Source organism: Patella vulgata, chromosome 8, assembly GCF_932274485.2.
Source record: "Patella vulgata chromosome 8, xgPatVulg1.2, whole genome shotgun sequence".
NCBI classification, from domain to species: Eukaryota; Metazoa; Mollusca; class Gastropoda; family Patellidae; genus Patella; species Patella vulgata.
In genome coordinates this window covers 31486253-31537154 of record NC_065886.2, presented here as the reverse complement: position 1 = coordinate 31537154, position 50902 = coordinate 31486253, and the positions used below count along the sequence as shown (strand labels likewise).

General features: G+C 37.0%; 2 protein-coding genes and 1 long non-coding RNA gene across 4 annotated transcripts; 1 reads left to right on the top strand and 2 right to left on the bottom strand.

The window, feature by feature from the left end:
- Positions 1 to 311: 311 nt before the first annotated feature.
- On the bottom strand, positions 312 to 3167 carry LOC130013997 (uncharacterized). Its single transcript, XR_008788973.1, has 3 exons — positions 3081 to 3167; positions 1413 to 1553; positions 312 to 434 (listed from the first exon to the last, which is right to left on the bottom strand). It is a non-coding gene; the product is annotated as an uncharacterized LOC130013997 (long non-coding RNA).
- Positions 3168 to 15994: 12827 nt separating this feature from the next.
- Positions 15995 to 26066, bottom strand: LOC126830143 (coiled-coil domain-containing protein 138). Its single transcript, XM_050560415.2, has 13 exons — positions 25991 to 26066; positions 24571 to 24627; positions 23522 to 23761; positions 23004 to 23077; positions 22200 to 22331; positions 21878 to 21997; positions 20351 to 20428; positions 19650 to 19925; positions 19350 to 19472; positions 18749 to 18956; positions 18346 to 18470; positions 17704 to 17894; positions 15995 to 17146 (listed from the first exon to the last, which is right to left on the bottom strand). Exons 2-13 carry the CDS (start codon positions 24605 to 24607, stop codon positions 17008 to 17010), a joined length of 1743 nt encoding a protein of 580 aa, XP_050416372.1. The 5' UTR covers positions 24608 to 24627; positions 25991 to 26066; the 3' UTR covers positions 15995 to 17007.
- Positions 26067 to 31207: 5141 nt separating this feature from the next.
- LOC126829755 (uncharacterized) lies at positions 31208 to 40740 on the top strand. 2 transcript variants are annotated; one of them, XM_050559871.2, is made up of 7 exons: positions 31208 to 31385; positions 31867 to 31929; positions 32480 to 32626; positions 34732 to 34881; positions 36104 to 36310; positions 38443 to 38637; positions 40129 to 40740. In XM_050559871.2, the coding sequence occupies exons 1-7, from the start codon at positions 31361 to 31363 to the stop codon at positions 40347 to 40349; spliced, it is 1008 nt and encodes a 335-aa protein (XP_050415828.2). In that variant the 5' UTR covers positions 31208 to 31360; the 3' UTR covers positions 40350 to 40740. The 2 variants fall into 2 exon arrangements, with proteins under 2 accessions (XP_050415828.2, XP_055958970.1); XM_056102995.1 differs by lacking the exon at positions 31208 to 31385 and having other exon boundaries at positions 31845 to 31929.
- The last annotated feature ends 10162 nt before the right edge of the window (positions 40741 to 50902 follow it).

Here is a 50902-nt window from a genome sequence, read left to right as displayed (position 1 = left end):
GGCTGTATTAGTTGAACCAGGTTGTCTAACTGCTGTTTGGTTGGTCGGTTCTCTTCCGATAAATCGGTTTGCTGCGATTCATCTTGTGTTGTTTTGTATTCATTAATGATAACAGTTGAAGGCTTCGGTTCACTTCTGGGAGCTTCGCGTGCTTTGAACGCTGGCTCTTTTTCTTGAACAACCGGTAGAGCTACGGTCTGGATTTCTTTATCAGCGCTCTTTACTACAAAGTTGGTTTGGTTACCCTTTGTCTCGCTTAAAGGTGTTTTAAAGTCTGTTTGCGTCGAATCGTCGATAGTTTCTATGTGTTTGCCCGTCAACCCCTCGTAATCGACGATGGTTAGCGATTCCGCTTGGTCTAATTGGTCAAAAGAACTAGAAGAAGGGAAGGAGGTCACTCCCTCTAAATCTTTCTTGTTTACCAATACATCAACCTGAAAAAGATTATTGATTAATTTTTGAAACAGATATGGCAGGAAGTGACTGTTCTCGCCTACCATCAAACACCCCCTGCACCACCCCTGCCACACATGAGCAATTAATCAAACACTCAAAAAAAAACACCACACTACACACCAAGCATAGCATACTTAAATACGCATTATGTAAGATTTAGATAAAGAGCTGTCCGTTCTTGTTATAAGTTCAAAAATAGATAATGCAAAATGAATAATAATATGTCGAAAATTTCATTCAAATTTCTGAGCGACGTTGTCACTGTTTTGAGTTTCGACAATATGTGGCATTGATTTTTTATTATCGTAACAACGATATGACCTAGAGAGTTGATTATGGGCCTGTCGTGTTAATATAAATATTTAAATAATCTATACTAATAATTGTGACTGTCGTTTGTTTGCCTGTCTTTTCAGGGTTGGCGTCTGCACTAGGGCTGTCGCAAGGATGACATTTGATGTATAGGGGTGGCTTCGACCGGAGGGTAACACAGGCCTGGTGGCGGTGGACTACCACTTCTTATATAATACATGTAGTCCAAAGGTGCCGACAACAAAAAAAGGTCATCTTTCCTGCACGCTACGGTGTAGTTGTGGTTATTTTTTACTTAATTGTTTACATTGGAGTTGGAATACATATATCTGATTAATTTGAGTAGTACGCTTACTCCTCGTATTCTTTCGGTCGGTAAATCTCCATTGACAAGTATAACCTGGGCCGGATTTTATGAGACCCTTTTTAACTATACCCGTCATATTTATTTATAGTACACAACTTTTTTAGAACAAAACTGGGGCGCCTGGCTGCAGCTCAGTCGCACCCCACCCCGCCTTTAAATCCAGCTCTAAGGTGTAACTAGTATACGCCTATTGTCTTATGACTAACGCGCATAGGGGAACTATTTTGAAATTGCTCCGAATTTTGTCGGTGGCCGAAACGTCGTACATGAATATTACCTGAGACGGATTTGTACTTGAGCAGCAGCAGCAGATAATGGACGCTAGAACAGCAACCATTAGTAGAAACAGACTTAGTACACCTGAAGCTATAGGTAACAACCAGATCAAAGTATGGGTGTCATTATCAATATCTCGTCTCTACAAATAAAAACAAAATTACACGTAAATTGTCTCTAGTCGGAGGTGGTTTGGGTGGTCGAAAGGTTTAACGCGCTAGCTCATAAGGCCTGTCATTGAGTGGTGTGGTTCCGATTCCCCGCTTGTATGTGACAAGGAGTAGGGTCGCCCTTCAAACCTCGTGGGTTGTCCCCGGATCTTCCGGTTTCCTCCCACCGTTAAAGACCCCTACGCGCGAATTATTGAAATAAAATTGAACCATATCTTAGTCCTGAAAAGCCCTAGTTTGTGTCGAGTGGGCGTGGACCTGTATCGCAGAGAGATACACCGTCAAAAGTGAAAATGGACGTTTTTGATTTTTGTCTTAATAATGAGTAATTGCTCCACCAATCCTCAGACATTCAGCAATTCGTCGTGGCATGCTCCTAATCAACCGTCCAATCACGATTTGGGGCAATCTGACCCACTCCTCTTGCAGTACCACGACCAATTCTTGCAGTGTTGTACGTTGACGTTGACGTCGACGAACACGATTCCCAATCAAATTAAACGTAACATACTAAAGCAAATATACGCTAAACAGTAAATCTTATGCAAGAACCGATAGGAAAGCAAACATGGATAGATAAACCAGCACGCGGCAGTTTTCATCAACCCTTCCTTGAAGTGTCAAATTTGACAATGAACCCCTCCCACGTGTATGGCGCTATTGCGTGTCGCAAATGCAGCCCAGTGGTTCTGTTGGGGCGATAAGTTCTTCATCTGTGAAATACTCTCAAAGCATGTCAAGTGTCCATGACTATTTATCATATCACAACCTGCATATGTATTTGCATTTCAATATCCCCTACTTTTTTTGAAGAGTATATTTCAGTATCATGATTGTATCAGAAGCCACTGAGGCTCGGTGATTAAAGCAACGACTCACAAACCAGTGGTTCCTGGGTTCCAAGTGATATAGAATAGAAAGCGTCTAGTCGTTCGTATGGGGCGACCAAAACCCAGATCCAGCCGCGTACTCGTTGATAGGCTCCTAAAAGAACCTGTGAGAATTGGAATTCGATTAAAAGTATGTGGAAAAGAGACCAGGGAAATGTCCCCCATATCGCTGCATAGCCCCTTTAAGGATCTCGTTTGCGTTCAATAATGTTTCTAAATATTATTAAAATATCGGTCTCAGGTGTTTTGATTAGCGGTAATATTACTAGCACTACCCCGGTTAGTGCAGGAAGCCGCCATGGTCCCGTGTTTAAGGCGCTGGCTCACTCAACAGGTTCCCTTTGTCTGTGTTGCAGGATGGGGAACCTGGCGAGGAACAGCGTCTAGTCGTTCGGATGCACGTAAAAGAGCCCTAGGCAGATGGAGTTCGATATAATAATTGGCCGTAGTGCCGCTGTCCGCGCATAATTCCCCTCATAGCACGCCACATGGCATATATATGCCTGTCTTTATTATCCCAGTTAGTGCAGCAAAGTAGGACCATAAACCTTATTTTATTTCACTTCATCTCTACATATATCTTATGTTCTTTAATGTTGTAATACCTACCAGATATGCAACAGCTAGAGATACAACACACGCCACAGGAGCAAATATAAAACCAGTTATAATGTTCATCACCAGATACACAATTTTCTGTAAAAGAAACCACTTCAATATCAATAATTAAGCCTGGATACAGAGCCTGCCAAGTGGTCGATCATTGCACTGGAGATAAAAAGACACGTTATCTATGCAAGTCGTGATATTCCGGAAATGACCTTATTAGCTGTAAGTGTTATTGGCAGAAGGATATGCTACGACCATTTTTACAGACAGAATGGCGGGACTGCAATATTTGACCATATTAATAGGCAGAAAGGTGAGACTGCAATATATGACCATATTTAAGAGACAGAAAGGTTAAACTGCAATATATGACCATATTTAACAGGCAGAATGGTTAAACTGCAGTATATGACCATATTTAACAGGCAGAATGGTGAGACTGCAATATACGACCATTTTAACAGACAGAATAGCGAGACTGTAATATACTATTCAAAAAAAGTAGGGGATATTTGATTTTTAAGTGTTATTAAAGTCACCTAATGAAACTGACGAAGAAACAAATGACAAAATGAAATGAAGTTCACATTCATCGATTTATTCCAAATGATCGTTAGACTAAGTAAGGCACAGACTGACCATTATAAGGGTAAAATGATACCCGGGGTCAACAGCAAAGTTACCACAGCATCACAACCAAGTCAGTAACGGGTAAATCCTCCTCTGTTTGCCAAACAAGCATTGATCCGACGTAGGATACTCCTAATGAGACGTCTAAGGTCATTTTGGTCCAGATTGTCCCATTCCTGTTGCAACGCAGCAGCAAGTTCTTGGACATTGGCAGGACGTTGTTGACGTTGACGTAACCTCTGTCCAAGCATGTCCTAGACATGCTCGATGGGGGAGAGGTCGGGACTCAGTTCTGGCCAAGGTAGTGTGGTGATGTTCTGTTGTTGGAGGTAACCTGTAACGATCCTGGCCCTGTGACATCTTGCGTTGTCATCCTGGAAGATGAAACGGCGGCCATGACGTCGTGCGAACGGCACAACATGGACTGCCAAAATGTTGTCCTGGTAGTACTGGCCTGTAACACGCCCTGCAACAACATGTAAAGCCGTTCTTCCAGCAACAGTGGTGCCTCCCCACACCATAACAGAACCACCCCCAAATCGATCATGTCTGATGACGTTAACGTCTTGGAAGCGCTCGTTTCGACGACGCCACACCCTCCTACGTCTGTCCAAAAAATCAACAGTGAACCTTGACTCATCTGAAAACATCACATTGCTCCAGCGTCGATTATCCCAGTGTTGACGATCCCTACACCAACGACGTCTTGCCTGAATGTGATGATCTCTCAAACAAGGGATCACGCGAGGACGTCGGGCGCGAAGGTGACCCCTATGCAGTCGATTCCGAATCGTCTGGCCACTCACTCTCACACCAGTGTCTGTTTGAAGACGAGCGCTGATCTGATTTGCTGTGATGACACGATTTCTCAAGGCCAAGGTACGGATAAATCGATCCTGGGCTTGAGTTGTCGCCCTTGGTCGACCTGAGCGTGGTCTGTCCTGTACAGATTGTGTATCACGGTATCTGGACCATAGCCTGCTTATGACAGACTGAGAAACATTCATCGTCCGCGCCACAACCGCCTGTGTTGTGCCGATCTGTAGCATGCCAAGGGCACGTAACCTTTCATTTTGGGTAAGCCGACGCATATCAAAATTTGTTTTCTGGTCACTAAAACAATTAAACTGATGTTTCCACCCTGGAATTCAATGCCACAATGACTGTAACATTCAAAGTCAGAGTCGTGCAAATCTTGGGTTGGACCCCCATGATGATCCCAAGCATCACCTGCTATTGGTGCGTTTGGGCGTCACATGTAACTGGAAATGTTTCTTCTGTTAGGTTCTATAGTGACTTTTTTCGTAGTCATTTGCATATTTTAGTATTATGCCCCCAAAATCAAATATCCCCTACTTTTTTTGAATAGTATATATGACCATATTTAGCAGACATCAATAATAATACACAGAATCATATATCAAAGTTCTGAACTTACTATAAAATATAGAGACGAAACCTTTTTACGTCCATTTCCAATACAAGCACCCACGCTTCCTGTAACGAGGAACTAACAAAAAAAAACATATATCGTTAAATGAAGGTTGGTGGATAATAATCAGGGGTTGGGGGAAATCACGAGGAAGGTTCTCTAACTTTCTCGACAAATAGTTCGATCGATCCGGGATCTATTGGCTAGCGAGACACCACGGCTAGAACACCAACAAATCGGATAATGTTATAAAAATGTTACGTGCAGGTTCGCACCTAATTAACATGCTGGAGAAAGCAGGGGAACTTTCTCAAATAACACTTCGATCGAACCCGCGCCACCTAAGATAAGTGTATGTGGTTTAACGCGTGAAATCACAGGGTCTGTCATTGACTCAAGTGGGGTGATTTGCGATTCCCCGCATGGACGTGACAAGGAGTAGAGTCGCTTGTCCACCCCCCAGTTTCCTCCCACTTCCAAAGATCCTTAAGTGCAAGCGAATTATTGAAATAAAATTGAACCAAACGTTAGTCACGAAACCTGTAGTTAGTGAGCCACCCTTGATAAAAGTGATAACGTTTCTACGATCTTTAATTCTTGTCATACAACTATGAAATAAAACTACTCTAAAGGTTCAAAATTAGATTAACCATCCCGACATTACAAAAATAAAACTGAATAGAATTTAATAATAAATTTGCTATACGTGCATAGGTCAAACGATTTAATTCAAATTTGTTCAAAATCAGACCTGAATTACTGAATCACTCGTCTAAATGTCTTTGTTGAAGATTAATTGATGAAATAAATCCAATAAATAGATCTTTTTTTTTCACCTTTTAAAAATATTTTAAATACGATAATCCAATATAATATGATAATAAATCAACAGATGAATCACCCTCGATAAGCCGATTGTCAGATCAACCGATTAAATCACCCTCAGTAAGCCGATTGTCAAATTGAAATTACTAGTCGTATTTTATGGACACGATATACATGTATATAAGAATGACTTAATTTTCTGTCTTTTGATATAGAATATAAAGTAATGAACCTTGTTTAAACTTTTAGAATGAAAATATTGAGACCATTATACGCAATGAATGATTTGAAATAGGGGTTAACGCCCTACTGTTTTGCTTCTACTACTGGGCTAATGAAGTTCGTTCGTTCGTTCGCAGGGTTTTACGTCCGCTTCCACCTTGGTGATATTGTAGACAAGTATTTCCTAAGAAACTTGTCAGAGAAGCCACGTTATAGTAGGCTTAGTCCAGTCTGGGTAAGAGACATGAGATTGATTAGTAGGTCTATTCGATCAAATGAAGACGGAAGTGTGTGAAATAACTTTATTTACGCCCAATTTTACCGAAGACGGAAGAGATCATTATATTATAGGTGTACGATATCAATGACGTATCCAGATAAGGACCCTACCACACCGCTCCTTCCCACAGTATAAACAAAATGCCGTTGTTATTTTGTTTCTATGAAAGGTGTAACTTTGAGCTTTTTGTTGGTTTATATAGCTAATGAAATTCAGTAGTATATCCGGGTCCGTACATATCATACTAAACTTACGCTATCTGTCTACAATTAGCTGCACTTGAGAACAGACACTAAGCTAACTGACCGACATTTTAATCGACGATTTTAGTCAAAAATACTAAGATATTTCAAGAATTTTGAGACGTATATATTCAGCTTTCATTTAATAGGTTTAATTAATCTATTTCTGTATAAGAAATGTGAACCAGGGTAGCACCGCATTACAAAACAGTATACTAATTGTTGGATACGACCAACATTTAGGGCAGACTAGAGATCCATTCTCAAAGTAGAGTAGATAGTTCTGTGCAAAGCCCAGCTTAGACATGGGCCTGATGGCCCACGCCCGTGGGGCCCGGCGGTACATGGCAAAAAGAGAAAAAAATTCAACTTCCAGATGAAAGTTTCACGGTAATCGCCGTTAGACTATATGTAATTTCCGCGCATTGTATGTCATTCGGAACTGAATATGAATAGATTTCGTATGTGATCAGATATTATGTAATTATTCTTGTATTACAGATCGTTTAATTGTGTATTACGCATGTGTGCCATTCAAAAGGATATGAAATAATCTTTTTGTCGCGTTAGGGGCCCCGCGATTCTAGTCAGGCCCACGGCCCCGCTCCGGTTAAGCTGGACTTTGGTTCTCTGTGTGCCGAATGGGTCCAGATATGCGTCTAAAATAACTACTGACAGTCCGATTTTTCTCAGGAGCTTTTGATTCTGACGTTTTGTTCCATAATTAATTCTCCAAGACATTGCGGTGGTGTGGAGGAGCGAATGGTGGCGCAGGGTTGGGAATGGAGGCAAACAATATTTAATGTACATGTACATTCAAGTAACTTTCAAATAGTGTATACGCCAAATGGCAGGACGTGTGATGGGGGGAGTTACTTACCCACAGTCCACACCAGATCGGTGCACCAGCTATGGTGAGAGTACGGTGCCTTAGAAACAGATTCGTTTTATCAATTGGTACCGACGACAACGAAGGTAACGGTGATGGTAATGGAGAAGAATAATGATAAATAATAACTGGTTTGGTGTCTTCGTCGGTTCGATAGAAAAATAACACTAAATCCAGTATCCCTAAAATAGCCAATATACACGCCAAAAATATCTGCATTCCGCCAAGTAAGCCTAGACCAAAATATGGAAATTTATCCCATGGTCTTGATAGGATTTTTTTGAGTTTTCCTTTCATCTTCTTGGAGAAATCTTGAGAAAAGATCTGGAACTGAAATAAAGAAAGAATACATCGAATTGATAAAACAGAAAATGTTTAATATAATACTAATAATATGGTAAGCATATAAAGATCACCCCATACTTTAATACAAAACACAGACATTGTAAGCACTATTTTGCTCCGACTAGGCCAATGAAGACGGACATATACGCCATACAGTGTCCTACGGGGGAAATTTTGCTCGGGCAGGGGCGCCGAGGTCTACGATTATTTATATCGAATTCCAACTGTCAAGGGGTCTTTTACGTGCACGCCAATGTCCATTGCCATGCCTTCTGTCCTGCACCACTGACAAGGGGGAACCACACCGGAAAATACCGATGAACTTTCATGGCCAACGCCTGGATCGAACACGGAACCTCCAAGTTAGCTAGCCAACGTCTTACTCACTGAACCACCGTGACTTCATCGAATATTAATATAATAGAGCAATTCCTAATGTATCAATAATTCACGCGCGCCCGGAAGTATTCAACAATGGATAAAGACGTACAAGCCTTGGATCGAAACCCCGACAATTGAAACAATCTTAGACATTATGACCTAAAGCGCAAGCATTAGACCAATCGACCACCCGATAACACAACACCCTGAAACAAAAATTGCATGAATGAATGAACTAATAGACCCAAAATCCCTTGCTTTTGAGCCCAAGAACAAAATTCAAGACTTGTAGTTTCCGTTTGACAAACCACACAGAAGACTTACTTATACAAAAATCTAACATATATCATTACACAGTACACCTCTATTGAACTTAAGCCCGTGCTTCATAAAAAGGGTCCCAGATAGCAAAACTTTCCGAATTATCGAAATAATTTCCATAAAGATATTTATAAAGGTTTAGTCTAAAAATAACACACTAATATGGATATACTACTTCTGAATTTTATTAACATGCTACGTTTCAATACTCATACAGGTATCGTTATCAAGCAAATACTGATTAATTAACAAAAACGTAGTGCAATATATAGATAACTACTTTGGAAGCTATTTAGCAGATACAACAATAACATCAAATTAATTAACAAGATGAAAGATATAATATGTAGACAACAGGTAGAAACCATTTAGCAGATAACACAACAAAAACAATTAATTAACCAGATCAAAGATCACAATTTGAAACCATTTATACGATAAACCAATGACCACAATTAAATATCCAGTACAAATATATAGGTGACAAGTGGAAACCATTTTAGCTGGGGGGGGGGGGGGCATTGACCACACAGTAATTAGGGATTGAGTAAATCTACCCATAGATTTGGGAGAAAATGTCCTGAGTCTCTGTTTAATTTAGGCTTATGTTTCTGGATTTCTAGGGCTTCTCTGAGAATTCTGTTTTTCCACACTGTCAAGTTCCTGTCTAGAATTTCCGTGTTTTCCCATTTGATTTCATGTTGCGGATTGTTGAAAATATGTTCTGCAATTGCAGATTTATTATACTCCTGCTTCCTAACTGCGGTGTGATGCTCTTTAATTCGCACTGATATCGGACGTGACGTTTCTCCAATGTATGCCTCATTACACTCACATTTTATTTTATATATAACACCCTTTGGGTCGTCTCTGGGTTGTTTAATTCTGCCATTTGCGTTTAACATGGTTTTTAGTGTAGTTCCGCTGCTGAATACTACATCTGCATCTATTTGCTCTTTTAAAATTCTTTTGATTTGGTGACTGACTGGTCCTATGTATGGGATAGTGACGAATATCGGGTTATTATTTCTTACAGCTTGGGGTGGTTTGCACGTATGCGTGAGGGATTTCTTCATGATCGTCTTAACTTTGTTTTCAGGGTAGTTGTTGTATTCTATGAGGACATTGTTGATGTGTTGTAGTTCATCGTTAAGTAGTTCTTCGTCACACAATAATTTAGCGCGTCTAGTTAAAGTTCTTATAATTCCTGTTTTGAATTTATTTGGATGGTTCGAACTGTTATGTATAAATTGGTCTGTGTGGGTCGGGTTACGGTAAACAGTGGTTTTTAGATGGTCAGAAGAGTTGTTCACCAATACGTCTAGAAATGGTAGCTGGTTGTCATTTTCTAGTTCTACTGTAAATTTCATGCGAGGGTGGGCGCCGTTAAGATGATCAAGAAGGTGCTGAGGATTCTTACTTGGTTCCATGATAACAAATATGTCGTCGACTTTTCTCATCCATTGTATTGGTTGGAAAGGTGCAGACAAGAGGGCAGTTTCTTCAAAATGCGTCATGTACACTTCCGTTATGAGTGGACTTATTGGAGAACCCATGGGTAACCCGTGGACCTGTTCGTAAATATCGGCTTGCCATGAGAAGTAAGTAGAGTTGATACAATCCTCTATGAGTTGAATTATACTGTCTATTTTGAGGTTTGTGGACAATTCATGGTAAATAGCTTCAACTCGTCGTCCTAAAAAAATTACGGCTTCATCTCTTGGTATGTTGGTGAACAAATCTACTACATCATAACTTACTAACTGACCATTTTCATCCTTTTCCTTAAGTCTTTCGCAGAACTCTGCCGAGTCTTTAATGTAGGAATTAGCGCTGGTTGCCATAGGCGATAACAATTTGGAAATATACTGTGCTGTGTTGTAGTATAATAAAATTCAGAAGTAGTATATCCATATTAGTGTGTTATTTTTAGTGAAATCTATTTCTATATGTCTTATAAGGATTAAGGTTTAGTCTGTTCCCTCGTCTATAACAAACTTAAGGAAAGGGCGTTTTATCAAGAAAAAAATGTTACCTTTATATTTTCATGGCGTTTAATATGAGCATACCGACACTCCTGTCATAATATCTCTCTCCTTATTAACTAAATGAGTCAATGAACAAATAGCCCGAAATAATCTTTCTTTGAAAAGGAAAGACTTTAAAAGATTTTTTTGTTTTCAATAAAATAAAATAATACCATGAATGTTTGATGTTTTCATTATTTCATAATATATCTTCACTGTACTAGGCCTATAGTTGTCATCATTTGCTATAGTTTTAACTAGACAAGAGTGTCCTCGTCGAAACGTCGGCAGAATTAAACATATAGTAACCTATGTATTCCATATTATAATTGTGTCTTGTGGTATATTTTCATGGTGTTTAATGTGAGGATCGGTTCTAGTATCGCTCTCATATTTAACTAAATGAATGAATAAATCAACACGCCGAAATCACTTTCTTTGATACTATATAAAACAAATAAACCTGTTCCTGGTCTATGAAATTAAAACAGAGAAATTCCTTCTCAATTAAATACTATTATGAAGAAAATGTTACCGTTATAATTCAATGAACATACTGACACTATACAAAAATATAATTACCGTATACATGTATTGAACTTACTTCTGAAATTTCTGAAACGCGTTTCAAATAAAGAAAAGGCGTTTTTCAATGTCACCTTTATATTTCGATGGTGTTTAAAATAAGCATATAGATATTACCGATACTATAATATCCCACATTGTTTTACTACATGGTCCTTCTATGTGGAAGGAAAGGATGTACTTTTATTCCAGATACCTGAAAGGGAATGGGAAACAGACTCCCCTCTCTCTGAATAATATCACAATATTAATACAAATGAAAAAAGGTGTGTATTAAAATGTGTTAAAACAAAACCATTTTTTGATTAAATTAATATCACGAAAAAAAAATATTACTTTTATATTCCCGGTCCTATATTATCCCTGCTATTTTACTACACGTTCCTTCTATCTATTCTACGTGTAAAATAGTAATAATATAAATGTTATAATCCAGATCCTATGTGATCCCTGCTATTTTACTACACGTTTCTTCTTCTGTTCTATGTGTAATATAGTAATAATATAAATGTACTGTTATAATCCCGGTCCTATATTATGATCGACCCTGCTATCTGTTCTATGTGTAATATAGTAATAATATAAATGTTACTGTTATAATCCCGGCCCTATATTATCCCTGTTATTTTACTACACGTTTCTTCTATCTGATCTTTGTATAATATTGTAATAATATAAATATTACTGTTATATTCCCGATCCTGCTATATGTTATCGGTGTTATTTACCTCGTGTTCTTTCTATAGTCACAATTAAGCGGTTAACGTTATATTCCCGGCACTGCTATTTTACGTTCCTTCCATGTTCTCTGTGTAATATAGTAGTAATAAAAATGTTACCACTATATTAACGCTATACTCTCCGCCCTGCTATTTTTACAGAATAGTAGGACGCTAAACCCCATTTCATTTAATTTACATAATAATAATAAAAATATTACCGTGATACTCCCAGTCCTGCTATTTTTACTATCCTTCTGTGTGTACTATAGTAATAATATAACTGACAGTAGATTAAACGTGATAATGTTTGTCTCTAGTGTCCGTCTCTAAAAACAAACAGCTATTGATTCTAGTACCCAAGCTATGTTTTTACATTTTGACACCACAAATATAGATAAAGATTAAAACCACTATTTAACTTTTACATATATCAACATACTATCTCATTAGTTCTAGTGTCTAAAGACGTGGGTGGTCAAATGGTTTAAAGCGTCCGCGATTTTATTGAGTCAAGTTGCGTGGTTTCGATTCCCCGCTTGTACGTGACAAGGAGTTTCCCCGACTGCTAAAGACCCCTAAGCGCTAGCGGATTATTGAAATAAAATTGAATCATATGTTAGTCCCGAAATGACCTAGTTTGTGCTTTTTTGTGTTAAATTTAAGAAAGATAAATGGTGGTTGCCCTTCAGATGCATAGGGTTTTAAAGGTGCATTGCCGCGAAAGTATTTATAGATTAGTTATTTCCAATTAAAGTATGGCGTATTTGATATAAAGGGAAAACAGAGAAACTCAAATCTAACTAGAAAAATTCTGGATTCCCCCCCCCCCCCCAAAAAAAAAACCCAACACGTTGACAAAGGATTCTCCAAGAATTTACATAGGCTTCGATATTGATTATTGTAAATGGACAGCGAGTAGCGACAAATACAAGCCGTGATTTAATTTTCCTTCATTCAAGTCATGGAACAAACAAACAAGGATGTTTAAAATAGTATTTTCTTGAGATTAAAATGTTTTGATAGACTAATTAGCCTGAATATGCTTTTGAATCCAAATGTATCATCAAATCACAGTTTGCACATTGGCAGACATGTTTTAATAATACTGTTTAGCAATAAAATCGATTGTGGTATACTTTAAACATAGTTTAAAATGTCCCAGACTTACTACTGCTATTTTTCTCTGCAATAACGTGGATCATTTTTAATAAATTGATCTTTTAAGTGAAAATTCGTAATCTTTTTTCTGAAATTTGATTTTAAAAGGCTTTACATTTTTGTGTGGGCCACTGTAACTGTCCATGGGTGATTTTTTAAATATTGTGACGAGGCTATATCACGTACACTATAGGTTATCTACTACTTGACAACAAATATATATGACATTATACCAAAACAAATGATAACAACTTTGATCTTCCTTCTTGAAATCACTTTTTTAAAGATGCATTATGTAAAATTTAGATAAAGAGTTGGCCTTTCTTGCTATAATAGTTAGAAAATAGATAATAAAACATGAATTATATTTCACTTAAATTAATTCATTTTGAGCAGAGTTATGAATGTCTGAAGATTAGCATAGTCTCCATTTTCACATCTTCAATAGAAGGCTTGATCTCGCTTTAACTCTGTACATCTTATCAAGGCCTTCGCGTAATACCCTGCATATTCCGGCACCAATTTCGATTGGGTATTCGCCCAGCTTGAGAGCCTATCAGATTCCTCAATCATCGCGAATACCAAGTCTCGCGCCTTCCAGCTTAAATGTTTACCTGTGATAATCGAGTTGCAAAGTTTAAGGTTCGTTCAGTGTCAAGGTTTCCGTGGCGGTCGCTGTATTTGATTTAAGTGTGTTGTGTCACAACTTCTGATTTACGTGTCTGTAGTTAAGGGAGAAACGTAGCTTTAAGATCGAGAATTGCAAAGTCCAGATGTTGTAAAACTCGCAGTCGTTGCTCCAGGAACATGCCATTTTCATTGCTACCACTGTAGCAATTATTCATTTTTTAACTATCTTATAATGACGACCTGTTTCAATCTGTTTAAAATTACAACCATCCGATGTTTTAGAGAGTTGATTATGGGCTTGTCATATGAATAAATGTCTAAATAATAGTTTATATAACATTTGAAGTCAAAATAAAGTCCTGCAATAGACAGATTTAGCTCTTACATAATGCATCTTTAATAAGCGCTGTTGTGTTTTTATTTTTTGTGTATGTTTTATTGACTTTGTGTTTTTGTTTTGTTTTTTTTCCTCTTTTATTTGGTTTGGGATTTGTTTGCATGGTAGGAGCGAGAGGTTTTTGTGTATGAACGACTCACTTGTTTTTTTTTTGGTAGGGAATTTTGTTTTTAAATCATAAAAATCTAAAACGCGGAGTAGTTATAATATTAAAGCCATATAACAGCTGCAGAAGTAAAAATTTACGACTATAAATACCGGGTGAACAAGGGTAATAACTTTATTCTTTCAGAGTGCATATGGGCTTAAAAAAACGAAATGAAATGAAAAGCTTCTAGTCGTTTAAATGGGACGAATAATGGACGACCCATACATTGACGTGCATGTAACATAACCCTTGGCCTTTGTAAAATTGTAGATGTGTAAAATTGCCCTAGGTGTAGGCGTTTTAATTATACATGTACTCTAGCCACGACTGAAATTAATATCGTTACTATAATAAACAAAGTCTCGATTAACCATTTGGTAACCGCATCAACCAGAAAACGTATTTGAATCCACTAAATATCACAGGCATCCGATGTCATCGAGAGTTCATTATGGTCTTGGTAAGTTAATAATGTATATAAAATTTCAGATTTAGCTCTTGCATAAAGCATATTTAACAAAATTAATATATTGAAACTGAGCAATGGATCAATGGCCCTTCGGGGAGGTTCATTCCGGCTGTAAGATAAGTTGGGAAGCCACGTGGAGTATACGAGATCTATGTCGCCATATAAGCAATAATATTTATCATATATCATAGATAATATTTTGATTGATGGCCATAAGATATAGACAATGTATTCAACAATTCATTGCACGTCTCATATCATTGGACTTTATTTCATGATCATTGTATTAATCTTTTATGGGCACCCTTCTGGCAACTGACCTATATGACCATTGTATTAATCTTTCATACATATAATTAATCCATGGTGTTACTAAGACATTCGGGCATTGGGTGCGTGCGCTTTATATCATAAGGTCTGTCATTAAGTCAAGTGGCATGGTTTCGATGACGACCCCACAATTGTACGTGACAAGCAGTCGGGGCACCTGTGTAACCTCGTGGGTTTTCTCCCTGGTGTAAAGACTATGGAGTCTGTGGACGCGAATATCCGGGTATTTTCATTATTTTGTTTTGTTAATTTGTCGGAAAGTTAAATTTCTGATGTCCGGTGAATGCAGTTTAAACAATCTAACTGACTGGTTGATTGAAATCCATGTCGACATAGAGCAGGATTTCTGTTAAAACCCTATATAAATAAGGCTATATAAGACCACTTTGAAGTTCTAGTACTCCACTCCTGGCCTGGAGTAGCAGGAAAACTCGTTTACGGCCGTCCAATTTTTACCTCACAATTTTTACCTTATAGGACAATATTGGTGTCAGTCATTATCACATATGTGATAGAACTGGTTAAACACGTTCCAAATATAATTTTAACACAGATATCATTGCTACGATAGATGGGTAATAAAGGTTTCAACAATCGTGTTTTCCTTTTGCCTTCGTAACTTCCGATTGTTGAAACCTTTATTACGCATCTATCGTAGCAATGATATCTGTGTTAAAATTATATTTGGAACGTGTTTAACCAGTTCTATCACATATATGATAATGACCGTGTATAAATTTAAAGTATGATAACTTACGTCTCATAATCTTAAATAATGTGTATAAATTAGAAGTCAACAAGAGTGGGCCGACAATGGAAATGGACTGAGAGATGATAATATACAGTGGACCTATAACAATAACATGGTCAATATTATGATAAATAATGCAACATTTTATTTACAAGTTAAATACAGCAAGTAGAAAATATAAATACACACACGTGTCTATATAATATCCCTGACACCCGGGATAACCAGGTCTTAATATAATATACACATACATGTATATAAACTGATATTTAATCCCATATAAATTAGTCTCTACCTGGGTCCTTAAAATATTTCATTCTGTAAATCTTTTAAAAGGTGGCGTTGGGTGTGTGTGTGTGGGGTGGAGGGAGGAGTGGGGGCACAATTCTTTACTTACTTAAAGAGAGTAAAGAGAGGCACGGTCGACAGTCACAGTGAACAAGGATCTTTTTTAGTTTAATACCTCAAAATAGCATTATTTTAATAATCCTTTAGAGACATTCACTCAACACAAACTATGTCATTTCGGGACTAACATATGGCTCAATAATTCGCTTGTGCTTAGGAGTCTTTAGCTGTTGGAGAAATCTGGAGAACCCACACAAGTGGGAAATCGAAGCAAAGCCACTTGACTCAATGACAGACTTTATGATCTAAGTACACATGTTAAACTATTTGCCCTCAAAACATTTTTTCATCATTAGAGGTCAAATGGAAACCAAAAACTTCAAGACTAATATTCCAGTCAAGAGTACCAAAAATCTCAAAATGTTTTGACAAGGGGGTCACAGATATTTGAGCATTCATTGCACTTCTAGTCCACTAAATAACACGTTTTGAACACTACATGTCGAGGTTAAATTCTCAGAATCGTCTAGACTGATATTCCAACCAATAGTACCAAGAATCTCAAAAATATTGTCAATTTTGGTATCCTTTGAAAAAAAAAACGTTAGAAAGTCACTCTTTGGTATATTCAGCTAAATCAGAGTCTAGGTACCAGGCACTGATTCAGGCGTATATATTCGGGACGAAAACGAGAAATTCAGGTACTCAACCCCATCCTTCGCACTACAAAATTAAATACTCCCATAAGGCTTTGTGTGTAGTTCACAATCATTGCACCTGGTTGTAGATTTTTTTTCATTTTGTGGCACAGTTTAAATTAAAGAGAATAGATTTTAAATTAAGAGACAGGAAAGCATTTTCATTGCCACAGTTTCGTAATATTTCTTGTAAAATACTGGTAATGGTATAAACTTCAAAATATCTTCTGTTGGATCTGAAACAATTCAAAATATCAATGAGAGAAAGGGTCATTTTGAGACTAAAATATGCTTAATTCCACCGCCAAGCTGTATTCTTTTGAAATGAAATGAGGTTCGACATCCTACTCTTCTGCATTGACTGGGCTAATGAAGATGGGCATACACCATACAGTGTGCTATGAGGGAAATTTTGCTACAGTGTACTGTCAAGGGTTCTTTTATGTGTACCTGGGACCTTGGTTTTTATTCCATCCAAATGACTAGACAGCTGTCCAGGTCAGACTCTTCGTAATGCATCACTGACAGGGGGCAACCATATCAGAAATACCTACAATATCAATACAATACAAAATAAAAGGAACACAGTGACTAACAGGCACTTATGTTTCCCGAACTAGGGTACTTCTTTCATTATCCACAGATGGGAAATGTGTACATGGGATCTTGGTTTTTCATCCTATCTGAACAACTAGAGAGTTTGTCAGGCTCTTGGTCTTGTATCATTGAATATAGAGCAACCAAGCTGGAAAATGGTGCAGAACTATTTTCAAACAACCCAAATTATGCTTACTTGACTTTGGATAATTTTTGTAGAAGAATACTGAGACAGTCCATGATTCTATGTTCTTGAACTGGTGTACGTAGAACCATGGCAATAGTTCGAAACCAGACTTCATTACTACAACTCTCTAGAAACGAAGAGGCAAAAGGAGAATCTGTTGACATCTGAATTAATATATCGACAGCAGGACCTAAAAATACCTGAAAATACATAAAACCTCATTTAACAGATAACAATCCAATATTCCTGCCGGAATCTCAAATCAATACAAGACAATCATTAATTACATATACTTGATCATCTATCTTTTTGTAGATCATTCGTCAATGTATTGATGTAATATCCACTCAATCAGAAGCAAAGTCTAATTGCTTATCTTCTTTGCCAAAGCAGAAAATCTTCATCATCAGACTCGGTGATGTCATACACCTAATGCTCATCTATACTAATTCTGAACATTTTACTTCCATCAAAACATCGACAAATCTAATTACTGAAAATGTTCATCATTTAACTCAGTCAAGACATTCATCTAAGGTACTTCTATACCAAGTTTGTACATTTTACCTCAGTTAAAAAGCAACATTTATGTGCTCTAAAAAGTTTCAGATAGATAAATACATTTCAATTCCACCCCTGACCAAAGCTTACCTTATTAATAGGTTTAAGATATGAAGATATAACTGCTGTAGCTTGGTAGTAGAGAAATAATTCTTTTATCACATCAGATTTTAAATCTATTTTTAATGTATCAAATACTATTGCCAACTGATCAGCTGAAAACAACAAATAACACACAGTTTAAACTGGATCTCAGTTTTTCTTCCCATTAGAATAACTAGACACTTTTTTTTTTACAAGGTCCTTTGTCCTTGGACCATTGACAAGGGGGGAAACTGAGTTGGAAAATCACAAGGTATTTTCACAGGCAACCTGCACCAAAGATTTGGCCCAGACCGGGTTCGAACATAGACCACTGGGTTAGCAAGCCAATGTCTTATTTACTGAACTGCTATGGCTCCTAACAGATGTATATAATTGATATAAAACGAACCTTGTGTTAATGTTTTCAAAATAATAAGGGAAGACAGGAATCGTAGATGTGAATTTTGGCTACGGAAGAATAATCCATCTTGTCGTTTCTCGGCACGATAATCACCAGGAATAGGTGACTCTTGATTGGTTGAATCTGATAATTTATTAAATCGTGGACGATAAACTTCCTCCCCTAATCTGCGTAATGTGGATGTCATATTGGCTTTCTGCAAAATGAAAACAAAAAGATGAGACAGTTTTTTTAAAAATGACATCAAGCCTATCCAAGTCAGAATAATTTGTTATTATTAATCAGCCTTTAATTATACTAAATGGTTGAATATGTATATTAATTATACCAAATGGTGGAATATGTACATTAATTAAAAAGTTCTAATAGTTTAAGCTGCGATACTAGCAATAATTTCCAATGTTTATAACTCAACTTACTGTAAACAAGTCACAGACTGTGGTAGTCAACAAATTTAAGAATTAGATTTTCAAACACTGTATTTGAGAATTGTGGAGATATTTAAGATTCGCTAAGATAGAAGAGAGAAAGAGTAGCGAGAGAGAGGAGAGAAAGAGTAGCGAGAGAGAGGAGAGAAAGAGAGACATACCGGAGTTGGTTGTGATTTATCTATATGAACTAATGACCAGTAAATAAACTGTAAACATGGAAGAGACACTCGTAGATTCACCAAATTATTTTCTTTTAACAATTCCACTAAAGATGGCAAAACCTACAAAATAAAGTAAACAAAAATAATAAACAAAATCAAAATATCAGAACTTTGTATACATTTGACTATTCTCCCCACCCCCCTGACACATGCCCCCCCTGAAACTAGATAACACTAACTTTCTCTCACATCATACAGGAATAACAACAGCAACAGATTGAATTGTAGATAACTTACTCGTGTTATTTTTTCCTGGACGTATTCTGGTTGTGTGAGTCGTTCCGATGGTTGAGTTGGTTGTTCCGTTAAAGTTTGTCGTAGATGAGCATCACAAACCCAATCTAATAAAACAGACATCGTCTCTAAGACAGGACTAGAAACATTTTTGCTGGATTTACTGGATTTTTTACTCCCCTCATCACTCTCTTTAACCTTACCAAGTTTTGCTACAGAGGAATCCAACACAGGCACTGGCTTATCTCCCTTCTGTCGTTGCTCATACTCATGCTTACGCTAAAATATAAAAAATATTTTGGATGTTTTTTGTTTTTTTCGGCAAGGTGTAACTGCTTTAGATGACAAGGTTTGTCATTGAGTCAAATGGTATGGTTTTGATCACACACTCGTACGTGACAAGGAAAAGGGTATTTATAATATGTATTAACCTGAACTCAATAATAGTAGGGAACTAGGGATGGGGTATTTATAATATAGGGACAGGGTATTTATAATATTAACATAAACTCTACATGGGTACGGACAGTATGGACAGGGTATTTAAAATATCTATTAACATATACTCTAAAAGAGTAGGGAACTAGGGATGGGGTATTTATAATAGTTAATAAAGTAAACTCTACAAGAGTAGGGAACTAGGGTTAGGGTATTTTTAATATAGGGATGGGGTATTTATAAAATTATTGTAAACTCTGAGTTACCTGTAAGTTAACGAGACGAGATTGACTACTAACAGCCTGTTTCTCTAACTTCTCATAACCTTGTTGCAAAATATCCATCTGTAAGTAAACCAATCAGTGAAAACATCATCAATAAATGAATGAAATAAAATGGGGTTTGACCTCCTACTTTTCTGCACTAACTATCAATAAAGACGTGCATACGCTATACAGCAGCTCTACGGCCTACTCTTATTTTGAATTCTAACTGTCAAGGGTTCCTTTAAATGCACGCCAATGTGAACACAGGACCTCCAACCTGCACTACTGACAAGATTCAATTCATAAAAACACGATTATTAATTAATAAAAACGTCATCACAATAGAAACCATGGATCGTCATTTAAGAGATTTTGTATATTTTACTTGCAAACTGCCATATTGTGGAAGTTAAATCTCTAAAAGGAATATCCGTTAGAAAAATGATGAGAATGGTTAAATTCCATATTAGTATTTCCATGGACCGTATATACGGTCCATGGTATTTCTAACGATATGATGAAATGAATATTTTGCAACATCTGCAAACAATATAAACTAAACTAGTCCATATAAATCTGTCACAGAAATAAAAACCCTCTTAAATACTGTCTTCAGAAAAATATCGAAAAACCAAAGATATCACGGTTTCGATTTTTCTGGGTGATATTTAACATAAACATTGAAAAAATGTCTATATTTATCTGTTATTTAGGTTTTATTGTTTAATGATGGATAAACAGCAATGAATATAATGTTATATACTCGCAAGTGTTTATACCATGAGTTAGCAAATGCAGTTCAAGCTTTGTTTAGATCAAACGACTTCTCAATCAACAGAATATTGTGATGTGTAATGCCAGAGATATCCCAAAGATCTGCAACTGTAAGAGTTCTATTAAGGCAGTTGAATCAAATTCAGGAGATTTCTACTGTCGATAATTTGATTTTGTTTTCTTAAAACTGCATTATGTAAGATTTAGATAAAAAGCTGGCCATTCTTCCTATAATAGTTCAAAAATAGATAATGCAAAATGAATATGTTGAAAATTTCATTAAAATTACTTTATTCTGAGCGAAGTTATCATTGTTTGAAGTTGTGACAAGATCTGGCATTGATTGTCTTTTTATGAAAACAACAGAACTTGTTAGTCAAGACCTAGCCTCACTTCTCCATTTTTAAATTAAATCATTATATGGCCAAAGCGTTCTAATCTACTTAAAATAAGATGGCCATCCAATAGCCTAAAGAATTAACTATGGGCTTGTCATGTTAATAAATATACGAATAAAACAAATAAAGACATGCAATAGACAGATTTATCTCTTACATAATGCATCTTTAATCAAATGTTATCAATTTTAGTGGAATTTAGATATTGTCGGAAAACTGTAAAAGACGAACAGTGACTTTAAATTATTTTATCACAGATTGGCTGTGATGGACAAAAGTTTTACTGGCCTAAAAAATCCCTTCTGACCCACCTGCCTTCTAGATCAGAAAGCCATTTCCAAGCTATTCTTCTTACCTCTTTCCTAAGAGCATCATTCGCTTGTTTCAAAGTTTCAAAATTATCTTTCAATCTTTTATTTTCTTTTGCTTTCTCTCTCAAACTATGATCTAACTGATTCATTTCCTCTTGATATTTCTGAAATAAAGAAGAAACATTAAAACATCTATTTCCTTCGATCTATGCTGCTCCCTATGTAAATGTTACTCCATCATTCTTAAGCTTCCTGTAATCTAATAGAAGGGCCTGTTTTAATCTGATTGAATCTAATCTAGCATTGATATGGTATCTCTATTTCTTTAATAAATACTTTCGTGGAAAAGTTATCTTTAAATCTAACCTGTTCTATTTCTTGTAATTTTTGTTTAACTTGATGTTCTGTGATTGTTTTAATATTCGATTGAGATATGACCAATAACCGCTCTCGTTCTTTAACTCTTTCTTCTCGTTCATGTAGAACTTCATTTTCTTTCTATAAAAAAAAAACAAAAAAACATATAACATACATAATCAATATACACCAAGTTTAAAGATGTCTTAGTTAAATAGTAATTACATGAGAACTGCACTACATACAAAAAAACCCCGACAAGACAAACCTGTGAGCAAAACAAACTACACAGACATGGCAAGAAATAAACAACAAATATCAAATCAAGTCTAAATGTCATTTGAATTAGGAGATGAACACTTCCTGTTTCACATTTAGAAGGATGTCATTGTCCAATAGACATGTCCTGAGATCATTAGGACCCAAGACAGTAACAACCCTCTAAATGCGAAACAGGAAGTGTTTATCGACATTGTAACATGCTATTTTTGAATTTTAAAACAAATTACTAAAACAGAAGATTGTTATTGTCCAATCGACAGTGTTTTACTGACCAATCAAAACACAAGATTCACCCTAAAGCATGTTACAATCCCTTGTAAACTATAATACAGTAAAAGGATTATCAGCCCAAAAATGGTTGAATCCTGTTCAGTGGCTCCATGAGTAAAGTACTGGTTCACTACCCACGATCCTGGCCTGTTGTTGGCCGTGAAAGTTCATGCAGAGTGGTTTACCCTTGTCAGTGAGTTCACAGTGGTTATGGAGTCTTTAACAGTGGGAGAAAACTGGATGACAATCAGGAAATCTTACCTTTAACTTATCACTGATAAGTTGTAACTCTTTATAAATCTCTTTCATATGATCTTCATCTTCATATGGCATATCTGATAACCATACATTATAATAATTATACATGTACAAAATATAACATAATTCATTTATATAAAATTTTATAACACAGAGACACAGAGAGTTGGGTGACACAAATTAGGTCATTTCTTGACTAACATATGGTACAATTTTTTTTATTTCAATTCTCTTTTGCATAGAGGTGTTTAGGCTGTAGCAGTCGGAGGGAATTGGAGGGCATAGAAAAAACCTACGAATAGTACAAGGTTGTGCAGGCAATCCTGTTCCTTCATACTTGTCACCTACCAGCTTGGGATAAAAAACTATGCCACTTGACTCAATGACAGATCTAAAGCACACTCCTAACCCCCATTGAAGCTGAGAGAAAAATTATCATTGATAATATAGTTTTGATTAAAGGAGGCAAGTCTCTAACTCAATATCATCCAGAGGTTATGTTGTTATGGTTACAATATTACCATATTCATCTGAAGGAACATGTCGCCTGTGTCGTGATGCAGAAGCCGGAGATTTTCGTTTCACCAAATCTTTCTTGTGTTTCTGAGTACCACTAGTAGCTCCTTTACTTCTAGATTTTGATCCATACAATGGTCTTGGTTTGTCTTTCTCAAGGAAAAATAATTCAGAGACACTGTCTGATTCTATCAAATGTCCATGACTGTGGTTCCTTGAGGCTTCTATTGGTGTAAGGTAGTCATCTAAAAAAAGAATTATACAGAAAATAAAAGAAATAAAATTCTCAATATGTTGGGTGCGTGGTAGCTGAATGGTTAATGCGTGCACATTTCATTATAAGGTCTGTCACGAAGTCAAGTGGGGTGTTTTAATTCCCCGCTTGTATGTGACAAGGAGTAGGACCATCTGTCCAACCTCATGGGTTTTCTCTGGATCCTCCAGGTTTCTCCCACTGCTAAAGACCCCCACGCACAAAAAATTGATTGAAATAAAAGTGAACCATATGTTATTCCCGAAATGACCTAGTTTTTGTCAAGTGGACGTTAAACTCCATTTTTCTCGGGAGTGGGGGTGGTGTATGTCTATCATTCAGTCAAGTCGCGTGGTTTTGATTCCCCGCTTGTATGCCTGTCCAACCTTGTGGGTTTTCTCTGGTTTTCTCCTACTGCTAAAGACCCTATGGACAAGCTTTTGATTGAAATAAAATTGGACAATATGTTACTCCCAAAATGACCTAGTTTGTGTCGAGGGGGGTTAAACCCAATTTTTCTCTCTATCTTTCGCTTGTCGGCAACATGTATATCAGTCATACCTTAGTGAGAATCGGTTCACAATCTGAGTAATTGGCTCATTTAATGGTAATTTTGATAATCCCATAAAAAAAGCTTGCTGATTATTCATAACAGGTCCAGTAATGATTTGTGGGATCATTTTACCCAGAAAGTTACATTTTCGCCTTGTTTTAACTTTCCAACTGTCAAGAAGGGTTCGCTTGTGTATTGAAACAAATGCTGCCATTCAAACATATAGGTTATCTAAACTGGACATTTACCGATATCACTTTCATCTGTTAAATGGCTCAAGTCCATTCTAACTGTATTTGGTATGCCTGTAAAAACCAAATGGTAATAAAAATAATATTGGGTTTAAAGTCCTACATTTCTGCACCAGAAGGGTTCATGAAGTCATGGATATATATCTTGCTATGCAGGTAACATCTACTATGACGATTGACCTATTCTTAATTGAAAATCCAATAATTCCAACTTTCAAGGGTTTCATGGGACCTTGGTTTTTTGTCCAAACCATGTTGTTCCTTGCCAAACCCTCTGTTCTACATCATTGACACGGGAAGATAAGTAAATGATCGAGCTACTGTCAAGACAACACACTGTACTTGGCACATACACAGCCCATATCTGGCCACATATGGCAAAATGATTAGGCCTGATATGACATACCAAAACTGGGCTAAATCTGGTCAGAGTCAGATCTGGCTGTCTGTGTGGGGTATAATGATTACTGGAAGTCAATATTTAGATTTTCCACTTGCTAGATGATTAATGTTGTCCTGTCAAAATGACTAAATATGTTGAGAATGTGTATAGTGACAGTCTGATGTGTTTGTTTTAGCTAAAGTCAGTAAAGTGCAGTTCTTTACACCGACACTAACAATTCATGCATAATTACAATGCTATGTACTGAGCGATAAGATACATGTAGTGTTAAATTTGTGTCAGATGTGGCGAGAAATAAATCCTTTAGGTAAACAAAGAAGAATTGCGGTCATTATTAGATGGTAAGGATTCCAAAATAGTCTTATAGAACAAAGGTGGGGGTTGACTGTAGTTGTGTAGAGCGGTATTTTCATATTCAAATTTGGGGTGGGGGTGGAATGAACGAATGGTTAGCGTGTGAGCGTTGAATCATATAAGGTCTGTCAATGACTGAGGAGTCAACTGGCGTACGTGGTTTCGATTCCCCGGTTGTACGTGACAAGGAGTTGGGGCGCCTGTCCAACTTCGTGGGTTTTCTCTGGGTCCTCCGGTTTCCTCCCACTGCTAAAGACCCCTACACGCAAGATAATGGACGTTAAACTAAACCACAGTTCTCTCTCTAGTCTCTGCACTAATTTAAAGTATCTACATGTATCTCTCATATTCAAATTGCAGTATAGGGATGAACAGGAACTGTCAGAGGACAGCTTCCAATCAGAGAGCATTCCTAAAGGAACTACCAGAACTGCAATATTAATAATCTATTGTTACTTTCAGTTTTCCTTACTAAATTTGATTAGTTGACAAGAGTGGACTTGTCAAAAATGTTCTAAAAATAGATTCAATTTAGGCTAGATCTGAATACTTATAATTTTTAATCATTACAATAAATATATTCAACACAAAATGACACCTATTAAAATATTTCGTAGTTAGCCTTCTCTTAAAAATAAAGAAACCATTATACCAACTTACTATATGACCACTGTCAACTTGTGGTTGTCAATGTTGTCATTGCAAGTTCAAAGAAATCGCCATTTTGAATAGAGAGCCAAACATTGAGTCACGTGACGAAGGTGTCGTCTACATTTACACAATTTTAATTCCTTGAAAAAACGAAACGAAATGAATGTTTGATTTTCTTCCAGTCACTAATAAATATTGATATCATTGATTACGAATATTGAACAAAACAAATTTTCAGTGTTTATTTCTTATGGAAATTTGACGCGTACATAAATGACTATTGATTTTCATCTCCACAATTTTGAAATATTTTCCATATCCATTCCATATTTCTTTGCCTTTTTTGTTTGAGCTTTGTATAACGGGACAATTATGAATTTAAAACAACAAAATCTAATGCAATTAATTTTACGTAAAATCATATTCAATAGTTTATAGAATCGACCGCCTGTAACTGTCGGTGATGTTTCTTCTTGATCTTCGGAAATATCCTATTTTGTTTTCAGTGGACATTATCAAAATTTGGGAACCCTTGGCACATGTACCCAGCTCACTGTTTGCGATATCACTATATATAGGCTTATGTGGAAACAGAAGATAAATTATCTGCATTTAATAATCTTGCCCTCCCCCCTTTATTAAATGTTCAATAATCAATTTGAGTACATTGTTATGTAGTAGACGCGGTGGCTCAGTGAGTCAAACGTGTTAAACGAGAAAGTTCCTGTTTTTCTGGCGTGACCCCAACCCCCCCCCCCCCCCCAGTGTAGACCGTCATGCCGCTAACCGGGCAAAATTTCCCCAATAGCGCACACTGTATGCGTGTCTGTCTTCATTAGGCCAGGTTGTGTAGGATGTTAAAACCCATTTCATTACACATTTAGGCATGGATGTATTTATTTTCTTTTTTTAAAAAACAAAACCGTAAATGTCGATTTTAGTCTAAGATTTGACCACCAATCATTAAAATGATTTTAATGTGTTCTGAGTACGTGAATGTTTGAAACCAGATAAAAAATACTGCACTGATTTTCAATACGCAAAACATAAAAAATTCTCAAGATATATTAAAGATATATTATGTAAGATTTAGATAAAGAGCTGTCTGTTCTTGCTACAATAGTTCAAACGTCGATAATGAAAAAAGAATATTTTTGAAATTTCAGTCGAATTACTCCATTCCGAGCAAAGTTATAACCCCGATTGGAAAAATTTACATTATCTGAAAAATATTATGATCTAATAATCTATGACTAGAGAACGGGAATGTGGATTACGCTAGTTTCGTTTTCGAATTCAACAAAACTCGATGACGGCCCAAGGAAACTAGTTGGTCCGGGGCCCAGAGCTACCCAGTCCTCCCCTGGCTCCTCACATAACAGAATTTAATTTACATGATATTTACAGTTGGGATGTGCAAATTGAACCAAAAGAAGATTTTTAGATATGTTAATGAACTGAAATAAAACGAGGGGCACTCCTCTGCAACAACCGGGCCAATGAAGACGAAATTCTGGATATGGTGATTAGAAACAGTAAGTATACAAAATATCGAATAATATTTTTATTTTCGTAATTCAAGTGTAGATCAAGTCTTCCCTTTGGAACCTTTACTTTATATTAAGCACTACCAAAGATATTATCCTTCATATACAGCTTGGTTCCCCTTGTCAGTAGTGCAGAATGGAGGGCCTGACAAGGAACAGCGTATAGTCGTTCGGATGGGACGAAAAACCGTGTATGTGTACGTAAAAAGAGCCCTTGACATTTGGAATTCGATATGAGAGTAGGCCAAATAGTGGTATGTTAAACCATATACAGATCTATAATATTATATTTAAGAAAAATTCAAAAGTGTTTTATGAGGGAGGAGGGGCCATGCATATGATTACTCTTTCTAAAGTGTAGTTTCAACATCAACTGGCCCGGTAGCACCTGACCTGTGTCCCAGCATCGTAAATTGTTCATATATAATAATAATAATAAATAATAATAATGGATTTGTATAGCGCCTCATATACAAATGTTTACTCACTGGCGCTGGGTAGTCTGTCACATTTCCGCTGCACTGATTAGATGTGTTTTTAGCAAGGATTTGAATATACACATTGATTTTGCATCCTTAAAAAATGATGGTAGTCTGTTCCACAATTTAGGAGCAGCAACCGAAAAGCCTCTGTCTCCACATTTCACATAGTTTGATCTCGGAATTTCTAGTTGAATTTTGTTTGAGGAACCGGTTTCGCATTGTGATTATTTTATGTGAAGTAGATTCTTAAGGTAGGTAGGAGAAGTGGTGTTTGGCTGTAAACATTTGTAAGGAGTTATTAAAAGTATTTTGTAATTGATGCGTTGATTAATAGCACGCCAGTGTAAATATTTCAGTGTGTGATGTGCTGATATAGTTTCGTTCTGGTTATAATACGGGCGACATTATTTTGGATTTTTTTGAAGACGTTGTAAAGTTGGTGCAGGGATGCCAAACAGTAATGAATTGCAATAGTCAATGTGTTTACAATGGTTTTACTTGTATCTGTATCTAGATATTTACAAATTCTCTTAATCCACGATCGACTGTTTTAAATGAGCTAAACCTCGTAACTCAACAATTCCCATAATGTTCAGAATTAAAAACACGAATATTGATCCATTTCAATCCATATTGATATTGAAAATAAATCACTTTCTATACATGCATATTACATAAGTATGTGCTTTGAGACCAATTTCGTATAGCTTACGTTTCCAAAGAATAGAGCCACACGCCTTTTAACAATACGTATCTATCCGGCCCTGTACAAACAGAACAATGCTATCCCGAGTTGACGGTCTTATGATAGCTGAATCTTAACAAGAAACTATCGATGTAATGTCATATCATAGTTTACCAGCACGTTTATCAATCAGTGATCTCGTCATTCTATCGTCAGTATGATTTAATAAACGATACTTTCCTACCGGTGATGCAAATGAACCATTATTCACGTGTGTACGTAGATCCTAAGTAATAATCGATATATTAAAGAAGTAAAACCTATTTCATTTCGTAAAATATTAATCTGATCATTGGACATTCCCAATTTATAATCTACTAGCTTGCAGATGGTTTTGATTTTGGGTTAAGACTTTGCGCGGAAAATGAGAGTCCTTTCCTGGCGTTAATTGAAAAGTATGATATGTTATAGAATAATAATTAAATGCCAATTCCGTCTTTAAAGACTGCACCAAATATAGAATAAATCGAACCTTTTAAATTGACAATAACACTCTTGCTGGCTTGACAGCTCCAGTAAATAAATATTAGCCTTATTCTAAGTATTAGATGTTTAAGTGTCCTACCTGTTGTGTAAATTATCCATTACATCCTATTTTACTTGTCAGGAGGGTTCGGAAATATTTTTAAATACAAGACACATTTGAAAAGGTTTACGTTAGGCTTTTCAAATCATTTAGTTGAATTTTTCCAATTTTTTAAATTAGGTGTGTTAAGATGAAATTTGTATCATCAATTAATTGGAATACTGTAAAATATTACAATTTGTTGACCAGAATAAAGATTGGGACATATTATTCAGTTACAACAAGAGTGGTATTGAGCCTTTAATTCCTTATGGCTATAATAAAGTTGTTGTAAAGATGCATTATGTAAGCATTAGACAAAGAGCTGGGAGTTCTCGCTATACTAGTTTAAACATAGATAATGTAAAAGGAATATTTTGAAAATTCCATCAAATTACATCATTCTCGGCGAAGTTATGACTGTTTGATACGATAATAAACAAAGTCTCAATTATCCATTTTAAATTGAATTATTAATTGGCGATCGTGTTTCAATCCGTTCAAATTACCAAAACAATTCGATTGTCTAAAGAGTTGATTATAGGCTTATTATGTGAATAAATGTCTAATTAATAATTTACATATTATGTTTTAGGCCGAAAGAAAGATCTGTAAAAGGCAGATGTAGCTCTTACATAATGCATCTTTAAAAGAAAGCGGCAATCAATGGTTATATTAGAAACATTCTTAAGTACTCCATACTTTTTTTTAGATTGGATTTACTTTCAGATGGGAAGACGAAATTATATCTACCTGGTTACTTTTGGAGTATGCACGTTGTTCACTAGCCCGGGCGTTAAACCCCGTTTCAAAACGATGCCACTGAAATACAATACCATTGTAAACTAAAGGGGTAATCAAAGGGAAAGGGTGAATCGGTTTATTAGTAAGAGGATTTCCTTCCGATAATCTGAAGGGTTACACAGTGAATGGAATCAAACGACGTTTAAATTTGAGCACTCATACCTTTTACACGTACTTTTAACATAATTACAAATGAAATATGACCACGAATAACACCCGAGATTTAAAATGTTAACGTTGAATTGATAGAAAACACGATTTGCGAGATTCCGGTGACTTAAGAACTTTACTTTTCGAATCTAATTTTTGCTTAAATTACTTTTATTATGAAAGGGATGATCACACCTTGAAACAAATACTGATTTTTCCGGATGTTTTTTTTTTTATTCCTACAGCTGTAAAGATCAAGAAGTGAATAATTTATTGTTATGAAGATCACGCTTGTGTGTTGTAAGTCGCATAAAAGATAATCAATGTATAGAAAGCGTATCAATTGCTACATAAAGTTGCGCCATTATTTACGGATTACGGGAAGTACCGAGTGATCCCGATTGAACGACTGAATGAAAAAGATTATCCAAGCGAAAGATTTTATTCATTGTTTCAAATGATCAAAAATACATAAAGGGCGGGTCTGAGCAGGGGTGTATGGTCTTCTTACTCCACGTGTCATAAAATAATAGATAATAGTAACTAAGCAACAGAAATGTATAGAAATATTGACTAAAATCTGTTAACGAGAAGATAACTTTTGTAATGGCATAGCGAGGGGAAAATCACTGATACTTCGTGCCCTTTTGATTTCGGCAGCTAAATTTTAATATTGTATGTGTTCCCCAAATGAATGAATGAATGAATAATCATATCATAATACATATCTTGAATTTACTTAGTAAACCAGCCATGACTCAATCCATCAAGGATTGAAAGGTCATATGGGCCGTACAAATTCCAAATGTAAACCCTAAAAACCCACAACAAAAGTTAAGTCCCACCAGCTACACCCCCGCTGATCCGCATTTCCCTGTGGTAAATATAAGCAAATTGTTGCTGTAATCCACTCATAAAGTTGTCTATTTTATGGGACTAGCAGCTCGTGAAACAGCGCTTGAAATACTTGCCGGTAAAGACCACACTAAGCACAATTTACAGGAATAGATATTCAATGTTTTGATTTCACAACCGATTTGTTTATTGAGATCATATATACTAATGCACGAATAATGTTTAATTTTAATGGTATTTACAAATAGTCCAAATAGTAAGTATTTTTAAGACTGATTATTTGAATTACACAACGTTTTATTGGCTGGCGATATAATCATTATTTTAGATTAACCCGATGTTTAATTTATTTGCTGTTTAAATGAGTCAAAATATAGTTCGTGTTTGAATTGGAAAACGTGTTATTGACAGAGGATGAAGACATTTTTTTAGGCAAGGAATAGGAAGGATAGTTAATGTTTCAAATACAATTTAGTAAATAAGACGTTATATTGTTTTAAACGATTATTCACCATTTTCTTTGAGTTGTTTTAAGACCGAGGCACCGAAAAAGGAATCGAGTATTTTAGAAAAAAAAACACTCTTTATTTTGTTTGTCTGTGAATAAAGCAAATTTTATTTTTTGGGCGGTGGTAAAAAACTGTGTTATAGGATTTTGAAGGTTTGTTTATTTTTCTATTAGTTGATGCCACAACCTACGTCGTTCTAGCTTTAATGTAAATGAATTGTTTTTTGAGGTGAAGATACAACCTGCGTTATGGACGTTAAACTGTTCTGTGTGATTCTCATTGTACATGCGGGTAAGTTCACGACAAATTACATAATTTACATTTTTCGGACTAAATCATGGTTTAATATACGCCAAAATATACCCCGATTGGATATTTAACTAATATCAACGAAATATAATTTCCCGGCATGGATTCATTCAACGCTAGTTATTATTATACTATCTGAAGTGGATGACCAATGTTAAAATCTTTGTAAATACTTTTTTTTCTTTTAGCCTTTACAATTAGATAGTTTCAGCATTTAAAATTGGGTAGTTTTTGGCATATAAGATTTGGTTATCCCAGATATTCTGGACTGGAGGGGCGCGTAGGCGAAAACTAACGACAATGGACTATCTACTGGACCGAGAAGCACTTTACTAATTCATTTTCCGTAATCACCCAAACTGCAGACATTTGACATCCGAACCGTGGACTTAAAATTTGAAATATAAGCAGGATATCGACTTGGGGAAACAAATCATCACGTCAAATTTAATTAAATCGACACTTTTGTTTTTTTAACCCCAATCAAAATTCTGAAGACATTTTAAGTATAACAAGTAGCATTTTTTTCCAGTTCAGTTATGTGGTGGGGCTGTAGACAGCTGTGCTGATGATCTAGCAGAGTGCCCTGAGCTAGCGGCTAATCACGAATGTTATTTTCGATCCAACGAAACAATGTGTGCCTGTCACAAATCCTGTATTTCTTCAGATATGTGTACAGGTAAGTCACAATATATATACAACATCGTTTCCAGCGTGGTCTCAAGGATGACTTGGCAACGAATAGCGACCAGTCGCTCGAATGGGACGAAAAATCGAAGAAAATTCGATAAAGAGCTGGCGGAAACGCCACTGCCCGTGCCAAATTTACCCCCATAGGACACATCATGGCATAGGGTCGTCTTCATTCACCTAGTTGGTACCGAACACTAAGACGTTCAGCCCTTCCATTTCATTTCGAGAGATGGACATTAAGTCTTTTCAATACTTGGCTGGGTAATTATGAGACTAAAATATGTTAATTTTGCATTTAACTACCATCGTGGGTTCCTCATACACTCCATTGATTTCAAACTGTAAATGATTATTTTGATATAAATCTCTTTATTTTTCGAAAGGAAGCCAGGAAGACTCAAAGAGTAAGACACGAGGTTATCCCGGGTTCTATCCCACGAAAGTTCCTCGGACTTGTCTGGTCTTGTTTCCCACTTGTCAGTTGTCCACGACAGAGCTTTCAGCCGCTCAAATGGAAATAAATACCGAGATCCCGTATACACGTTAGCGTGTACGTAAAAGAATCCTAGGTGGTTGGAATTTGGCGATACACCGCTGTCCAAGAAATAGAAGGACAGAAATGAAATGAAATTGAACTTGGGACATTCTTGCTCAGAGTCACCTATTTATATTTACCAGCCGAGGTTACTTGGTCAGAAAGACGCTAGCTCGTTAACCAGGAATACCCCGGTTCGATCTCGGGACTGGCCGAGATTGCCCATCGGTATTGTCCATACGGATGTAGGACAGCTATGGCCTCCTCTTATATAAAATTCCAACTATCAATGTGTACACGGTACTTCGGTCCTTTGGCTCATCCGAACCACTATACGCCGTCCCTTGCCAGGACCTTCGTCCTGAATAGTTGACAAGGTAGTAGCACCGTGGAAGGTGTTGATGAACCTTCTCGGCAAACGGAGGGATCGAACACGGGATCTCCAGGTTAGCGAGCCAAATGAAATAAGAGAAGACCGTAGGGTACACCCCGCCTCCCCAAATCACACTGCATGACATAAGCCCCGTTTTGAATATATTCGTTGGTGCAGAAAAGTATATTATTAAATATTTATATTTATACCATGTGAGTGAAATTCTCCATTGTTCATTAATTATTAATTGTAATAACCAACAGAAGATCTATAATCACAATTAGTTTAAAACAGTTTAATTAATAATTAATAAAACTAAACAATACAGGATTCAAAATAATCATTCAGACCTTTATACGTGATAAAATAGATTTTATTGTTTGTCAATGCATTGAAAGTAGAATATTTTATTTTTATATTTGGAATAGAACTGCCAATTTAGACAAAATACATTTAATTCATAAAAAAATTAATCCAATAGTCATATACATGCATACTATACCATTTAAACTAAAAACAATTTGGAATTTCATATGAATCGAAATTATTTAGCGTTTTTGCATCACCGGATAAGCTTAATTGTGAAGGTTGTATATTGGATAACAATCAACTTCTTTCTACTCAGGCAATGCTTGTTACTATCCTGTAAAACGTGCATAATCCTCGCAGTGTTTCGTTAGAGCTAATCCCACTTAACATTGCTGTAATGGAAGCAAATTTCAGTTCAATAGTCCGATTAACAACCAATAGCTAACTGCGTTACAATATCATTACCCTTTAAACAGAGCTCGATATTGGACCAAATATGTTTACATAACGTTACGTCATGACTCACGATTTTATTATGCCCTATTAACCAGTGTATAGCAGAATATTGCAGAAAAACCAATTGCTTGACAAACGAGGCTATCAACACGGCTACAGTGCGAACAATACTGTTTGGAGACAAACAATACTTTCACCGTTTTTAATACCTTGAATCCCTGTCAATAGTTTTAGGGAAGACCCCAATTAAACGAAGGGTTGTCATGTTGCTGTACTTGGGTTAGATTTGATTGGACGGGAAGAATAGACACACTCCCTCAAAAGCCAATCCAGCAATGGCCAGAGAGGGATTTCCGTGCAATTATTTTAGGAATACGTATAACGTGTTATTTATCAAATATTATTCTCTCCATGACAGAAAAACAGCCACATCTACCACAGTTTGAAGACAAAAGATGTGATTGTCTGGAGTATGTAAATGAATGTCGTTATTGTGATACCCCAGAACCAGGTTGTCCTCTACCCACCTGGGCATCAGAATGTAACAGAACATGTCATATGTGGGCATGTAAGTATAATGACTTTTACTTATGAATCAGGCGAAACGAAATTTGATTTGTTTTTACTGTGTTTTCTGCGCTATAACACTTTTAACGTGTGAGCAGCGATGTACGCAACAGGGGTGGGGACACATAATGGGTGGTATTGCCGGATTTATTTATAGTCTTGGTAGACTTCAAGATTTGTGTGGACTCCGGCGAAGCTGTATGATATATCCGTCATCATTCTCGACTTAACTCACTTTAACACACACTTTCTTCAGAGTGTCGGAGGATTGGCGGGGAGATAGGGGGCGAGGGGATGGGCGATCTCACAGGTTGAATAGATCAGGACCACTCATCATCTTAATTCGGTTCTGATGGGAGGGTATCAATTGAGAATTGTGAAATGAGATTTAACGGCCTACTGTTCTACTCCGACTAGGACAGGGTTTGAACTAGAAGAAGTTGTGATGGCAGGGCATGAGGCTGGAAAAAATTGTGATGGCAAGGTATAGACTAGAATTTGTGATGGCAGGGTATGAACTGGAATTTGTGATGGGAGGGTATAGGCTGGAAGTTGTGATGGGAGGGTATAAACTAGAAGTTGAGATGGAAGTGTTTGAGCTGGAAGTTACGATGTGAGGGTATGAACTGGAAGATGTGATGCGACGATATGAACTGGAAATCGTGATGGTAGGGTATGGGCTGGAAGTTCAGATGGGAGGGTATGAGCTGGAAGTTCTGATGGGCAGAGGGGTTGGCCGATATGGGCTGGAAGTTGTGATGGGAGAGTTTGAACTGGAAGTTGTGCACATGACGCGTAAGTCTCACGCACACGTTTGCTATAACATTTCCCTTGTAGACTGGCCGCTGAAGCACGTACGGCGAGTTGTGAGCTAGGCTTAATGCGTACACGTTAGATCATACGACCTGTCTTCGATTCACATGTTGTAATTTCCATCTCTGGTGTGCTCTGGGTGAGGTGGGGGTGGGCGGGCTGTAGTGGTCTAATACTTGCGATTCGAACTATGTGTCGTGGTTTCGACCCCCCCCCCCTCCGCTTGTAGGTGAAGAAAAGGGATAACTTCTTAACTTCATAATGTCTTGTACCGATTCTTCGGTTTTCCGCCCTTGCTAAAAACCAATATACACAATCTTTTGTCTGGTTCTGTATAATATTCCTTAAATAAGGCAACGGGGTGTAGAGAACCGTTACCAGCTTTTATTTCCTTTTTTTTATTCCTTCAGTTACCGCATGTCTAACAAATGTTAGCGATGTTAAATCCAGAGTTGTGACGTCAGGCACTTATCATTATTTCGGATATAAACAAATCATAGAACGGAAATGTAAAAATGGTTATATGCAAACTGCTGGCTCACGTGGGTTACAGGTATGTGGCCCAAACGGTGATCTGTTAACTCATACTCAGTACGGAGATTTACCCATTTGCGAAAGTAAGTAGGTTTATATTTTACAAGAGTTTTTTGTTTGTTAATGTAGATTATGTAATTTATGCACAGAAGCTGAACCATTTTCTTGTAAAGATACATTATGTAAGAATCAGATAAGAACTGGTCATTCTTGAAATATAAGTTAAAAAATAGATACTGAAAAAAAAAGACAATTTCATTTGAATTACTTTATTCTGTACAAAGTCATGAGTTTTTGAAGTTTGACAAAATTAAGCGTAGATTGTTTATTTTTGTTCTAAACTACTTAAATTCTGAGCCATCGGAAGATATAGAGAGTTGAGTATGGACTTGGAGTGTTAATAGATGTTTGGTGGTTATTGTCCCCGCCTTTCAACGAAAGCAGCGGACTATTTAAATGTTTTTGTCCGTCTGCCTGTCTGTCCGTCACACATTTTGTGACACAATAACTCCCCTTCTAGTTGAGCCAGAATGTTCAAACTTGCTGTAGGTATTTATTAGGTGAATACCTTGATGGAGTTCGAAGATGAGCATTTTCTGCTTAGGGTAAGCAGAGATAAGCAATTTATTTGGTTGGTGCTTTGGTACACGATAACTTTAGTTCTAATTCAGTGAGAGTAGGGAAACTTGGTGTATAGTTTCAAAACATCAATACCTTGGCAAAGTTCGATAATAAACATGTTCTGCTGAGGGTAAGCAGAACGATAAGCAATTTGATTGGTCGAGACTTTGGAACACAATAACTACCCTTCTATTTAAGGTAAAATGTTCAAATGTGGTGTAGACGTTCATTAGGTGAATGCCGTGATGGAGTCCGAAGATGAGCATTTTCTGCTTAGGGTAGGCAGAGATAAGCAATTTGAATTGTTGATACTTTGGGGCACGATAACTTTGGTTATAATTAAGTGAGAGCGATGAAACTCTGATAATAGATTCATTTTAGCATTACCTTGACTAAGTTCGATGATGAGAATTTTTTGCTTAGGCAATTTGATTGGTCAAAACTTTGGAACTCAACAACTTTGCTTTTAACTGAGGTAGATGTTCATTAGATGGATGTCTTGACTAAGTTCAATGGTTAACATTTCCCGCTAAAGCTAAGCAGATCTAAGCCATTTCATTGGTCGATGCTTACGGACAAGAGAACTTTGAGTCTATCTGATATAGCTTGACGTAATTTAAAATATAGTTGATAATCAGTTTGATTGCTAGATACTTTTGAAAAGAATAAATGTGCAATTAATTAATATGTATCATCTATTTATTTCGGGATTTCGGAGGGGGACATCAGCCTTACTGTTGGCATGCTTAAATAATATTTGAATCCAGGGAACAAATCTGTTGTAGACATATTTAGCTCCTACATAATGCATCTTTAAGTAACCAAGTACGAGCGTACTAAATGGAACTAGGAGCCGACCATGACGTCATCACAGCCATCTTTGAATTGTGGTGTCATGGCAAATTCGAAAGAGTCAGTATGCATACACTAATTGTCCAAAGAACAAGCTTTCACGTGTCATGCCGTCATCGTACTCGAATTGTCGGAGTCTTTGGCTTTTTTGAAGAGCGCCGCGCCAAGAACAAGACTAACGACTTTTGCAAGAATCGAATTGGGTAGAATTGACTTTTATTCAAATTAGTGATTGAGAAAGCTCCATACGATTTATTTTTTGCTTTGAAAAATTGTACACAGGCATGTCTATATGACCATTGGACGTATTGAATATAATGACTTGACATGGGACTTATTTTTTGTACCGACTGTTCTAATCGGGACGTGCATTACGATATACAGCTTACTCATATTTCGAAATCCAACTGTCATGGGGTTTTTTACGTTCATGCCAATGTGTACACATGGCCTACCTAATGTGGTTTGTGGTCACTACCTAATGTGGTTTCTGTGCACTACCTAAAGTGGTTTCTGATCTCTAATTAATGTTGTTTCTGATCACTACCTAATGTGGTTTCTGGTCACTGCCTAAAGTGGTTTCTGGAACTACATATCGATGGTAACCACATATGGACAATAGTTACACCATTACTCCTGAAGCTAGCGACTTACCGAGCCACCAAGGCTGACAAACGAACCAAAGCATTAGGTAAAAACATATGATTACTACTAATGTGTGTTTGGTTGGGGTTTTTTTCAGCTACAAACTGTGGCCCACCTCCAAAGATCCTATATGCTTCGCCCAATAGTACCGCTGAAGGCGGGTACCTAGATGTCGTGTCCTACACCTGTCAACCAGAAACCACCCTGATTTCCGGAGATGTTGGAACCCATACGTGTCATACTGACGGCTCCTGGCGACTTGAATCTGGATCTGTTGCACCTTACTGTAAAGGTATGCCCTGTAATTGTGTCAAGGTCAGCGATCGTGTGTACGTTACGTCTGATATTTTTCAGGAGTTTATATAACGGACACGCTGATCTAGATAGTGACATGTTATATATTTCTAAATTCTCGTGGGGCTGGTCACATCGAATGCTGGTTGTATTATTCAAATAGTGTTAAGTCATTATTCGAATAGTGTTAAGTCATTATTCGAATAGTGTTAAGTCATTATTCGAATGTTAATAGAACATTTGATTGCATTCACACGGTCCACTTTTTGGGTTCTTTTGGTGCATTTTCAGACTTCAGAAAATTGTGAATCTTTCAAATCAAAATTATCCTGATCTTTTGATCTTTTTTTTACTTTAAATATACAGTATGTAAGATTTAAATAAAGAGCTGGTCGTTCTTGTTATACTAGTTTAAATAGATAATTCAAAATTAATAGATCGAATTTTTTTTTTAAAAATTACTTTATTCTGAGCAGAGATTATGACTGTTTGAAGATGTGGCGTATATTGTTTATTATCGTAGCAACGGTACTAATTGAGACTAATTTTCGATTATTCATTTTATCGTTAAATTCTTAAATCTGGAAAGTGCTCTAATCCATGTGAACCACGGCCATCCGGTATACTAGAGAATTGATTATGGGTTTTAAACTATTTGGATTGCTGGGCGTACGTAACGTCCGTTTCCACTCAGGTTGATATTGCAGAAAACGTCACAAGACGAAGCATACATTACAAGTACTACTAAGCAGACAGTGTCAAGAAATATTGTCTCAAAAAATATACGAAAGTAAACTGTAATTTAATTAAGATTTTTGGATTAGATTTGTTTGATATTTGTTGAAACACATTATTTAACCTTGACATTCAAAAATCAGGAATTATTTCCTGACAGTCTTTGTCAAACTGATCAACAGTGAATATTCGCTTGGCCGCTAATGTCGCATTAGGTCTGTAAAACAGATTGAGTCTTTGTGTTGACGAGAGTATAAACATTAACATTGGTCATTCTAGTAGCCTCTATTAATTAATTAGTTGTATGTTATTGTAAATGTTTTTTATAATTGTATTATTATTATCTAAACCAAAATAAAAGGGGCCATGGAATTACTCGGACGTACTACCAATTATATCCAGATTCATTTATCATTATTCATAATGCTTATTTTAAAGAAGGTTATAATATTTATTTGAACGGCATTTTCATTTAAAAGGTAATTAACAAATACATGAATCGACGTAACACAAATAAATGACTGATAGATTTATATTGATCTTGTATTCAGTTAACCCTTTTACATCTTGTTAGGGAGCTTTTATCATTATCTTGTTTCTGTGGGACATTTTTACTTCCATAAGGTCCGGCCAATCCATTGGAACCATTTGCACCATGGAACAAAATCGGTGGATTCAGACCACTAATACCGAATACCTGTCAAGCTACTTTTAATGACAAGTTTAAAATCATTGTTAAATATTTGTATTCCAGCAAACGCCGCCTATTTTGAAGCATTACCAACCTATGGGCCGGTACCAAACAAGACACTGACAACAGTAAAGGGACATAACTTGTTTTATTGCGGTGTTCAGTGTCTACAGTCATATTATTGTGTTGGTTATACGTTTGACAAATCAAACCAAGAATGTCTGCTGAACGAGAGTGGTGAAAAGTCAACAAACACGAAATATTCCATAATAAAACCATATTAGACGACTTCATCGGAAACGCTAGCAGGGTATCTAGGCCGTGTTTCTCAGACACTTGTTTAAAAACCATATTAAACAACTTCACTGGAAACTCTGCCAGAGTCTCTAGGCTATCGGTGTTTCTCGGACTCGTTTAGTATTATTTGACAGACTTCATCGGAATCAAGATTCTTAAGCCCTTGGCGTTCCCCGGACTCTGCCAGCGTCTCCATGGCATTGGTGTTTTATTTGTCAGACTTGTATGGAATAAACATCCACTTCTGTTTTTTTATTTTACATTTAGTTTTGAAATGATGAATTTGGACCATAAACTGGTCCCAAAGCGCTAGACATCTTGTGGTTCGTCTTGGGAGCCTAAGCCTCCGCTAATTCAAGACCGATCGACATTCAACTTGGCTTGCTTATTCCATTTATAGTATTTGAAAAAAAAATAATGATATAAACGATTAAATATATAGATAATATTTTTGTTGTGTTTATTGCTCACTTAATTTTAGAATTATTTGTATATTTTATTAATGTCGTATTGCATTATGAAAAAACACAACTTAATGGATTTATTGTTTCTTAGTTTGTTTCATGCAAGTTTCAATAGCTCTACTTCAGAATGTCATTCAGGATATAATGTCGTATAAATAGCAACCGCCTGAAATACAGCTATCTCCCCTTGAAACGTCTTGGCAATACCATTGTCGGTTACTCATTATTACTGAAATGAAATGAAATGAAATGGGGTTTAACGTCCTACTGTTCTGCTCCAACAGGGCTCTGAAATAAAATGAAATGGGGTTTAACGTCTTACTGTTCTGCATCGACTGGGCTAATGAAGACAGGCATACGCCAGGCAGTGTGCTATGTGGGAAATTTTTCCCGAACAGCTTTGCCACGGGGTACTTTTATATCGAATTCCGAATGCCACGGGTTTTTTGACGAGCACGCCGATGTGTACACGGGACCTCAGTTTTTCGTGCCATCCAAACGAATGTGCGTTGTCCCTATTCAAATGACAAAGAGGAATCACACCGGAAAATCATGATGACCTTTTTGGGCCAACACCGGGATGGTACAAGTCAGCGAGTTGTGAAAAGAGAGAGAGAGAGAGAGAAATGGGGTTTAACGTCCACTTGACAAAACTAGGTCATTTCGGGACTAACATACGGTTTAATTTTATTTCAATAATTTGCTTGCGCGTAGGGGTCTTTAGCAGTGGGAGGAAACCGGAGGACCCGGATAAAACCCACGAGGTTGGACAGGCAACCCTACTCCTTGTCACGTACAACCAGGGATTCGAAACCACGCCAGTTAACTCAATGACAGGCCTCATGATACAGCGCGCACGTGCTAACTATTCGGCCATCCAACCCCCCTTTGTGAAAAGAAAAATGTTGCTTAGTCTGTGATGAGACAGTATAAACTGTGATCTAAAGACAGAAACAAATCCACATGTTAGTCTCAAAATAACAGAAATGGGTGTTAAACACAATTCCTATATTCTATTCTGCTCCATCCGGTCCAATGAAGACGGTCGTACAGTGGTGCTATCCGGGTTAATACAGTGTGCTATGCGGCAAATGTAACTTGGTCGCCTTGGAGACATTCCTCACGGGGTCAATCACTTTGAATTGCACATGACGTCAGAATTTTTGGACCAAACCCAACCCTAACCCTAACGCGGTGCCTGTCAGTGTCGCTAAAAATAAACCATCATCTCGTTTATGAACGCGAAATTTCGTCAATTAACCATGGCCGGTGTTGTGAGGAATGTCTCCCTTGTGCAAAATTTGGGAAATGTTGCCCATACCGCCTACTCTATACATGGAATTCCTACTGTGGGTTCTTTGCCATGCGCACAAATGTGTATACGGGACCCCTATTTTCCGCCCCATCTCTCCGATAAGGAGAAAACACGCTGAAAGAATTCCAGAGAAAGTATCTCGATCAACACCGGGATCGAACCACGGATCTTCTGGTTTGTGCGCCAGCGTCTTACTCACAGATGCATAATATTTTCCACGTTGAAGTTACGTAATTACCTGCTATGGGGAGTGGGCGGAGCTATATCGTTTTAATATATTTTAGAAAAATATAGTTTCGAATGCCACTCTAGCTATGGTTGCATAAACGCCAAAAGTGAATCCATTTTTAATATTTGACCCAGACAGCCTTTGGTTATGGTTTGATATAATATGTGTTCTTATTCTGTCAAATCAGTAGTTTCTCATCTATCATATAAATGAAGTATATATTCAAAGCTAAAAGCTGTTGTTTATTACAATTTTAACGTCTAATAGTAATAAGTTATAAATCAAAGATGAAGGGAGACAACCCAGTAAAGATTATTGCACTTGGTCGCGGCAAATCGATATGAACATGTTGTACCCAAACTATTTTAGACAAATTACTAATTCTTCTGTTCAGAAGAGGACCAAATTGATATGTGGACTGGCTAACCAGAAGAGAAAAACACAAACCACAACTCACTTTTGATGTTGAAGAATTTTTTAAAAGGAATTTTAGAAATAAATGTTGCATATTCTACTTTTAGTTTGTGCCGATCATTTTACTTATGGTCGACAAAATGTATGGTCGACAAAATGTATGATGTCAAGAAATTCTGGGGGTGATATGTACGCTATACGTGACTGATAGTCACAAACAAAATGTCAGAGGAGTCACGGTGGCTCAGTGAGTAAGACGTTGGCTTGTTAACCCGTAGGACCCGTGTTCGATAACTGCGTTGGCCGGGAAGGTCATTGGGATTCCCATGTTCATGAAGCAACGACCGCGAGTTTTACAACATCTAGCTTGATAAGATGTACGTAGTTAAGGCGAGATCAAGCCTTCTATTGAAGATGTGGGATTCCTGGCGTGGCCCCATTTGTCGTCAGTGATGAATGACGGAGGACTTGGCAAGGGACAACGTAAAGTCGTTCGGATGGGAAGAAAAACTGACCCGTATACACATTGGCATGTGATCGTGAGATTTCTCGGACTGGGTCACTTTCTTCATATTCCATATCTGTGTCTGGATTCTGTGCTCGCTGTTGACGGTTGGAATTTGAAATGGAATCGCTGTCCGGACAATATAGCCCTTATAGCGCCGCTGTCCGGGCAAAATTGCCACACATTAACCCCATTAGAGCAGGGCCCCGTTTCACAAAAATTTAAATCTCCTTAAAATCGTCTTAAACTAAAATTCCATCCTAACTTAAAATAGATGCATTTCACAAAACGATTTTAAGCATTTTAGATAAAATCCACTAAAATAATATTGTAAGTTAAAATTCTATCTTAACTTAAAATAGTGGCGTTTCACAAAGCTATTTTAGGGACAATTTTAACTAAAATCAATTTTAACTTAGTACAGCCGCCACCCTCTCCTAACTTAAAATCACGACATTAACAAACATTGATTAGAGCTACGTTGTTGGATCTATTGCGACATATGGATATATTTGGAATAATGATAATATTGCCAATGGATCGGGTTGTATAATTTAAACATACTATCATTCACAAAAATAATTTTCATTCATTTTTTTTTTCATTGCATGGCAATATAAGCAATTAGATGACGCCCCAAATTAAAACCCCAAGAACAAAAAAAACCATCAAAACTCTTTGTTACTATTTTATATATTACCATGATTCAAGTATAAATAATATTATTTTCAAATAATTAATAGACCCCCCCCCCAAAAAAAAAAGAAAATCCTAAAAAAATCTAAACACACTTCATACCTAATGTCTAAGGCCTACAATTGTTTAAAAAGGGAGAGAGAGAGAGAGAGAGAGAGAGAAAGAGAGAGAGAGAGAGTAACACATGGACTAACACATGGTTCAATTTTATTTGAATAATTCGCTTGGGCGTAGGGGTCTTTAGTAGTGGGAGGTCACCGGAGGTCCCGGAGAAAACCCAAGAGGTTGGACGTACAACCAGGGAATCGAAACCTTGTCAGTCCTATAATACTAGATACGCCATATGCAAAGTAAATGAAATGAAAATGGAATGAAATGGGGTTTAACGTCCTACTGTTCTGCTCCTATACTGGGCTATTGAAGACGGGCATACGCCATACAGTGTGCTATGAGGGAAATTTTGCCCGGGCAGCGGTACAATCGCCTACTCTTATATCGAATTCCAACTGCCACGGGATCTTTTACGTGCATTCCAATATATACACGGTTTTTCGACTCATCCGAAGGACTAGACAGCTGTCCTTGTCAGGCCCTCCGTCCTGAATCACTGACAAGGGGGAACCACGCCGGAAACATATGCAAAGTATTTATGGCTTTGGGGTTATGATGATTTATATAGGAGCCAAGGGTATTTTATATTGGGAATAGATAGGCATTATCCAATAAGGAGTGTGGTACTTTGGCATTTTCAAATTATTATTGAAAGGGTCTATGGGACTGACATTTCAAATCTAGGCATCGCCGGAACATTGGTTATTAATTTAAAAGTTATTAAATTCTTTTAAAAATCGACAATAGTTTAGTCTAGATTAATCGTTTGAGTCAGAAATATCACATGTTTGTGACAATTTCTCAGTAGGTTTCTGTTATACAAAATACCATAAAACTACGAAATTCAAGCGATTTAGTTTATCGATACGCATTATTTCCATTGAAGCCTGCGAGTAAATCAAATGCCAAGGTCACAAAAGCGACATGCGGGTTCAAGGCCAACCAACTGATACATTTCAAAACAAAAAACACGCAATAAACTTATTTATTTCATCTCTCTACGATTGACTGATCATGTGCAGACATTGTTACAACGTATGAAACCCCCTCATTGGTATTGTAACGGTTAGTTCAACCTGGCAACAGTTTTCAGTTCCGAAGCGTGGACGCTCACGCCCTATGTGCCCTCGCCGGAATTGTGCACTGCGCGAGCGCAAGCAATTTTAACTAAAATCTATTAAAATTGCATTTTAAGTTACAATCGATCTTCCTGAAACGCTTAAAATTTAAAATTTCATTTTGATTTTAGTTAAAATCTATTTTAATGATTTTAGTTTAAGTTTTTGTGAAACAGGGTCCAGAACAGTAGGGCGTTAAACCCCATTTCATTTCACAAAATGTCAGGCTTAAAGTCACCATTCGTGACCTATAAAAAACGTCTAAACGCCCAGTTGGACACAGTAAGGGTTATGGTTAGGATTATGAGTAGGTAATCAGCCCCCCCCCCACCCCACCCCACGTCTAAAATTCCGAACCGGCCTGAATATAGACAGTATCATTTAGATAATAATAGACTATATCATGATGTTCAGGGCAATATGTAGTCTCTAGGACCATAGTTAAATTTATAACTATACGGGATGTTCAGTGCATGTATGTTTACAAATCCTTCAAGAATGACAAATAACCGAGTTATGTCCCTTGAATTGACAGACTTGTAAGCGAGTGACTGGCAGACAATGTTTAACACTACACATAACAAAAGATCAGCATAATGATAGAAACTTTATTAAAAACAAGGAATAAAATAGACATAAGTTGGAATGAACTCTATTCCAAGTCTGTCTTACTGCCAGTAACCTCCAGGTCCAACAGTAGGAAAATGGATACGAACTTGTAAGGAAATTGAGTCTAACACAGAGTCATCATGGAGTGGTTTATTTTCCACGCCATTGTATGTATTGCTTACCACTTCGTATTTCATTTTACGATTGTCGGAGATATTTTCTTTTTCAGAGGCTAGGGCCTGTCATATTGTTGTCCATATTGCTATGATCATATCGCATCCCCCCCCCCCCCCACCAACCCTCTGGTATTTTGGACCGTTCGAAACGGCGTTTTCAGGGTGTAATGATACTTTAATGGATTAGGGTAGCTATAGAGGTTAGGTTAGGGTAGATAGGGGTTGGGTTTAAGGTAGCTAGGTGTTGGGGTCAGGTAGCAGAAAAACAAACTACTATCATTTATTAGTCATATGATCGCCAAAAGTACACCAAGAGCTTAATCACTGACATCTGTTGTGTAACTTTGTGGGCATTTTTCAGAGATTTGTACTTATTGCTAAATTCAAAACTACGCAAAACTCCACATAGCTAAATGATGGAGAGCAGTTTCGGACATATGCAATGATTGGTACACGTATTGAAAACTCCCTGGAATTTATAAGAAAGAGTCAGGTGTACGTCACCCTTTAATACGTATATCGTTAGTAGATGTGAGATTTATGACGTAAAGGCCCCGGATGGATGTAATAATCACTTCACACCATTCTACAACCCACATGTATTCTTCTTCTATTAGTGTTTAACGTCCGCTTCCAGGGATAAGTTGTCTTATTTTATTATGCTTCGCACACGCGCAGGGGTATTTCCTGTGGGAGGAAACCGGAGTGCCCGGAGTAAACCCATGATGCTGAGAAGGCGCCCTTAACTCCAAGCCACATACGCACACACAAGAATGGAAACCACTACTGCTGGCCAGGTTACTGGTTAACTCACTAGTCTGGGTATAGACGATTCATGGGATATGATAAGAGTAAGTGAGGCAGTGGCAGTTTTAGGATGTAAACACTTCCAGATTCGAATTTTGCTAATTGGTCGAAATTTGGTGTCGAATAAGTATAACAGTTCTCTAAATTTCATGGCACAACTCACTAGGAATGAATTTTTCCCAGGAACAAAATGTATTCGTAGTGGCAAACAATTCTACACCCCAAAACGTTATTCCAGGAAATTGCCGGGCAATATTGATTGTATGTCATCCACAATGAAATTCAAGCATTGGCATATTGAAACACAGACCAAAACAAAATTACTGAGTATATTTAAAAGATAAATAAGGCAATATCAATGCCAGGAGATGACCAGGACCCATGTGTCGTTGGACTAGACATAGCGCCCTCTTCTGTTTTGATTTTGTTTGAACTTTAAATTGTTTGAAATCGTAATTATCTTTATGAATATTTTAATGAATTAATCTAGTTTATTATTGATTCTGGGTATAACATTCAGTCAAATTGATTATAAATTGTGTAAATCAGGTCTAATGCAGTTATAAAGATAACTTGACAATTCATGTAGCAGCCTTATTTTATCAATCAGTGTGTATACCTCCTGGCAGGCTATACACTGTCGTTAACTTTTAAAGGCGATTTCACGTATACTTTTATGAAAAAAAGTTTAGAAATGACATCGATTTTAGAGAATTTTATCATTTTACATGAATCGATTTAGAAAGTGGATGGGTTATACGATCCAATAGATGATGAACTTCAGCCTGTTAAAAAGGAGGGAATTCATGCTACATGATGAAGTCGATATCCCAAGGATCACTTTTGCATTTGGGGCTATTATCCAACCAAAGGCTATAATTCCCATGGACGGATTGTCGTTTGAAATATCAGTTTATGCACGTGTTTTTTTTTTTTTTTTTTTTTTTTGATAAATATAGAATTGCGTCATATTTTTATGCGCATTTCTGTCGTCACGTGACCAGCTGTTTTTATGTGAGACGCTTCCACGACAACCATATCACCCAAACCACATCTTGTATTAAAACGGAAGTTATCTCGGAGACCAAAAGATAAGATTATGATCCGAACAAGGCAAGTTCTGTGATTTCATAATGAAGATAAAAATAGTCTAGACGAGATTCATTGTACTCAAATTTTATCGTTCTTCCTAACACTGCTACATTCAATAGATTTCACCAATTATTATATAAAACATTTTATTCTGCATATCATGGCGATTTATAATTAAACAGTAATCTAAAGGTTGCGTCTTGTTATTTCATAATTCTTGGTATTTTAATTGACGAGTCTGTATCGTGTAACATTAAAATTTCAAGAGAAACCGTAATGAAATTAGATACTTATAACAATATGTTTAGTTTCTAACATTAATCATGGTATTTCAATAGAATCCATTATGCTGGTAATAATCAATTAAGGCAAGACACGGTACATGTCTGTCTCATAAATACAATTATTTCAGTCGTTGCAAGTTGGGCTATTGTTTTCAAAAATATTTTAACCATTAATGAGTGCTAAAATAGTTTTAACAAGGCACATTCTGGAGTGCAAAATCGCAATTCGTTATATTTTTTTATAAAAAGACTCCCTTCAAAAAATGACAGACAAACAATGCCTGTTATCTGTATGGAAAATCGTGTACACAATTAATTGAAATGAAATGAGTTTAACGTAGTATGCGCCAACTGGGCACATGACGACGCCAATACGCCATGTATTGTGTTTTGACAATGGGGAAAATGTAGCCTTGGACGCGGAGCGGCGGTCGGATCTTTTTTTTTTTTTTTTGTTAAATTTCCCACTATATAGTGAATCTTTAACTTGCCGCCAATATTATGCACGGAATCTCTGTTTTTCCACACACCCGACTTCCTCCCTTGCTGGGCCCTGCACTACTGAAAAGGGGGAATGAGGTTTGAACATTCGAGGAATGGGTGTAGCACGTCCAAAGTACCCCTTATAGCGATTGGTGGCCTGGAATATCTTTTGTGTAGCACTGTTAGCTGGTTATCTTTAGGGGCTGTCTTGATGTATTAAAGGTGTCCATTGGCATTTTTTGGAGGGTAGAAATTTACATTGGTGGATTGTTAACTGAGTTAGTACCAATTACTAATATTATCTTACTAATCAAATGATGCAGCCATGTTGAGAGTTTAATGAGAGTGGTAAGAATTTTTTCTGCTCTTATTTGAATATCAACGCCAATGTTTGGAACTCGGCTTTTCGTCCCACCCAACACTTTCTTTATAAACCCCGCCACTCCTCAATGGACAGACGGACATGGGTGACAGTAACATATTACCAAGGGCTCATGCTGTCTGTCGCCCAAGACGCGATATTGATTCTGACACCGTGAAAAGTATGGTGTTCTATTTAAGCCACTTCCCGCGTGGCGCGTCATTTTTTTCAATGCCAACAGTTATAATGTGGACGTATTATTGCCGTCGACCCTGTCTTTGTGGGTGTGTGTCTGTGTATCGCCTCGAGGCCGCGAATTTTAACTGATCGTCTTGAAACTTTACATACTTATTCCTTATACCTTTCGTTCGGATGGGACGAAAAACCGAGGTCCTGTGTACACATTGGCGTGCACGTAAAAGATCCCTTGACAATTGGAATTCGATATAAGAGTAGGCCGCGTAGTGCCGCTGTCCGGACACAATTTCCCTCATAGCACACTGTATGGCGTTTGCCCGTCTTCATTAGACCGGTTCGGAGCAGAACAGTAGGACGTTAAACCCCATTTCATTCCCTTATACCCTAAGGATGATCCCAGGGAGAGCCACGCCCATTTCTTGCATTTGTTTGTTTGTCGTCTACAGGCCGCATTTATTAACGTGTCATCTTGAAATTTTGCATATTTATTCCTTATACCCCAAAGAACACCTCGGGACAGAGCCACGCCCAATTTTCTTTGGCGTGTCTGTGTGTCGCCTACAAGCTGCAATTCTTAATCCACTGTCTTGAAAACTTTTCATACTTATTCCTTATGCCCTAAGGATCACCAATATTGTTTTTAGTGCATGCCCAACCCCCAGGGGCAGAGCCACACCCATTTTCTTTTTGTGCATCTGTGTGTCGCTTACAGACCACAATTCTTAATCGATCATCTTGAAAACTTTTCAAACTTATTCCTTATACCCTAAGGATGACCTTAATTATTTTTGGTGCATGTCCGACCCTCTGGGACAGGGCTACTGTTTTAAATAATTGTTTTCAAATGTGGTTTGAAGCATTGGGGTCTGCCACTAAAAAGTAGTTAACGCGACATTGTTAACGGAATTCTTTCATATTATATGGGGCGAAGATTTGCCCACCTGCTCCCGCAACGTCTGTGACAATTTTTAAAAGGTATGTTATCAAAGTTTGTGTCAGGAATTATGACTGTTAAAAGATTGACCCTATTGAAGCATTGTAATCGGATAGGATGAACCATGATGACTTTCAACAATCAAAGATTTTCTTTTACAGATATTTGTTTTTGTCCGGAAAAGCCTGCAAACACAATCAAGATAAAATTTCTTGAAGAATCCTAGATTCTTATTAAATATGGTCAACGTCCATGTTTTCCTTTCAGACAACTGCTGTGGATAAACCGCTGTGGAGTATAAGGCATAACCCTATCAAAATTCGGTGCAGAACCTGATTGAAACTCAGAATTGCCAATCAATTATATATAATTGTTGATCCTGGTCCCGGAAGATTAAAAGCCACCCTTCAAACTGCTGTTAGTGGGGTTTATTGGTCTCATAAAAATGTACATATTCTTGCACAAATGGCCAATGTCTCGATGAAGTTGCTATATCAACTGAAGTAGTAAATGCCGTGTTGAGCGTAGCTACTCGTAACATTTTCAAGAAAATGATCCCCGCCCACCCTCACCAAAAAATAAACAAACAAACCGTTAAATTCCCTTAAGTTTCGGAATTATGAAACGAACAGGATACAGTTTCAACCCAACAAATCACTGCTCCCAAAATCCAATCGTTGTAGATGAAGTAACTCAAAACGACGTCGGCATCGTATTACTATCGAAAATGCAGGTTTTTGAACT

Excerpts from the sequence above, each read along its gene's own strand:
- LOC126830143 (XM_050560415.2), bottom strand. The coding sequence starts at position 24,607 with ATGGACTTGAGCCATTTAACAGATGAAAGTGATATCG. Across the intron at positions 20,429-21,877 it reads ATGATGCTCTTAGGAAAGAG|ATGGATATTTTGCAACAAGG; the intron begins GTAAGAAGAATA and ends GTTTACTTACAG. Across the intron at positions 18,471-18,748 it reads TTTGAAAACATTAACACAAG|CTGATCAGTTGGCAATAGTA; the intron begins GTTCGTTTTATA and ends TGTTGTTTTCAG.
- LOC126829755 (XM_050559871.2), top strand. The coding sequence starts at position 31,361 with ATGGTATTTACAAATAGTCCAAATA. Across the intron at positions 31,930-32,479 it reads GATTCTCATTGTACATGCGG|TTCAGTTATGTGGTGGGGCT; the intron begins GTAAGTTCACGA and ends ATTTTTTTCCAG. Across the intron at positions 36,311-38,442 it reads AGATTTACCCATTTGCGAAA|CTACAAACTGTGGCCCACCT; the intron begins GTAAGTAGGTTT and ends GGTTTTTTTCAG.